The 72089-nt window shown below is 33.6% G+C and overlaps 2 protein-coding genes across 2 annotated transcripts; one reads left to right on the forward strand and one right to left on the reverse strand.

The window, feature by feature from the left end:
• Positions 1–42828: 42828 nt before the first annotated feature.
• On the forward strand, positions 42829–44174 carry LOC146885468 (uncharacterized). The gene is made up of 4 exons (XM_085674944.1): positions 42829–43039; positions 43398–43592; positions 43715–43745; positions 43841–44174. The coding sequence occupies exons 1-4, from the start codon at positions 42829–42831 to the stop codon at positions 44172–44174; spliced, it is 771 nt and encodes a 256-aa protein (XP_085531070.1).
• A 14350-nt stretch (positions 44175–58524) lies between these two features.
• On the reverse strand, positions 58525–59952 carry LOC146885469 (uncharacterized). Its single transcript, XM_085674945.1, has one exon. The coding sequence runs from the start codon at positions 59950–59952 to the stop codon at positions 58525–58527; it is 1428 nt and encodes a 475-aa protein (XP_085531071.1).
• Positions 59953–72089: the final 12137 nt, after the last annotated feature.

The raw sequence follows: 72089 nt of genomic DNA on the forward strand, positions 1-72089 counted from the left end.
CATTCAATCTTCATCAAATCTTCAAGAAGCAAACCACCTTGGCTTCTCATGTCAACAATCTCCCCCTGATTTGATGAAGCCAACCTCTATTCCATCTATCTTCTTCTATCTTCCATTGCAAAATGCTTCCATTTGTTGGATACCAATTGATGAAGTAAAACCTTAGCTTGAAGCTTGTGAACCTGAAAAACATTTACAGTAGCAATACACACAAGCTAGCAAGTATACAACTGTGATCATGCTCCCCCTATCAATAATATGAGTTCAAATTCGATTTGATTATTGATTCCAATTTTAATGCTTAGTTTAATGTGATCAATTATCCATTATCCAATTTTTCCAATTTTTCTCCCCCTTTGGATTCATCAAACAGAACAAATTCATAAAGATAACAAGCATTGCATTTCATTTCATTAATACTGGAAGGGAATACAGCCAGTAGAAACTGAAAACAGAAAACAGATGCATAAAGCTGATACAATCAGCCAACTGAAATGAAAAACAACCAACTGAAACAGACAAAACTCAAACAGAAAATTCATAAACACTAGGATGCAATGCATGATCCTAAATAACCACCACACTCAATCATCTTGAGGATCATTTCTGGTCTAGAATGAGTGGAGCATATCATGGATATCATGGATTTGACCATCCAATGCATTGAACCTCTCATTGCAATAATTGTGATGTTCATGTTGAGACACATTGAGCTCATGCAGCTGGTTCAGTACCATCCTCTAAAAATGTGAGTACACAGGGCCTCTATCCTCTGGAGGGTTGTAGGGAATCAAGTCCATAGGTTCAGCAGTTGGTTCTTCCTCTTGATTTGCACCACTTGGACCAGCTTCATGGTCATGTGCACCACCAACAACAACTCCAGCAGTTGTCCATCCATTTCCCACCTTGATAAAGCCCATTTTGTGCAGATTTTGGTTGGAGGTATGGTTCAATAGTCCAGTTGACTCCTCTAGCTCATCCTCTACATCAACACCAAGGTATTCAATGAATTTAGACACCAAAACCACATATGGAAGCCTAAAATCCGTGAGCCTTTTGGCCTTGAGCATGTGATCACGAAACACATAGATCCAATCCACCTGAATGTTGTGTTGAATGCAGTACATGAGTATCAAATCTCCCTCATTCAATGTTGAATGGTTGCTACCACGTGGAATAAGGATTTTTGTGACAATCATACCAAGTAACCTTTGATCCACCTTGAGACCACCAACATGGAAGTGTTTGATTTCAGCAATAGGATTTCTCAAGCATTCGCCATAGTATTGCATCTTGTTGAATTATGGAACAGCCCAGTTTCACCTTTTCTCACTTGCACACCCCTTGGTTTGAGTCTAACCACATCTTTCCAAGCTCTCTTGTTGATCTCCATTTGAATAGTAGGACATCATTTTTGAACTCCAAGTTGGTGAAAAACACCTTCACCAAGTCTAGATATATTTTTCCTGAAAGTTCAAGGAAGGACTTCAACTTTTAATGCTTTAATTATTGGAATAGGCTCTCTAAGCCTTCAGCCCTTAGCCAAGAGAACCTCAACACCTTAGGAATGCTAATCTACTTCCTATTCATCTCAATGAGGAACACTTGAATGTTGTCCTCATGATCCTCAAACCATGCTTCAATTCTTCCATGGCTTTCATGATTTGGAGACCTTGGAGTAGGAGGAGTGGAGTGCTCATCATCAGATTGGGTAGCTCTTTGGGAACGACGAGGCATGATGAGTGTTGGTGTGGCTATTTCTAAGAGATGTATGATGCAAATGCAGCAACACAAGTGCAGTATTTATAATTCAACAAATTGATTTTCAGAAACAGTTGATTAAATGGTGCAGATTTTTCTAATTAATTCGTTTTATGTTACCCAAATCAATTTAATGCAGTCCAAAACAATATCTCGTGCATTCATGATGTTTTCAATGTGTTTTTATGAGAGAATAAATTAGCTCAGATCATATGAGCTGCATGTACATTGGAATTGTACACTAGAATGCTATTTGGTCAAACAATTCAGTAAAAGTAACACATGGCTGATGAAATGGGCAGTTAAGAGCAGATAATACCTGACAAAAAGATGCTTTCTTTGACTGATTCAGCTTAACAATTCAATTCGTGAGTAAAAGCACAGTTTAAGTAAAATCAACATGTTGAAAAAAAGAATCAGTCGACTAAAACAACATTAGAGCATCAAAGATTAAAAACAGAATCTGGTTAAGTGAAATCAGCTGACTAATTTTGAAAATCAGTCGATTGAAAATCGTGAAATTGAACTTCATTTTTCCAGATTCAGTTTTAATGAAATCAACATATTGAATTATGAAAATAGCAGATTAAAAATCATATCAGATCAATTTTTCATCATCCAGTGGCAGTTTAAGTGAAATAAACATGTTGAAATACAGAAACAACAAGTTGACAGATCATGAATTGTGCAAACAGAGGCAAATTTAAGTGAAATCAACAGGTTGACTATGATAGTTTTTAACTCTTGCATACAACAACATATTTTTATGAAACCAATGCATGAGTACATAAGATTAACATGCTACAAACACATCAGACCACATTCTTGATGTCTAAAATGCTTAGTTCAGTTCTTAGCTTGTTAAACCTATCTCTAGCTAATGGTTTTGTAAACAAATCCGCCAATTGATTTTCAGTTTTAACAAATTTGATTTCACAATCTCCCTTTTGAACATGATCACGAATGAAATAATGCCTAATCTCTATATGCTTGGTTTTAGAATGTTGTATTGGATTCTTGGTTAAGTTGATTGCACTAGTGTTATCACAATACAAAGGTACCTTGCTTAGCCTTACACCATAGTCCAAAAGTTAATGTTTCAACCATATGATTTGTGCACAGCCATGTCCAGTAGCAATATATTCAACTTCAGCTGTGGAAAGTGCCACACAAGCTTGCTTTATGCTATTCCATGAGATTAAACTTGATCCAAGCAAATGGCAAGTACCACTTGTGCTTTTCCTATCCAATTTGCACCCTACATAGTCTGAATCTGAAAAGCCACTAAGAGATATGTTAGAATCACATGGATACCATAAACCAACATTGGTTGTTCCTTTGAGGTACTTTAGAATCCTTTTTGCAGCCTTAAAGTGTGATTCCTTAGGATTTGCTTGAAATCTAACACATAAGCATACTCCAAACTGAATATCTGGCCTACTTGCTGTAAGATAGAGAAAAGACCCAATCAACCCTCTATATTTGGTTGAATCTGCTGGTTGGCCAGCCTCATCTGCATCCATAAGGCAATTTGTTGTAATTGGAGTGGCAGCTTCCTTGCAATCCTCCTTTTTGAACTTTTTCAACAAGTCAAAACAGTATTTTGATTGATTTAAAAATGTTCCATGCTTGAGTTGCTTGACTTGCAGCCCTAGAAAGTAGGCAAGCTCACCCATCATTGGCATCTCACATTCTCCCTGCATAGCTGCAACAAACTCTTCACACAATATGTTATTATTTGAGCCAAAGATGATATCATCAACATACACTTGAACAAGTATAACATCATTATCATGTTTTCTAATGAAGAGTGTTTCGTCCACTACACCTCTAGCATAACCTTTTGATAAGAGAAAGTTGCTTAGCCTTTCATACCATTGCCTTGGTGCTTGTTTCAAAACATATAAGGTCTTTTTCAATTTGAAAGCATGGTTAGGATAGAGATGATCCTCAAATCCAGGAGGTTGTGATACATACACTTCTTCATTTAGGAAACCATTCAAGAATGCACTTTTCACATCCATTTAATGCAATTTAAAGTTACACATGCAAGCATATGCTAAGAGTAATCTCACAGCTTCTAGCCTAGCTACAGGTGCATAAGTTTCATCAAAATCAATGCCTTCTTTTTGATTATAACCTTTAGCAACTAGTCTAGCTTTGTTTCTTACTATATTACCATCTTCATCCATTTTGTTTCTAAAAACCCATTTGGTTCCAATTATATTCATAACATTAGTTTTAGGCACTAGAAACTACACATCATTTCTTGTGAATTGATTGAGTTCATCTTGCATAGCCACAATCCAATTATTATCATTCAAAGCATCATTCACATTCTTAGGTTCAATTTGAGATACAAATGCAACATGTTCACAAAATACAATCCTACGTCTAGTAGATACTCCCTGTTTGATATCACCTATGATGTTGTCCTTTGATAAACCTCTAGGCTGGATCCAATCCTTGGGCAATTTGTTGTTTGCAGCTTTTTCAGTCGACTATTTTTCCTTTTCAACCAACTGATTTCCTGCAGCAGTGGACTTTTCTGCAGCAGAAATCTGCTCCTGCAGTAGATCTTCCTCATCTGCATTCTTTGACACTTGATCTTGCAATTTTGGGTTAGTTTCATCAAATACATCATGCATAGACTCTTCAACAGTCATCAATCTCTTATTATAGACTCTATATGCATGACTTTGTGTAGCATAGCCTAGAAAAACACCTTCTTCCGCTTTTGCATCAAATTTGCCAAGACTTTCTTTTCCATTATTTAAGATGAAGCACTTACATCCAAATACTTTTAGGTGACTTAAAACAGGCCTTCTCCCTTTGAAAAGCTCATAAGGGGTTTTCTTCAAAATTGACCTAATTTACACTCTATTTAAGACATAGCAAGCAGTGTTGACTGCATCAGCCCAAAAGTACTTAGGTAGTGAGTTTTCATTCAACATAGTTCTAGCTAGTTCCTCAAGTGATCTATTTTTCCTCTCAACAACACCATTTTGTTGTGGTGTTCTTGGTACAGAAAAATTATGGTTGATACCATGCTTTTCACAAAAGTGTTCAAACTTTTCATTTTGAAATTCCCCACCATGATCACTTCGAATAGACACTATCTTGGAACTCTTTTCATTTTCAAGCATCTTGGCAAGTCTTTTGAAAGCATGAAAAGTTTCATTTTTGGCAGCTAAGAACAAAGTCCATGTGTACCTAGAGAAATCATCAACAATGACTAATGCATAAAGATTGCCACCAAGGCTCATGGTTCAAGATGGACCAAATAAATCTATGTGAAGCATCTCTAAAGGTCTTTCATTTGAAACAACATTTTTGGATTTAAAAGAGACCTTAGTTTGTTTTCGTTTTTGACATGCTTCACACACTTTATCCTTCTCAAACTTGAGTTTTGGTAGTCCTTCAACCAGCTGTTTTCTATTCAGCCGATTGAAATGCTGCATGTGTATGTGACAAAGTCTTCTATGCCATAACCAAGTATCATCCTCTTTTGTACATCCGCTATGGATTCTCCTTGTTTCATCTTGAATAGCTCATACTCTTGAATCAAGGCATGCTTTCTTGCTCTCTTAACATCATTGGTTCCTTCATGGGTCACTTCAAGAACCTCCCACATTTCCTTGGCACTCTTGCATTGTGAAACACGAAAAAACTCATCCATGTTGAGAGATGAAGTGAGGATATTCTTTGCATTGCAATCATATTGGGCTCTCCTCCTTTCTTCCTCATTCCATTGAGTCCATGGCTTATTAACCTACACATCATCAACAATATGCTTAGGAGTATATGGTCCATTTATGATTGCATCCCATATCCCTTGATCTATTGACTCAATAAAGATTTTCATCCTAATTTTCCAGAATTGGTAATTAATGCCACTAAACAAAGGGGGTCTATGAATTGAGGCACCTTCACCAAAGGGTAACTTGTTTTCAGCCATTTCAAGTAGTTCAAAATAAATTTAGGACCTTACTTGATCAAATTTCAAGTACCTTGCTCTAGATACCAATTGTTAGTTTTGAAATGGTTGAAAAGCCAAGAATGGGGGGTTGAATTGGCTAGTTAAAAATTTAGGCTATCTTTGCAAGCTAAAAACCACCTTTAATTGAATCAAATAGATCACCAAGTTAGGATGCAAACAGTACTGAACTATACACTTTCAATCGATCAAAAACAGAGTTAACAGATTGATTTTACTAAACAGATTCTGTTATGGTATAATCAATCGATTGAAACTGAAAAACAATGGACTGAAATACTGAGAAAAATGCAGAAATACGAATTTGAATTTTAAAGTAGAAACAATGCTCAAGAATGATCAAGATCAGTTCCAAATGATTATACAAACATGCTCAATGCATCAGATGCTATGAAAACATGCAAGAACATGAAAAAGATGATTAAAGCACACGTTCTTGAAACTCTAAAATGAAAATGCAAGAGAGAAAGGTTAGAGAAGAGAGGACACCACGAATTTTTATATTGGTTCACTCAAACCTGAGCTACATCCAGTTTGTCAAGGCAACCTTAGCTTGACTTTGCACTATTTCAAAAGTTTTACAAAGTATCCACCCTTACACTTCCAAGAATTGATCACGAAGGAGAGAGTTTCCACACGTTTCTAGAACAAAATCGTGCTCTAAAATGATCAACAAACCTCTCTTTCGAAAATCACAGCTTTTATAGTCAAACTGTTACGAAATTCAACAGGTTGATTTTCAAATCAATCGGTTGATTTCACTTGACTTAAGTGAAATCAGTCGATTAAAAACTAAATCAACTTATTGAATTTGTTGCAGTTTAAGACTACTGCAGCCAACCTTTTAACATGTTAAAAAGCCATTCAACAGATTAAAAGAGACATTTTAACCTATTTAAAAAACCATTCAACAGATTATAAACATAACAAAGACCAAACTACATCTAATTAATGCTTTAAGGTCTACAACATGAATTACAAACTACAAGTACACTTTCTTAATGATGTAACTACATGGAGAGCACACGTTCCAGCCTTGATCACCATGGATATCATCAATTCTCCTTTCCTTCATCAATGTAGGCTTCATTCCAATGGTAATGGCTTCAAGATAGTTCAAAAGAGCTTCATTCAATCTTCATCAAATCTTCAAGAAGCAAACCACCTTGGCTTCTCATGTCAACATCACATACTTCTAAAACACATTCTAAGTTGTACCAATTTGCTTAATTGCTCATATTATTGCTCTCTCACTCAATCACATATCCAACACAATTAAAGATACATGTTAGCTTATCTTACCTAGAAAAATAATTGGTCTAAGATAGCTCAACAACTTTCAACTAATAAGATGCTCAATCTACACATTGAAACATCAGAAACATTACCAGAACATGCCATCATGATCCTTTATCAATATATACTCAAATAAAAGATTAAAAAGACACATGCAAGTGGAAGAGGGCTTGCATGTAGCAAAAAATAGAAATTGATTGGTCCAAATTGAAGAATTTAGTGCGAGGATCAATCCTACCGTCTTGGTTCTTCAATTAAACAAGTAGGGGGTGAGAAACAAAAGAGAGAAGTCAGAGGACTCTAGAAAAAAAAATTCTAGAAAAAAATTTTCTAGAGATATAGTGTGTTTTAATATTAAAATAATATAGTCTTATCATTTTGATCACATTATTAATCCTAAAATATCAATTTCTCAATTCTCAAACAATTAGATTAATTTTTAATTTGTAAGAAATTCTAGTATAAATACAATATTCAACGTGAAATAAAACTAATAAAAAATTAATAACCTTTTGAATGGAAGATATTGTTGTAATAGTTGTTCTAAGGTAAATTATTCTTGGATATGTCGGAGTGGGATGAAAAAATTCTTTCAAATTATTATTTGTCCACAAACAATTCACTTTCTTAATCTCTCAAGAAAAATACCAACACAATATATGGAATGTTTCCATATGCATTAACCCTATTTTAAATAAAAGCTTAGTTTATTTTGGAGAAATAACAATATTTTTTCTTCTAGCCCTTTTAAGAGATATTTTTTTCTTCTATCCCTTTTCAGAAATATTTTAAGAAAGTAATTATTTATATAAAAGTCAATACCAAAGTTGCACTAAATTGATGTTTTTCTTTAATTATATTAGCAAAGAAAGGACGAGAAGAAAGGAGATTCATAATAAAAATATATGTTGGGACATGGGTATACATAGGTTATATTTGATATACACACAATCACCACTTAAGACTAAAGTATAAAATTGTTTCTCGATGATTATGATTCGATGTAGATTCATTTTAATAGCTAACAAGCTTAACATTTTTTTAATTTAATTTTAAATGTTCAAGTGTTTTATTCATTTATTATCTAAATGAATTTTACAAATAGTCCACTTATGAAATGGATCAAAGTCAAAAAAATCCATAAATCATACATTTCTTTCCACAAATCATTATTTTTTAATACTTTTTTGTTAAGGATGGAGCAATGGATGAGTCAAAAAGGAAATAAAATGGAGAAATGTAGATGAAGGGTTTGCACAAACGTAAATTGCAAAAATAGTATATTACTAAGTATAAAATAGAAACTGGTAAATGAAATCTACGAAATCAGTGGCCCAAATTGTCACAATCAACATTGATCTTGTCATTTTCTTATTTGTGGCATTCGTTAGTGTGTTTGAATTTGTGTCTACAATTAGTCACCCCTATTTTACATTTCATTTAGTTATTTATATTTTTTCCCCCTATTTTGACAGTTACTTGGCACAATAAAATAAAAGAAAAATACATAAAATAAGAGTAACTCCTCTACAACTACCCTCATCATGCAACAAATTTTTGTTGGTTCCACGTTTTGCTAGAGTTATTGCATGTAACTTCCTTTTTGAACTATTTTAGTCTCGATTTTGACCTTCTTTCTTTTAACACTCTTCTCTACCTCGATCTATTCACCTTGGATGTCTTATGCTTCCATCAGACTCCTTTCAATGTTTTCAATAGTCTTCTCTGTTCAATTCTGCAATTTGATTCTACTTCTCTTGCCACCTCTCTTTGCTACCTTTCTATGAGTCAATTAGCCTATTGCATCGTTTAATCTACTTGATATTCCTCAATGCCCTCAACTAATGCCCCCAAAAGAATATTGATTCAGGACCTTCTCGAATAGTATTTTCTTGAACTTTAATTCGGCTCTTCAACTTCAAGACTCTACACATTCTTGTCTCACACACTTCCATGTTAGTTAGAAACATGACCTACCTCTTCAGTATCCATGCATTTACTAGACTTCCCATGCCTACTTGAGTGTAACCGCTAGGCTGTTACGAAAGTAACAATATAGTATTAACTTCCTAAATGGGCTTAAGCATACTCACGCTTCAATTTGTAATGTCTTCCAATCTTCTTTATGATCTTTGTAATTTCCCTTTTTATGTTACGCACCTACCCTTGTGCTCTTGTCCTCTTGTTCCCTGATCTTTCCTACAATTGTTATTCTTAAAAAGCGCCCATCTTTCTTCCTCATACCTCTTGCATTGTTTTAATGGCTTCTACCTCCTAGAGCGCCTTTGTTTTACCATCCATCTTGACCACCTTGGCCGAGCTTCAAGGACACCTTTTAGCATCAGTCCTTGGCTTGGGAAAAGGTCCAAGAAAGCCTAAGAGACCCAAGTACCAATCCCCTACTTTGTGTGCAACGTCATATACGCCTTTAACAACCCTCTCAATAATTTGGGTTACATAGAGGCGTTACCCAACTTTCCTCGCTGAGACACCACCAAGCAAATTAACCAGCATGTCAGAATACACATGGACTTATCTCAAAATGTGAGTAAGATTTATCGTTCGGGTCCCTTTTCCCATAAGCCGAACTACTTGAAATGGCTATCAATGGTCATCGCCTCTTATAAGACCCATTAGGAAAAAGTTGGCCTCACTGACCTGATTGAATTATCCATGCACAATCTTTCCTATCCTAAATTTTACATGTTTAGTGCCACCATTCATCTCTAGAACAAGGAGCTCAATGCCCTCGAGCTTCCTTGTGGGCCCTATGCCCCTACTTTGTTCAATGTCTCTACCATAAAAGGTTTGAAGCCTTTTAATGGTATTTACCACATTGTCATTTTCCCCAACATACAACTATTGAATCCAAAATCCAGCAGGACAAGAAAGCTTTTGTGGATGACCCTTTGATTCTTGACAACCCCGAGGAACATTTAGTCTTCCTTGTATATTGGTTATGCACTCAAGTCTTTTTCCCTCACTCGATTCAAATTTCCCTTCATTTCTTTAATTTAGCCTATCTTCTCCACGTAGGCTCTCCATCGATTTGCCTAGCCAAGCTCCTCTTGGCTCACATGTATTCCACGTTTTCTGAAGTTGATGATCTCTTCATGTCCAAGAAACCACTTGGAAACCTCTCTGGTCCTTTATGGTTAATACATCTTTAGTTGGTTTTGATCTTTCAGCCAACAATCCCTCTATCGGAACGTTATCTCAATTTACTCTATCGAAGCCTGGTGGATGTATGTAGGGGCAAGGCGAGTTTTTACAATTTGTATGTCCTTTTTTTAGGTAAAACCACCTTCGATGTTTCTCTTGCCCTTTTCATCCAGCCCACTGAAGGTCTGAATGGCCTCTAAGGCCAATCTAGGTTCAGGTCTCAGTACCCAACCCCTGACCCTGGCCTTCAAATTAAGGTGGTTAACATATGGACTACATATCTCACACATGGTGTAATATGTAAAAGAAGTGTTTAGCCAAGAAAGGGGGGTTGAATTGGCTATTTCTGAAAACTTAGGTTTAGTTTTACACTTCAAAAAATCTTTAGTTTAAATCTAATTGACCAAGTTTTTAGCAATTTATCTCTTCTAAAACATGTATTTTAATCAATTAAAAACATAATCAACAGATTAATCACTAACAAAGAGTCACACAAAGAGAAAAGAATAATTCAACAGACTAAGAAACATGATCAACAAGTTGAAATATTGGGAAAATTTATGCAGAAAACTTAATGAATGCAAGACTTCAAATCTGATCAAATTACCAATCAAAATTAATTCCAATTGACAGTAAAAGCACTATTTGAACACCATATTACAATAATCACCAAAATTACACAAAAAGATTGATTGAAATGGTCTTCTTGAAGATTTTATCAAAGAACAATTGAGATTAAAAGAATCAAATACTGGTTCACTCATAACTGAGCTATGTGCAATTTGTCAAGGCAACCTTAGCCTGACTTTCCACTATTTCAAAAGTTTTACAAATTCCTTACAAGATTACACTTTTGAAAAAATAAAAACAACACAAAATCTCTTAATTCCCACAAGAATCTAGTACAACATAGTAAGACCGCAACATGAAGATTTAAACTCACACCATGTGGTGGCTCTCCTTAGTCAACCAATAGTTTTCTTCAAAGCACTCACACCAAGCCAACAAGGCTTCAATACTTCAAGAATCATTCACGAACTATTGCAACATTGTGAAGTTCATAAATAATGAGTTTTCCATAATGATCACACTGATTTCACGACAAAAAATGAATCTCACACATTCTCGATGAAAAAGCCAGACTTTATAGTCTACCAGCTGACATATTGAAGAAATTTAAATTTCTATTAATTCTATTGATTTCACTTGACTTGAAATCAGTTGATTGAATAATATTTCAGTCGATTAAGTATGTTACTTGCAAAGCTATAACAACAAGTCAATTAACCTATTAAAAACCTCTTCAACAGACTAAAATACTATGACCAAACATAAGACACCTATTCTTTGTCAAATGGTCATCAAGTTAAGCTCTAATCTTTAACCTTTTATTTCTTCACATGCAACCAAATTAAGCACACTTCAAGCTTGATCAACACAACCAATCTCTCACACTTCACTTTATCAAGTCTTCATTAATCCTTCATATCCTTATCAAATCTCTATGCAATGTCTTTATTAAATCTTTATATGTCAAAGCCATTTGTGTTGATAATCTCCCCCTGATTTGATGAAGCCAACATCCATTTTGTTAAAAAGATCTTCCATTGCTATCAAGGTTGTGAATTTGAAATATCATTGGCAAAAATAGTACATGCACTATAACAAACAAACACATATACTCATACTCCCCCTATCATTTGTATGGTTTGTTTAAATCAGTTTGAATTAATAAAGTCATAGGATTTTGTTCATTAATTTGTCATTAATTGTTCTCCTCCCATTGATTCATCAAATAGAAGTAAATCAGACAAAACTTAGAATAATACCAAAGTTTCATTCATAGGATAATGAGATATAACCAACAAAAACATAAACAGAAAGAAATATTAAAAACTGATACAACTAACATATTGAAATTTTATAACAACCAACTAAAAATCTAACAGAACTTATTAAAAACATAAATGCAACAATAATATGAAATGCATGATCCTAAAGCCAAGTCAATCAACCATTCTTGAGGTGATCTTTGTAATAGAACGTGCCCAACATATCATTAACATTATGGATTTGGTCATCCAAGTCTTGGAACCTTGTATTGCAGAAATTGTGATGCCAATCTTGTGCAACATTGAGCTCATGAAGTTGATTCAGAATAGCCCTTTCAAATGGTGAATATGCGGGAACTTTATCCTCTAGTAGGTTGTAGGGATCCAAGTCCATTAGTTCTATAGCATTTTGAATGATCATCCCCTTGGTTTACACCACTTGGTCTAACTTCATCATTATTATTCCTAGCTCCTCCACCTTCATTTCTTTCATTCCATACATTGTTCACCTTTGAGAATCCCATCTTATGTAGATTGAAGCAAGAAACATGGTTCAAAGTGCTAGTTGGCTCCTCAAGTTTGTCATCCACATCAACACCAAAATATTCAATAAACTTGGAGATTAAAACCATATAGGAAAGCTTGAAATCCATGAGCCTCTTTACCTTCATTATATGATCATGCAAAGCAAAAGTCCAATCCACATGAATGTTGTAGTGAATGAAATACATGAGCACAAGATCACCTTCATTCACGGTTGAATAATTGCTCCTATGGGGTACCACAATCTTTGTGACAATCATGGCTAAAAACCTTTCATCCACCTTAAGTCCACCAACATGGAAGTTTTTGATTTCTCTACCACGCCTATGACGACAACCACCATAATATTGAACCTTGTTAAACTCTTCCACAACATTTGTTTCACATTTCCTTACTTGCACACCTATTTGCTTTAGGCTAGCCACATCCTTCCAAGCTTTCTTGGAGATCTCCATATCCACACCTTTTTGACACATGATTTCAGAGTGCCACCATTGAACTACAGATTGGTGAAAAACACCTTCACCATGTCGAGATAGATATTGCCCGCGAGCTCCAATCAGGTTTTCAGCCTTTAATGCTTGAGTTGTTATTGTAGGTCATCAAAATTTTCAGCCTTGTGCCAAGAGATCCAAACCAACTTGGGAACATTGATATGTTTCCTTGTCATCTCTATCAGGAACACTTGGGTATTCTCTTCATTTCCATCAAATCATGTTTCAAGTCTCCATTGGTGCTCATTGGTTAGCGAATTTGGAGTGGGAGGAGTATTGTGTTCCTCCTTAGATTGAATACGGTGTGATTGGCGTCTTGGCATATTGAATTGGGTTTGACTTTTGCTATGAATGATGAATGTAAATGCAAATACAAAGGTGCAATATTTATAGATTAACACATTGAATTCAAAATTACCCAGTTGATTCGTGTAAAATTATTATATTTGCATTGAGTTGTATGAATTAATCAATTAGTTTAGATCATGAGGGATGCATGCATATTGGAACCGTGCAGAATATGTGCTTTATAGTCAAGGGGAATTTGAAAAGTAACAAATAACTTATGCAATAACTATTACAACATATTGTACCTGATCACATGATAATGACTTTGACTTAGTCAACTATTAAATCTGTTTAATGCACACATTAGTTATTCAAATGAAATCAACACATGGAATTATAAGATTAACAAGCTACAAATATATATATATATATATATATATATATATATATATATATATATATATATATATATATATCAGAGTTACATTTTTCATATCCAATATACCTAATTCATTTCTTAGTTTATTAAACCTGTCATGAACATGGTTTTGTGAACAAACCAACCAATTTATTTTTAGTTTTAACAAACTTAATTTCATAATCACTTTTTAATACATGATCTCTTATAAAGTGATGCCTTATTTCAATGTGCTAAGAAACAAATTTCCACTAGTGTTATCACAATAAAGGGATACTTTTATCAACTTAACTCCATAGTCCAAAAGTTTATGCTTTAACCATACAATTTGAACACAATAATACCCAGCTACACTATACTTTTTCTCAACTGCGGAGAATGCTACATATGCTTGTTTCTTATTGTTCTAAGATATTAAGCTTGAGTCAAAGAGGTCACATATTCCATATATATTTTTCCTATCCAATTTGAAACCTACAAAGTCATAATCTAAAAATCCACTTAGGTTTATCTTAGAGTTACCTGGATACCACAATCCAACATTGATTGTTCCCTTTAGATACTTGAGAATCCTTTTTGCAGCTTTGTAATGTGATTACTTTGGATTTGATTGGAACCTTGCTCATAAACAGACATCACCATAGACATCTCAAATTCACCCTTCATAGTTGCAATAAGTTCTTCACACAAGGAGTTATTGTTGGAACCAAAGATTATGTCATCAACATACACTTAAACAAGCATCACATAACTTTCATGTTTTCAAATGAAAAGTGTTTTATCAACATCACCTCTAGCATACCCTTTTGACAATAAACATTTGCTTAGCCTCTTATACCAATAGCGTGGTGCTTGTTTTAAACCATTTTTTTTTTCAATTTAAGAACATGGTTAGTGTAAGACCTGAGAAATTTAAATAATTAAGTAAATAATTATTTAATAAATGTGGGTAGTGAGACACTTTATGCCATTTAATATTGACATGTATAATGTGGAAAAGTACTAGCTTAAATGGTTGAGAGTACTTGGTTATATGAAAGGACTTAGGTTTAAGTCCCATGTATGCCATTTATGTGTTAATTAATTGATTATTTTTAATAAAATGCTTGAACATGTTTAGTGATAATATAATCTTAGAATTATAAGAATTGTCATGAAACATTAATTGGTTGACTGGTTGTGCATTGATTTGACAATGACATGATTGTGGGTTCGAACCTTGGTAGATTACAATTAATTTTTTTTTGCCAAAATTTCTTTTGGCGTGAATGTGAAAGGGCAAGGAAACCCTAGCAGCTAAGAGGGGCTGAAAAAATAGCCACTAATGAACCTTGAATGGCAATTAAACTCCAAGTTTAATGTCATTTTTCATTTTGGAATTTATGTTGCTTAATCAAATGAATTAAGAGCATTGTGAGAGAAGAGAAAGAGTTTTCTGAGTTTTATGTTTTATGTTTCTAAATAAATTGTAATATTTTATATTACTAGACTTTGATGATTGTACTGAAGCTTATAATTATGGTTTTAAATTTTATTCTATGATAAATGAAATTTTTATATTTCCTGCGTTTTGGGGAATTATAGTTATATTAAACGATGTTTTAATATTATTTTATTCTATTTTATTTAAAATCCATAATATCCGGGCGGATGTTACATTTGGTATCAGAGCAATGGTTTTCAAAATATTTTGGGCCTTGGGGAGTGAGCTTGACGCGTTTCGGTTGTAACTTGTGTGTTGTGGTTAAGTTCTAATGCTTAACTCTATATGTCTAAGCTTAGTAACAGTGTCCTTGCCAAGTTTTGTTGAGTAGGCAATGAATGTTGCTTGTAAGGATTAGGAAAAAAATGATGCTTTTACCAGGTTTTGGTGAACAGGTAAGGGTGGGGCTCCTATCGAGTTTTGTTGATCAAACAAAAGTTGTGTTTGTGAGGCTCAAGGAAAACAACACTCTTACCAGGTTTTGGTGAGCAGGTAAGGGTGGTCTCTTGCTGGGTATTGGTGAGTAGGCAAGGGTTGTTGTTTGTGAGTAGGCAACACTCTTACCGGGTTTTGGTGAGCAAGTAAGGGTGATACTCTTGCTGGATTTTGATGAACAAACAAGAGTTGTTGCTTACGGGTTTTAGTAGAAGCAACGCTCTTACTGGGTTTTGGTGACCAAGTAAGAGTGGTACTCTTGTTGGGTTTTGGTGAGCAGGCAAGGGTAGTTACTTATAAGACCTAAGGAAAGTAATGCTCTTATCGGGTTTTGGCGAGCAGGTAAGGGGTATTACTTGTCTTTCCTGATGTGTTGGTGCGCAAGGGGAGAGGTTATTTCCAAGAAGCGCTGGTGCGCAAGAAAGGAACTTGTGAACTGGAAGTATTAAGAACAGAAAATGTCTAAGTAGAGTGATGAGGGTGCACACTCATGACTATATCTGAGATAATTTCTTTTCTTAATTCTAAAGGTTTTGGTAAAAGAGAGAAAGGTGATAGGTTGAGTTTGTCTCCTATACGTTTCTTGTTATGTTTGCATTTTTTTGTGATATATGTGTGTTATCTATAGTGGCTGACTACAGAATCAAGGTCAAACTTGATATGTTTGTTTTGCAAGAGTTGGGTAGGGCCTTTGAGAAAATATCTTGATCGAATATGCAAGTACGCATAAGGATATCTCGATAGGCAAGGAAAGCTAAGTTGGTTTGATGAGCCTAAGAGCGACGTTAGAACCCAGAAGCAACGTGTTAGGCAAGGAGATCTTCAAGAATGAGTTCTTGGGACTAATACCACAAGTTTTGCGAGAGGAATTGAATTCAAAGGTTAGAATAAGGAGAGGTGTTCAAACGTCTACTGATGTCGCGAAGTTGGGAAGTTAAATTGGTATTACATTCTATCATAGGTCTAAAGTCGGAGGTAGAAAGTGGTGAAACATATGAAGCAAAGGTTAAAACAAAAGGGTAGAGACAAGGAAGGGATAATCTTAAGTTAAAGGTAAGTTGAGGCAGAGCTCGAATGATTAAATCGATAAGGCAGTGTTCTAAAAAAAAGGGAAAACCAATTTGGTGGTGAGAATATAGTGTGTTCAAGGTTTTATACCCAAGTAACTCATAGGAGGTAGTTGAAACTTGCCAACAAGGACCGCAATTAAGGTCAAGAGTAGAAGGGACGTCATAAGTGGGGTGGCTCGCAAGAGAGACAAGTTTGATTTAGGACATGAGATGAATAGATTGTCATATCGGAAGAAAAGCTACAACGTAAGTCGTTCTTATGGGAAAGCGGTATTATAGATGGTGATGGACTGATTGAAGCAACCAAGCACATTCAAGGATACAAGGTATAAAAGTAGTGCCTGAGATGTGAATTTTGTGTTAATGGAGATCGTATACCTTAGGTTTTATCCGTAAAGGATTTGGGTTCTGATAGTCTACAAGAGGGAGTTGCTAGTAAGAGGTTGGTTTTTTGGCTATAGTTACGGCCAAGGGAGAAGTATTCTCGTATGGTGGTCTATTGGGGATCAAAGGATTCAACCTTGATATTAATTGGAATTGATTCCTTTGTAAGATTGGGGCAGAAACGCAAGGAAAATTGGTTATTCCCTGCTTTCATTCCTGAGTGAGGGGATAACAATAAAGTGGTATCGATGACACAAAGGAGATAAATCGACCGTGGAGTACAATTTGTTGATCAAGAGGAAAGGAGGGGGCAAAACATTATGGCAATCCGAGTCGGCTAACAAGGATGGATGAAATATAAAGGCAAGGGATTGCAGTTGCGAAAGATCTCTTAGACGTTTTTCCGGAGTAGGTGCTAGAATTTCCATCTAAGAGTGGTGGGGTTCACTACGATGTTGATGTGTGAAGCAAAACCAAGAGAAATGGTCTCTAATGGGATAGTTTCTACTGAGGGTGTAAAATTAAAGAAGCAGGTGGAGGAGTTATAGGAGAGGTAGCGGTGTAAACTCAATGGAATCGTCAGAATAACAAGTTTAATAGATCTTGCAAGGGAGGTAGTGATATGTTAAACCATCCCAGAGTATGTCTGGGTAAGGAGGAGTGCAAAGTTGAACAAGATGAAATGAACAAGAGAAGGAAAAGAAGTGGGTGAAACAAGATCTCGAAGACATAATGATAAGGACTCAATGCAAACACTAGAAGGATTGCAAGACTTAGCGAATCGCTAAGGAGAAGTCAGAGAGTTAAACCATACAAGTGAAGTATTCACAAAGGCAAGAGTGGTACCGTAAAGGGTATTGGATGGTAAGAGAGGCAAAATGCAGTGGTATGGGTATCAGGATTGGGAGTCAATGACTATTGGAATGAGTTGCTACAATCAACAAAATTGAAGGTTAATTTAATCCAGGATTGAATGCATTCGTCACATAACAAACTAAATCTATATGTAGGTAAGAGGAGAAAGACGTTGGAGTTTGAGGCTGGAGAGCATGGGATTCTTAGCGTTACTCCAACTATTGGCATTGGAAAAGCGATCAAACTCAGGAAGCTGACTCCGAAATTCATCAAACTATACCAGATCACGAGAAGGATAGGTCCAACAACATACGAGATTCCTTTGTCACAACATCGGACAAACTTACTAAATGGTTTTCATGTGTCACTATTGAGGAAGTATGTTGCAAGTCTGATGCACGTGTTGGAGAAAGATGACGTTTAGTTGTGAGAACCCCTAACACTAGGAATGAGACCAATGAAAATCTTGGGTTTTCAAGTCAAGCAACTCAGAGGTAAGGAGATCAGGACTGTGAAAGTTCTCTAGGATGAAGCAACCCAAGAGATGACTTGGAACATAGAAGACCTTATGAGGCAGCCCTATCCGCATATATTTTTGGGTAAGTCCAATTTTCGAGGACGAAAATTTTTTAAAGTGAGGGAATGTAAGACACGAGAAATTTAAATAATTAAGTAAATAATTATTTAATAAATGCGGGTAGTGAGAGCCTTTATGGCATTTAATACTAACATGTATGACGTGGGAAAGTACTAGCTTAAATGGTTGAGAGTACTTAGTTGTGTGAGAGGACTTGGGTTCAAGTCCCATGTATGCCATTTATGAGTTAATTAATTAATTATTTTTAATAAAATGCTTGAACATGTTGAGTGATAATATAATATTAGAATTATAAGAATTATCACGAAACATGAATTGGTTGAATGGTTGTGTATTGATTTGATAGTGACATGGTTGTGGGTTCGAACCTTGGAAAAATTTCTTTTGGGGTGAATGTGAAAGGCAAGGAAACACTAGCAGCCAAGAGGAATCCAGGTTAGGGGAGCTCTTTTATGTGTATACTAGAAATCGTCTGGCGGCATTGAAGCTCCGCCAAGCGATGCAGCATGAATGTGTTGTTTTCTGGGTATACCAGAAACCGTCTGGCGGCATTGAAGCTCCGCCAAGCGATGCATGAATGTGTTGTTTTCTGGGTTTTTGTGATGAACCGCCTGACGGCAAGGGTGACTCCGCCAGGCGACGCGAACATTGTGTAAAAACGTTGTTTTTTGTACTTTTCACGCAGCAAGAATCCCAAGGCGTTGGTTCTATACCGCCAGGCGTCAGGCTCTTGATTTCTGGGCGCTAGGCATCACCAACTTTTCTAGTTTGTGCAGTTCTAGTAAAACTACATTTCTCAGTTCGTTACCCGTTCGATTTAAGTGAAATTTTGACAAGTGGTCCACAACATGTAGTTCTTCACTTTCAACGGTGGACATTTGATTTAGAGGTCAGTAGCTAGAGATATATGTTACTCATTATTGCTGGTTTTGAAGTCTTTAAAATGCATGAATAAACTCTTGACAATTTCAAGTAACTTCTAATGAAGCATGATTGGATTATGTTGTAAGTCTCTACGAATTTGAATGTTCCTTTGGTTTAGTCACATGTTAAGAATTGGTTTATTGGTGAATGCATGTGTGTCAATATAAATTAACTTGTTGCATAGGAGAGGCGATAGTGCTATATTAATTTGCATTGGTGCACAAGATCATGTGCTTAAGTTGTCAAAGTGTTGCTCCTTTATATTTGTTTGAGCATACGTTATTCATAAGTTGGAATTGAATGCTACCATGGATTTAAAGGGTGGAATATATATGTATATGAATATGTAGGGATTGATGCATATGATATATGGTGATACTTGTGTACGTGTATGATGAAGCCATTTAAATTGAGATTGTGCATGGGAGTCATGTTGATTTCTAGAAGCCTATATTCTTGATTGTGGATATGCATAATTATAAGAGTATGATTAATTTCACTTTGTTTTGGGTGCTTTAAAACCAGTACTACGCAAGTACTGGTGTAGCGCCTGGCAGTGGTGTTTGACCGCCAAGCGATAGCTATAAAACCAGTAGAGTATTGAAGTGTGTGGCGCTTGGCGGTAAGGGTTGCCCTGCCAGGCGATACTTGCAGAAATAGTGGCATCAAAGGTGTTTGGCGCCTAGCGGTACGTGTCCCCCGCTAAGCGATCTGGAAGCGATTTTCGCATAGCGACTCCGGAGCAATGCCACGCGATGATGAAAAGGCATAAGCTTTGTTTGCTTTTGATGTGCGTGATCTACAATGCTTTGGTGATACCTCGTAGGTCGGCTTGCTGGGTTCCTTGAGTTGTGGCTCGGAACGTATCCCTTGAGTTGTGGCTTAGGATAGGGGTTAAGCACGTGGCAGTCCTTAAGTTGTGACTCGGAATGGCATCTCTTAAGTTGTGGCTCGAGATGGTGGATGAAACGAGGAACTCTTGAGTTGTGGCTCGGGTTAGCGAGTGTTGCCGGTGTGAATGTGCGTGTTGTGGCGCGTACGACTGGTCTAGATAGATTGCCCTCCTTGGTATGAGACCAATGAGTTTGGTAGTCTTGGGACGTTATGAATGTTATTCGTATTAGGAACTCCACTTGGCGTTACGGAGTGTGGTCCGTAGCATGATTTCCCGCACGTGCTCTACCAATTGTGGCTGGTAGGTGTAGCAGCAAAACATCTTAAGGTACTCATCAGAAGACGTAGAACACAGGTAACATGGTGGTGGCCATGTGATATGAAACAAAGGATGGAATTCCTTTGGTGTGTTTGTATGTATATATATTTTTTATATATATGATTGTTTAATTGTTAGCTCACCCTACCTGCTTGTGTTTAGCAATGATCGTGTACGCGATACACGGGAGCAAATAATGTTGCATGTGGATCTAGTGAGGCATAGAGCCGGAGCGAGGCTAATATGGGAGAAAAGAGTTTTCTGAGTTTTATGTTTTATGTTTCTAAATAAATTGTAATATTTTATATTATTGGACTTTGATGATTGTAATGAAGCTTATAATTATGGTTTTAAACTTTATTCTATGATGAATGAAAGTTTTAAATTTCCCGCGTTTTTGGGAATTAAAATTATATTAAATGAGGTTTTAATATTATTTTATTCTATTTTATTTAAAAATCCGTAATATCCGGATAGGATGTTACAATTAGCGTAAAAATGATCTTCAAAACTAGGTGGTTGTGATACAAACACTTCTTCATTTAAGAAATCATTCAAGAATACACTTTTAACATCAATTTGAAACAATTTAAAGCTACACATGCAAGCATATGTCAATAACAATCTAATAGCTACTATTCTAGTAACATGTGCATATGTTTCATCAAAATCAATTACTAGTCTATCTTGCTTTCTAACAATGTTATCATCTTCATCCATTTTATTTCTGAATACCCATTTAGTACCTATTACATTCATATCATCAATTCTAGAAATTATAGATTACACATAATTTCTAATAAATTGATTAAGTTCATCTTGCATGGCAATAATCAAATTACTACCATTAAATGCATCATTTACATTTTCAGGTTCAACTTGTGATACAAATGCAACATGTTCACATAAATTATTAAGCTTGAGTCTAGTAGAAACTCCCTTATCAATATCACCAATAATGTTGTCCTTTAATAGTCTTTTACGAGTAATCCAATACTTAGATGAGTTGTTGTGAACAAGAATTTCAGTTGATTGATTTTCATTTTTAGTTTATTCATTTTCTGTTCCACCCCTATCATTTTTTGTTCCCTCCTATGTTTGGTTCTCATTTTCATATGAAAATCTCAAGTTGGTCCTCTATTTTTTTTTTTATCTCAATTGAGTCCCTATTTTAAAAAAATGTGATATAATTTGGTTATTAATTAATACTGTACTAACAACGCTAAAGATGTTCTGCATGTTAGGTCGTGATTTTTAAAATTTTTTTATATGTTTTAAATTAAAAAAACAATTGCCACGTGTCAAGTCAAACGTGGTAGTGACAATGTGATCTAGCGATCGTAGTGCCATCTTTCACGATTAGCATAAAGTTTCTATCACTTAATCTCAAATTATTCCCTGTATTTTTTATTTTGATTTAATTCAGTCCCTTTGTTTTTTCAAATCGAACAATTTCGTTATACAAATGTTATATTGATACTGAGATCAAATTTCATTTTCATACAAATTTTATAATGATATTTCTATTAAATATTTTTAACAATATTAAGTTTATTTAAATTTATATTTTAAATTGAACTTTTTTTAATTTTTAATTTATTTGTATTGATATTTTATTACATCATACTTTAATATTTTTTATTTGAATTTATATTTCAAATAATTGTATATAACTTTATAAAACAAATTACAAGTATAACATTTAATAATTTATATACAAATGTTTGAGTTAGTTTGAAAATAATTCTTGAAATATTTAATAAAAATGTAAATTTTAATAAAAATATCAGTATAACATTCACTAATACAAAATGGGCTTATTACGTCACTTGATTTACATTCGACCAGTGAGTGTTAGACATAAATTTATGTCTAACCAAAAGGGGTCAGATATAAAATTTAAGTTTTATGTCTGACCTAGTGGGGTTAAACGTCTCGAGCAACTTTTATTTTCACTTTCATCCTCACAGTAGAGTGAACAAAAATGTTGACGACTAGTGCAAGCACTACAAAACCTTTTTCCCTTATTATGCTTTTGTGTTCGTGTGTTGTAGCTTGTGGATCTGGTTGTTGCATGGTGAGGGGTTAAGCTTGCGCAAGGAAGAGTGTTGCTATTGTGCGCTTTCAACAAGGTGTACGTGGTGGATCTCGTAGTTGCTCACACAGTGATGGTGCAGTCATGTTGAAGACCTAAGCGTAGTGGCTTGCACGGCTCTGACGATGCAAATATGTTTGTTTATTGCTTTATGTGTTGTAGGTTTCACAATTTGCTCTAGTAAGGTGGAGCTTAAAGATCTCTTAGTGGAGGTTTGATTTTCTGTTGGGTTTCAGCATGGCTTGCGCGGTGTGTTTCGCAAGGGGTGCTGGTGCGGCGGAAGACCTGTTTCGATATGCATATCTAGTGATGGTTTGCACGATCTTTGGTGGAGTTGTGACAAGACAGGTAGATCTTGTTTATGGTTGTCTTACGAGTGTGCGTGGTGGCGTGAGAAGAAGCATGAATGAATTTTATGGTTTAAATGATTTTAGGATTATTTAATATTTGATATTTATTATATTTTTACGTCTGTTATGTTGCCACCAAACATAAATCTACATCTGTTATTTTAATAGATGTAATATTTCTCCCAAATCCACGTCCCATCTAGACCAGACGTAAAAAACCAAAAATATCGGACGTAAAAGGACTTTTTTGTTTAGTGATTTATAAAAAAAAAATAATTGGACTCAATTTGGAGAGGGTTGAACTTGTTCCATTTTTAAAAAATTGAGATTGAATTGAATGAAAATAAAAAATGTAGAAACTAAATTAATATTAAAACAATAACACTTGGTGTTAATAGTGACACATGACATTGTTACTGTCATATCATACTATCACATGACACGATACTAACTTGACACGTGACAATTTAAAAATAATTAAAAAATTAAAAAGAAAAACATGAACTACACACCTCTAACATTGTTAGTACATACGCAAAGAAGCAACTTATATCACATCTTAAAAAGTAGGGACCAAATTAAGAAAAAAAAATTGAAAACCAATTTAAGATATACTTACGAAAATGGAGACAAAAAGACGTTATTGAACCTCTATTTAGCTAAATCTCATTTTAATTTTTGGAAGAAGATTGAAACATAAAATTTCACCCTATGAATAATTGTATTCTACTATTATTAGAGATTACGTTGTTGATCCATTGTGTATTAATCACATCGTAGACCTTTGAGATCGAAGGCTGCACCAATTATGAGTGACACCATAAAGAGTGATGGTGGTGATGGATGGAACCTTTTTCGCTTTCTTAAAGCATGATTCATATTTTGGGTTGGATTCTTTTCATTATTTTCTTGGAAGCATTATATATATTTAGTTAATGTCCATTGTCACACCTATCACTCAAGACGCACCAATCACACCATATTCCATCACGGGTGATATAAACCTTCTCTGCCTTTATAGGTTTCTTGTTTTCACATGTTTTTTCTAATTGATAAGGTGTATATTAATCAATTTTTAAATATCGAATATTATGTTCAATGAAAATTATAAGAATAATAATATATAAAAGTGAAAAACTTAAAATTTATTATATAATATTAAATTTTGAATTGAAACTGATATATTAATATATTATATGAATTTATTCAGTAATCTCTTATTTCCATTAAAAGTGAATTTAAGTTTAATTTATTCTAATAAAACTTGGTTAGATGAGAATTGTGATCAAATAGTATAATTTTATTTTATCTATATAATTGATATAAGAATTTAACAATATTTGTTGACTTATACTTAATTTATACATAATTGTATTCTCGTGTTTTCTCATATCAATATTTTCGAATAAATAGTCGGTTTAATATATAATTATTTACATATTTTTTATTACAATAAAAATTAATTTTAGTATAATTTTTTTTTGTTTTTATCTGAATTTTTTTAATAGTTAAAATAATTAATAAGTATATAGACTTTAATAACTATCATGTGTTTATTATATAAAAATTATGATTATTGAAGGGATGGACTATTTTTTTTATTAATACACACAAATGCATCTTTGGTGTGAGGGGAGTCACGACTCCTCAACGTCTTTTAGTTAGGTTCCTTTCAAACATAAATGACTAATGTGGTTGCGTGTCAGTATATAGTTTTTCTTTTTTATTTTTTTTTTCAATTTTTTAAATTTTAATTATTTTTCAAAAAACAAAACAAAATTGTCACGTGTCAAGTCCATGGTATGACACGTGGCATTGTTAGTGCCACGAGACAGGACAATGTCATGTGTCAATGTCACTATCAAATGTAATTTTCTTGATTTCAATTTAGTTCTCATATATTTCTTCATGACTCAATTTAGTCCCTACTTATGTGTCTTTAATTCAATTTTGTCCAAATTTTTTTAATAATTAAGATATTTTTTAATCCATTTTTTATAAGATTAGAACTAATTAAGTATAAATATTTTTACAAAATTAAGTACTGATATTTTGTATTATATTATTGGTTAAATTACTCTTTTGGTTCCTCAATTTGTCAAGTAATATCAATTTGGTCCTCAAGTTTTTCGTTGTCTCAATTTGGTCCTCATTTTCTTAAAAATGATTCAATTTAGTTCTCACTATTAGTTTGACCAGACAGTGTTAAAGTCAACGTCACCTGTCAATTTTTTTTTTTTTTAATTTTGTTAATTTTTTTTTACTTTTTACACATGTCACTTCACAGTTGTGCCACGTGTCAAAATGACTCAATTTGGTCCTTATATTTGTTTTTAGTTCCAATTTAGTCCTAATTTTTGTAAAAATGAAGTAATATTGTCCCTCATTAAATTGACACTCAATTTACTTTTTTATAAATCTTATGGTGATATTCTTACTAAAATTAATGTTTTTATTAAATATTTCTATAAATATTTTAAATTAACTTTAAATTCTATACAAAATATTAGACTTTGGTTTTGTTTTGAACTTGAAATTTAGTTCCTAAACTTATGTGTGACAAGTTATTTGATTTTTAATCTTCACTAAGTTTGTATAATATGATAGACTTGATGACTTTATATATGATGACAAAATTGTTAATTTTTAAAATTAACTTTGGGGTCTAACTTTGTTTAATAATAAACCTAAAAAAAAAAACAACTTGTTTGAAAATATTTTCACAAATATTTAATAAAAATGTCAATTGTATTAAGAATATCATCATAAGATTTATAAAAAAATTAAATTGAGTGTCAATTTAAGGAGGGACAATATTACTTCATTTTTACAAAAATTGGGACTAAACTAAAGCTAAAAACAAATATAGTGACCAAATTGAGGCATTTAGACACGTGGCACAACTGTGAAGTGACACGTGTAAAAAATTAAAAAATTAAAAAAAATCAGAAATTGACACGTCTCGTTGACTTTAACACCATCTAGTCAAAATTAACGGCAATGACCAAATTAAATCATTTTTAAGAAAATGAGGACCAAATTGAGACAACAAAAAACTTGAGGACCAAACTGATATTACTTGACAAATAGAGGGACCAAAAGAGTAATTTAACCTATATTATTTGCATTAATTTAATTTAAAAAAGCTTTTTTAAAATTTAAAAATCACGTTTTTTCTCTTTGCAGTAATTTCTTTTACCTATTTAATTGGTCTTTCTCTCTTCTATACCTCCATCTCTTTGTCTCTTTGTCTTTCTATTCTAATTTTCATCCTTAATCTCTATTCATTTTTAAAATCAAATTACAGCATGACAAAATTAAGGAGGTAAGGAACATTTTGGACCGAACAATTTCTTCTTTTGAGTAAGTTCATTTTTCATCCCTTTTTTTTGAAGCAATATGTTCTCCTCTTATATATGGCTTTTCTACACTCTATGCATATCTCTATTTGTTAGAGATCATAAAATCATGCTCTAATTGTTTATCAAACTCTTCTTTGGATAGATAAAGCTATTTTAAGGTTTGAAGTTGTGTAAAGAAAAAACAATATTAGGAATCTATTTTAAGGTAAAGGAAACTAATCATTTAGAAGTTTTTAATTTTCTTTAAATATTGAGTCTTGGTATTTTAAGATTTGATTTTGGGTATTCATAATTTTATCTTTTCCTAAATAGGTGAGAGGTGAAAAATTTATATTAGAAAAATTATGATAAAAACTAAAAAAAAAAATTGATTATTTTTTTAAGATTATTTTTTTAAGAGAAAGACTTGTGATGAAGATGAAAAAAATGCATCTACGTCATCTAAACTTGAGAAACTTCATGATAATCCAAAAATTGAAGAAAATGAAAAACAACTATCTAAAGTTCCTAGAGTTATATATATAATGAATTTGAAAATGCTTTAGAACATGATTTGGGGAAGCATCCTCAAATTTAGCAATACCCACCTAATTAAATTGATGAGGTACGAATGACTTATCTAAAATGGGGTTCATATCAAATACATATAGAAAACTATTTGTTGTCTGGTAAAGGTGAACATCCAAGAATATTTCAATACAAATGTTTTAGCTTATTATCTTCATGGTTAGATAATTTTCCATTAAAAGATGCTATATATTGCTTACTATGCTATCTTTTTAGTAAAAAACCTATTGAAACCCTACTATTTAGGGTTTCTATTGCTAGTGTTAGTTAGGGTTGTTTTCCCCTTTCTGTTATGGGATCTGTTTAAGATAGAATCCTTTTTGTTTTTAGTGTTACTCTTTCTTCTTTTTCTTCTCTTTATCCTTTTTCTTCCTCCATTTTTGCTCTTGATTTGCGCACCTAGGGTTTCTAATCTGAAGAGAGAGGAGAGAGCTTTTCTCATTCACGAATACTACAATGATGCCAAGGCTGCAATATGGTATCAGAGCAGGTTCATAGCATGCTCTGTTTCCGTATGCCCACTCTACCCTCTTATCCTAGTGGCCTACTTCCTTCAAGAAACGTTCTCACACCTTGGAGAATGTCAACAACAACAAAGAAATAAAATCAGAAGTTGATAATACGAGTCAACAAACACAAAGATTGGATCTTGATCAATCTCATATTCCCACCAGCCAATACTACATACATCTAGGAGAGAACCCAAGACAAGTTCTTATGTCACCACCTCTGAATTAGACAGATTACAACGCATGGAGCAAAAATATGAGAATGGCTCTTATGTCCAAGAATAAACTAAAATTTGTGGATAGCAGCATCATAATTCCTACCAGAGATGAACCCCTCTATGAAGCCTGGGAAAGAGCCAATGTCATGATTTTATCTTGGATTATTAGGACTCTTTCACCTCATATAGTAGAAAGTGTGATCTATATTGATTATGCCAAAGACCTTTGGGATGACCTAAAGGAAAGATTCACAAAAGGGGATTATTGTCACATTTAAGACCTTCTTCAAGAAATGCACTCTGTCAGCAAAGGGAAAGGAGTATCACTCAGTTCTTCACTAATCTGAAGATTATTTGGGAAGATTTGGAGTTTCTAACGCATGTTCTCAATTGTGTTTGTGGTAAGTCTTGTGAATGTAATCTTTCTAAAATTGTCATGAAACAAAGGGAAGTAGAGTATGGTAAACAATGTTCTTATTGCCATAAGATGAATCACAAGATAGAGGAATGATACTCAAAACACGGGTATCCCCCATGGTATAAGTAGAGGAATGAATACAAAAACAATTCCCAAGAAAATAGAAGTCAAGATAAAAGAGAACAAGTTTGCAATCTGAATATGAAAGAAGACCCTAATGACAAGCAGAATGTTAAGGATGAAACTATTAAGGGGCTAACAACAGAACAAATGTAGAAACTGCTAAAACTCCTGAATGACTCATGATGCTTTTGGACATAGTATTAATCAAATACAGAAACATGCCAATTTAGCTGACAAAATCCCCCAAGGTAAAAACCTATGGATTCTTGATATAGGTGCAACTGATCATGTTGAACAAAATAAAGAAGCTTCACCACTTTTTTCAAAATAAGACATGTAAATATAAAGTTGCCTAATAACAGTAATGTTACTACTAATTTTGCTGGAACTGTTCAATTTTCCTAAAATATCAATCTTTTTAATGTATTATATTTTCCAGAATTCTCTTTCAATTTAATTTCAGTCCAAACCTTGATCAAGGATTTGAACTGTAATCTGATTTTTTTCCACTAAGTGTTGTTAGATACAGGACATTATTACATCTTAGATGATTGGTCAAGTTGATTTCAACCAGGGTCTATACTACCTTAATGGCTTCCCTTTCACTAAAACTACTATTTTTTCCCTTATACTATGCTTAATTGTCTTAAGTGTGATATTGATACTTGGCATTATAGGCTTGGACACCCTGCCCATAGAGTTAGTGAACACATTTGTAAAACATTTCCTTTAGTGACTTTGATTGGGCTACATGGCTAGACACAAGACACAGTGTAACATGTTGTTGTGTCTTTTTAGGCACATCTTTGATTTCTCAAAAATCAAAGAAGCAGAGCACAATGTCTAGATCCTCTTCAGAAGCTGAATATAAGCCCCTGGCTATTACCACCTACGAGCTTCAATGGCTTACTTACCTCCTCCACGATCTGCAGGTTCAAACCATATATCAAGCCATCCTCTATTGTTATAGTGAATCTACCAGGCAGATCGCACACAATCCTACCTTCCACGAGCATACTAAGCACATCGATCTGGATTGCCATGTTGTCCGAGAGAAACTTCAGAGCAAGCTTTTCCATTTATTGTCCATTCGTTCCTCCAAGCAACCTGCCAATATCTTCACGAAAGCCCTCCATTGTATGTCCTCTAAAACCATTATTCCCAAGATCGGTATGATGAACACATCATCCGACTTGAGGGGAGGGTGTTGAAACCCTATTATTTAGGGTTTTTGTTGTTAGGGTTGGTAAGGGTTGTTTTCCCCTTTCTGTTATGGGATCTATTTAAGATAGAACCACTTCTGGTTTTAGACCAAGTTGAAAATATATACAGAAACATAAATGAAAGTTTGCATAATGTTCTCATGCTTTACTCTTTCTTCTTTTCTTCTCTTCATCCTTATTCTTCCTCCATTTTTGCTCCTGATTTGTGCGCTTAAGGTTTCTGATATGAAGAGAGAGGAAAGAGCTTTTCTTGTTCATGCATACTGCAATGATGCTAGGGTTGCAATAAAACCAAGTGGACGGCTGGCTTAGATGTTTTCATTATTACAAGTAATTGAGTTGATTTTCATTGAATTATATTTGGCAATGAGTTTGTTGTCATCAACATGTTTTAACATTTTTTAGTGTTTTTTTATAGGTTTTAAAAGTTGGATAAAAGTTAATAATGGAAAAAAGTGTGCTTTCCTTAAACACATAGAAAAGGATCCTAGCTCACCACACAATATTATAGTGTTTGCTTGTCAAGACTTGTTAAATCAAAATTGCCATATTAGGAATGTTTTGGACGTGCAAAGCTCAAATCAAATTATGAAGAATTGGTTGCTTATCAATTCTTCAATTGACACAGTTCATATTTTATCACTTCAAGTTTATGCTTTTAAAGGTCATGATGAAACTACTGAATCGAGGAACCAAGGTAATTTTCTTGAGATGATAAAACTCATAGCAGCATACAATGATAAAGTTGCAAAAGTTGTGTTGGAAAATGCTCCATAAAATTCCAAATATACTTCACATAAAATTCAAAAGGAATTATTGAATATTCTTTATAGTAAAGTTAAATATCATATTCTTGAGGAAGTTGGGTAGTCCAATTTTTGTATAATTGTCGATGAAGCTCATGATGAATAAAAAAGAGAGCAAATAACTTTTGTTTTGAGATTCGTTGATAAAAATGGTTTTGTACCGTACCTGGCAACTTAACCAGATAAGTAACAACAAACAATCACCACATATGCCGGAAACAACTAAGGTACACGGCTCGGGCCTACATAGACCTAAACCGGCCTAAACTCATAACAAAGGTCGCTAAAGGAACGGCCAACCTAGGATAGTACACGAACAAGGACGACATAAGCCAACTAAGGAAGTAACCAGAACAGACCATTCCAAAAGACTTAACGAAATCAAGGTCCGCAACAATCCCAAACTAGGACCCAGCCCATGTTATGGCTAGACATAATTAATACTATATAAATACGCGTGGACCCCAATAATTAAAGGTATGTATTCATTACTCCATTAATCACCTGATTTGACTTTTTGAGAGCTTTGGCTGACTTGAGCTTCGGAGTCCCTTCTGCAAGTAACCCCTCTTGGGTCCAAGCAGACATGTGCCAACCGAGAAGAGGCCAACTAAGGAGATAGCAGACTGTATAGGTAAGGTGACACTTGTGCCTAACTTATCTTGTTTGTTCTCTACAGGAACAAGTTTTATTCAAGAGCAATTTTTTGATATTGTGCATGTTAAAGACACTACAACATTATCTTTGAAGAATGAATTGTGTGTTGTACTATTTCGACATAATCTTAATGTTTCCAATATTCGTGGTTAAGGGTATGATGGTGCAGCAATATAAAAGGAGAATGGAATGGATTGCAAGCATTATTCTTGACTGATTGTCCTTATGCATATTATGTTCATTGTTTTATTCATCGGTTACAACTTTTCTTGGTTGCTGCATCAAGAGAAGTGATTGCAATTCATCAATTCTTTGAAAAATTGACTTTTATTGTCAATATTGTTTGCTTTTCAAGAAAACGTCATGATGAGTTATAATCTGTCAAGTTAGATGAAATTGCATATTTGTTAGAAATTGATGAGCTTGAAAAAGGTAGATGCAAAGCAAATTGGTACTTTATAATGAGCTGGGAATACTCGTTGGAGCTCCCATTTCTCTTTTATTTGTAGCTTGATCAATATGTATGATGCAACTTGTTCAATTCTAGAAAATATTATTGTTGATGGATCTACTTATTCTCAACACGGTGATGTTGATAATGCTTACAAAAGCCTGACCTCACTTGAGTTTATATTGATCTTGTATTTGATGAGAGAAATTATGAAGATAACTGATGTTCTTTGTCAAGAATTACAACAATCTTGGTATATAGTTAATGATATGCTTTTAGTTTGTTCTACAAAAAGCACTTATTCAAAACTTGAGAGAAAATAGTTGGAATAAGTTATTAAAAAATGTGACTTCTTTTTGTGAAAAACATGACATTAAAGTGCCTAATTTTGGGACTTTGTATGTAGCAAGCAATGACGCTTTCGTCACAAAAAAGATCATATTACAGTGAAGCATTATTTAAGAGTTGAAATATTATTCGTTACCATTGATAAGCAATTACAAGAGTTAAATTGTAGATTTAACGGCCAAGCAACGAAGTTATTAATTCTAACTTTGTTTTAGATCTTAAAGATTCTTATAAGTCTTTTAATATTGGTAAATTTTGCACTCTTGTAGACAAATATTATCCCATGGATTTCATTGAATAAGAGAAGATTAATTTGAATTTTCAAATTCAACATTTCATTATTGATGCTCATCAAAATTCAAATTTGAAGAATTTATCAACAATGCAAGAGTTGTATACATGTTTGGCAATAACAAAAAATTCTAAAGTTTGCTACTTGATTGATAGATTACTTCATCTTATCATAATTATTCCAGTTTCTATAGCTACAACTAAAAGATCTTTTTCTGCAATGAAAATAATCAAGAATAGGTTGAGAAATAAGATGAAAGCTGGATTTTTAGCAAAAACTATGATAATCTAAATTAAAAGGGATATTGCAACAAACTTTAGTTTTTTATTCAATTATTGAATATTTTAAGTCATTGAAAAGAGTGTAGAGGACCGCTCTGACTAAAGGTAACTTTTGTTTTTTTAATATATTATTGTTGTTGAGAAACTTTATATTACACTTTCATATATATTATTGTCATATTTTTGGAATTTTATTATCATATGTATTTATTTTGAATAGAAAAAATGATGTAAAGAAATGATTTTTTTTTTTAATTAGAAGAAATAATTTATATATAAAAATATAATTTGTCCTTTAAATTTTTTCTTCAAATTTTGTCACTTCATACAAGACTGAAATTTTTATAATAATATTGTTATTAATTTTATATAAAAAAATATCAATTTTTATTACAGTGGAGCGATTATTTATCAAAATTTGTATACATAACATGTATCTAACAAGGAATATTCTACTGAATGAATTATAAATATGTTTTGATGAACTTTTTTCTTGTAAAAATAAATAATTCCTATACATTAAAATTAACATCAGTTTCCCTTTTAGCTATTTTTAACTTAGGTATAAACTAATTTTAATTTATAGGAAAAATCATTTCATATTTTTTATTTTCTATAAGTATTTCGATAAAAACAAAATTCTAAAATAGAGTTTATATCTCTACCACTCAAAGTGTGTATCGATACTATCAATCCATCGTGTTGCCTGATTCATAGTTTGGCTTGGACTTTTCTTTCCTCTCATTTATTAAAGTGCTTTCAACTTTCAAATTTATAGCCACCAATTAGGTATAATTCCCTTCTCTTTTGTGCAACATCTTCTTATATAATATGAGAGAAACTAATTTGTAGAGTATCTTTTTAACCGACCGAACGAATAGTTTTTCTAATGTAAATAAATCAGGGACAATCCAACGCCATACGAGTTTCTAATGTAAATCTATTAGGTTTAGGAATAATGAAATAATTTGAGTAATATTGGAAATAAATTCAATTCACAATTAATCAATTAGATAGAAGTTTAATTGATTGTTTTAGGTTTTCTTTAAAACGTACCAATATATAAATAATCGATTAGGATTAAGTAATCTATTAACATCTAATTATTCTAGTTTTAGAGTTTGAAAAAGAATAAATTACTCCATCAGGATTAAATAATAACAGGTTAAATATGTTTTTAGTCCTTGAACTTTGACGCGTAATTAGAACTCGTTCACATCCCAAACTTTAAATACATTTTAGTTTCTAAACATTAAAAATGAATAGATATAGTCTTCCTAACTCAATTGCATTATCATTTTTTACGCGTCAAACACATTTAAGATTGACATTTGAATTGTTTCACTATAAAGAAAATTATTGATTAATGACCAATTTTAGTGACAAAAAATAATTAGTTCTTATAGTGATCAATATAGATACCAATTTATAAACTAAAAATTATTGGCAACTAAAATAGTTTTAAAAAATTATAATTGGTCTCTAAATTGACAACTAAAATAGTTTTTATAATGAATTAGTCTATAAATTGGTAACTAACATTAGCTACCTAGGTTTTTGTTACTAAAAGAATTGGTCTCTAAATTGGTGTCTAATTAGAACATTGGTTTCTAAATTGGTCTCTAAACATATTATATTTGTCATAAAATTTGTCACTATTTGATAGTTTTCTTATAGTGTTTACATTGTTTGACATATTCCAACTCAAATTTTAGTGTGACACTGATTGACAATCACAAAAAAAATTAACGTCATTGGGCATTCATATTTAAAGTTTGGGACCTAAATGTATCAAAGTTTAAAATAAGGACGAATTCCAATTTCATGTCCAAGTTCAGAGACTAAAAACATATTTAAGCCAACAATGATCAATTAAAACAATTTTTTATAACAAAATTTCTTTTAAAAAGAACCTTTCTTCTCAAGGATATGAATACATTCTTTTTTAGTATGATTAGTGAGTGCGAAGAGAGTTTTTCGTGAGTTGTTCATATTGTGAAAATTATTTTTGATCTTTTCTCAAATGTCATAAAAGAAAAAATTGTTCAAAGTTGTAGGTGATCCATCATAAAATTCATCATAGTCCAAGTGTTATTGTTCTTTACTTTTTCTATAGTTTTTGAATTTATATCTCACACCAGTCTTTGGTGTGTACTATAAGTAATTGACAGGATTCATTTCCTTGTGATTATTTTTCTCTATTGAAGAGTTTTCCAAAAGGATTTTGTGTGTTTTGGTTTAGTTACATTTGCAATTAGACTTTACTTAAGAATTACTAAAAAATCTAGCTAAGGTTCCTTGGATTAAACTAGATTAAAGACATTCTAATACGAGCTTGTGCAACCGAAGATTGAAAGAGCTTATAAATTGTCTTTGGAAGGTGTAGAGATTGAATTGAATCTATAGTTGAATTTGTTGAAGAAAAGGGAACTACATTGGAATAGTTAGTGTTATCAATCTCTCACCACTCCTTTATCATTTTATATTTATTTGTCTGATAAAAAGTTATATTTATAGATCTTTCTGTTATTATTAATTTTCAATAGTGTTTTTCTCTTTTATTCTAAAAAAGTATATTTGGTTATTTATTCTTTTAAATTTGCTTATGCTCTTCTCTATTAATTCATATTGTTTATCTTTACAATTTGAATTTTTTTACTCTTTTTGACCGATTTCTACTAAAAAATTTCTTCATCTTTTCTTTTTATTCAATAAATTATATAAAAAGGTCATTCCTATTTTGTTTTTTTATAAAAAAACCTTGTAAGTTATTTTCTTTCTAATGAAATAATTATATTCAAAATCTCACACTTGGTCTTCTATTCATTTACTACTTTCAACAAATTGATACACTTTGCCAAAGAATCGTTAGATAACTAGTGTTGAAAACACATTCAAAATCGCCTAACAAGCTTCAGTTCCAAGAGAAACGAAGCCTTTCAAAACATGGTGGAATTTTTGAAATTATTTACATAACTATAGGTTTCAGTTCTAAAATAACTGAAGCCTACACTGGTATAGGCTTTGATTCATTAAGAAACAGAAGCGTATATGTTTGAGAATAATTTCAAAAATGCCACTAGTAGTATTTTTGAGAATATTTTGACAACTATAGGCTTCAGTTCTATGAAGAAACAAAGCCTATTCTTTCGTCTAAGGTTAAATTTTAGAAAAAGTTATTTCCCTACCACAACATTGCATCGTAGCTGCAACCATTCGTTTCCAGGTTTGCTATTTTCTCTTCTTGGTTTCTCTCTTTCATTTGCTTTCTCCATTCGCATGTTGCTTCATTCGCAGGTTCTTTATTCATAGGTTTCTTCATTCGTAGGTTCTCATCGTCATGTTTAAAGAGGTCTTTGATGTTCGTTGTTTAGTTTTGTTGTCTTTTTTTGTTTGTTCATCACTTGTACATGTTTCTTTGTATATGCATCGTAAAAGCATGAAAATCTGTATTTTAGCACTAGCTCTCTCTTTTTACCTATGTTGCTTGTTTCTGGTTCATATCTGGTAGTATTAAATTTTAGTTTTTTTAGTTTTTTAATACAGCTAGGGAGTTACTAAATGGGATTTTCTTCTAATACCACATTAGGCTTCGATTGCTTTAAAAAATTGAAGAATATAGTTGAATAAGCTTCGATTATTTTCTAGAGCCGAGGCATTATCCTTTATTTTTTATAATTTTTAATTGTTTTGGGTTTTGGTTTTAGATACAACTGAAGTCTAATGTCAACATTTATGCTATGGTTTGGAATCGGAGCCAAAAGACCCTCCTTTTTTACCTTGCATGGATATGCTTTACTTTGAGAATTGAAGTACAATGTCGAAAATAACTGGTGCCAAAATCCTTCGCTACACTAGTAGATCATCTATCATACATATGTAATATATAATATAGAACCCAATATATATTATACATATGAATGTATCTCATCATCATCATCATCATCATCATCATCAATAATCATACCACACATAACATCTCAATCTCATATAATTATATAAAAATTATTATCATCTCACAATTAGATAGGTAATGCTTGACCAAGCTCATCTTTCTTGAGTAACCTTACTTCTTTAAAAAAAAGAAGACTTTCTCAATTGAGTGACCTAACATCACTTAAATGATAACAACTCCAAATCAAAAGATTAGTTTTGTCTTTCCCTCGTTTAAACATTGATTCAATGTTAAAGTGACTATCAATTGAGTGTTGTTTTAGGGCTTTAGTGATGTTACTTTTTGCATTACCCAACAGGTTTTAGAATCAATATTGTCTTCATTAATGTTTGAATGGCCTCATTGTTGCTTTAGCATTAGCGAATTCATGGTCTCATAACTTTTACAATTCCATGTAACACTACCATTCATTAATACTTGATCAAACTCTTATCACTTGAGTGCCACATGGTTTAGATTCCAAGACTTGGTTTCTTAGCAAGATTTTTGGTGGTTCATGGGTGTCTTTAGTCTTGACTAGGTGTGAGATGAATAAAGTCATACATTAAGTTATATTGGGAGTTTACTTGAATGTTTTAATGGGTTCTTTTCGAGTTATTAGAAGAGAAACTCAAGCAAGCTTGGCGAAAGCTATCTTTGGGGATTTTAATGTGTTCATGGTGAACTTTAGTCGGATTCTAGGTGTTTTGTGGCTTGGGATTTGTTTAGTTAAGTCTTGGGAGCCCAGGGATATATTGACAACAAATATGGAATTTGTCTTAGGTAGTTTTGATGGATAGTCAAATGGTACTATGGTTCAATAACATGTGTTGGTAACTTTCTTAGTTTGTTTCCTGATGAATTTTAGTGATTGTGTGGATAAGTGATTTTGTTGAAATATAATGAAGGTTGATGCAAAATGAAAAATGAAATGGAAATGTGTATGGTAGGATCGTAGATGGTACTATGGCTAGAAAAACATGTGTGGTGGCTTTTTCTATATGTATCTAGATGAATTTTTTTGATTATGTGGGTAAGTGAATGGGATGAAATATAGTGGAAGATGACACAAAATGGGAAATAAAATAAAAAAGGTATAAGGTAGGATGGTGAATACCTTACTAAGCCATACCAACTTTTGTTTATGGACTTTTGATTTTTTATTATGAATTAATATTTGTGATGATACTATGATTTTATGACAATATACAAATAATTAACTTACCCTTTCTTATGTCTATGTTGGTCTTAACTGCAATGATCATGAGAGGATGACATTCTACGTGCAAGTGCTCAGTATGACATCAGTAGAGAGTAGATAGTGATGTTTTGAGATGAAATCATATGTATATTTGGAAAAATATAGTTCTCTCCTTTTTAACTTTCTTAATGGTTTTATTTTAAAACAAAATTACTTCACCTAAGGAAGATTGTAATGTAATATATGTATATATATATATATACATATATTACATTACAATCTTCCTTAGGTGAAGTAATTTTTTTTTTAAATGAAACCATTACAATTCGTCTAATAAATTAATTTTATCACAAAAAAATAGGTTTAATTGTGTTTTTTCTCCTTTAACTTTTAGTGAAAATTGGAATTAGATCATCTTCGAAATTTTGGTCAAATTTAGTCCTCCAAGTTTAGAAATGTATGGATTTAGTCTTTTAAACCAAATTTTGTTAAGTTTATTAGACATTTCAAACGTGTTTCATGATAGAATTTGAGTTATTTACATCGTTTAACATATTTTTACTTCAATGTTAACTGACAAATGTGTTTGAAACCTCAAATACACTAAATAAAATTTTGTTGAAAAGACTAAATCTATGTATTTCTAAAGATGAAGAACTAAATTGGTTCTAAATTTTGAAGAGAGACTAAATCAATTTTCACTGAAAGTTAAGTGACTCAAACATATTTAGTCCTAAAAAATATAAAATAATTATGTGATTATGATGATGTGATTATTCTAATCTAAATCTAAAAAGATGTATAATCATCTTATATGAGTGTCAATTTTAGAAATTGAAACTTATATGATTTTATTCTTTAAAAACATATCGAAAAGTTAAAAGAAAAATTATATGTTTAAATTATTCTTTGTTAGTATGTATAAGTCATGAGAAGAAAGATTGCGTACAAAAATGTGTACAAATATGTACAAGAATTTTTTGGTGAAAACAACTCAAAGAGAGCTTGCTTGCTGATTTATTAGAACATTGTTCAATATATAGAGTACAATGTCTCATCACATAAAGGGAAAAATAAAACCTAATAAAACAGAATATTTGATAATAATAAAAAGAGAATCAAATATATGATATCTCTATCAATATAATTAAAAGTAGAAGATATATAATATCTTTATCACCCCCTCTCAAAGTGGGCATGAAGATTGTAAAGACCCAACTTGGAAGTAGTAACCCGAAAAGCAGAAGGATGTAATTACTTAGTAAACATATCGACAAGTTGACTTGTAGAAGGAACATGGAGAAGGCGGATAAGGACATCAACAAGACCTAATAAAATAGAATATTTGATAATAATAATAAAAAAATCATATATATAATATCTCTATCTATATGATTAAAATCATAAAATATATAATATCTTTATATTTTTAATTTCAACTTCTTAACAACATGGAACTAATCCAATTATAAAGAAGAATAGTTTACAAGTTAGTCCCTTTCATAAAATTTGTTTACACCTTATTTTTAAGCATGCCCTAAAATCCTTCTAATTATTAATAACAAATTTATCCGATCATAGACATTAATGTTTTCAAATAAAAGCAATCCAAACTTAGGAATCATCAACAAAATATTGTTGCGTCATGCGTTGTTGTCATAATTATTGTTATGAGAGTAATGATACCCGTGAACTACAATTTTCTTTAAATATGAAGCAGAAAGAGGTATTGTGAGAGGTCCAAAAGTGGGAAGGGTTGAGATTAATCGAGAAAGATATTATCTCTTTTGTCAGTTAGTGAAGTTACTATAATATAGGGTTGTGTGGAAAAGACAATAAAGAAGTGAAGGAGCAACTAGGGTAGGTTTATTCTCAGAGTTAAAACAAAGTTTGTATGAGGAAATATTTATAATTTTAGGATACCTTTCAAAAGTTAAAAAAAAATAACAATTTTTTTTTTTATGAAAGAGGTGTCTAAATACAGAAATAAGAGATAAACTGCCTCTTTAATTTAATAATACTGGTATCTTATATTCATGCTTTTAGGTTCCTAATTTAATAAAAATTTAGTACAAACAGTAAAAGTAATATACAATTGTAATCAATGGTTGGAGAAATAAAAAAAAAAAGTTTATACAAAATAATTAGAATAAAATTAATATAGTTTATAGTCATCATAATTTGGAATCTAGATGGACGAGGAATTCTTTAAAAGATACAGAGTTATTATGCATAGATTCATTTATTAAGAAAAACAAATTTCAAAACTAGAGTAGAAATTATTTCATCAAAATCTATTATAAAGATTGTTTACCTCTAATTAAATATCAAAAGTTAATATAATTGTAAATATAATTATTTACTCGTTTGAGCCATAAAAGATGAACCAGTGTTATATATAAGTGGTAATAACATACAATCGGAAATAATCAATTACGGAAAATATTTTTAGTAAGAGATATTGACGACGACCCTCCAAATTTTTTTATATTTATATTATTTATTATATAATTTTTAATATATTTTTTTAAAATTTAATATTTTTAATATATTTTATATTTAATATTCTAAAATATATATTTTATATATTTTATATATTTACATAAGAAAAAGTTTTTTTATTATCCATATTTATTTTTTAATTTGACCTTTTGAATATTTTTTAAATAAAAATAATTATTTTTTTAATATTATTTTTTAAGCGATTATTTATTTAATTTAACCATCTTTTCATTTAATTATTTTTTCAAATTTAATCACTATAAATGAAAATTAATTAAAATAAAATTATAAAAATTATTTATATTTAATTTTATAATTATAATTATAACAATAACAATAACAATAATTATTATTTTTTTATTTTTTATTATCATACAAAAATAAATACAATGTTTTTACTAGTTTATATAAAAAATTTGGGATTACTCTTTTGGTTTTCATTTTAATTCAAAAATATCAACTTAGTCCTCTAATTTTTTTTAATTACAGTTTGGGTTCCGATTTTTGAAAGAATGAAGCAATTTGTTTTTTTTTTGTTTTGGATTGGATCAATGTTTTTCCATAAAACTTGTAGTTGTGAATAATGATTTTCTTTATTAATGTAATTGATGTAACATGCATAAATTTTATAATACAATTTTTTAATATCACATTATTTATAAATGTTTTATTAGAAATAATGACAGTCATAAAAATAAATAAATATATATATAGAATAATAATAATAATAATAATAATTAATAAGTAATACTATAATGATGATAATAAACATTTAAATAAAATGATAAAAATATAAAGGATAAAGAAATTAAGATAACTTTTTTGGAAAAAAATAATAATAAAGAAAATATATATATATATATATATATATATATATATATATATATATATATATATATATTAAAAGAGCACGTGCGTTTAAATATTTTAATGTGAGTTTTATTCCTTTTGATACAGGATGCAAGGAATATACTAATAGCATTCCTGTTTGGCTAATCACGTTGAACGTTGTTGGATAAATCTTAGTACATAACGTCAGAACATTAAATGTTGAGAGCTTTGGATAAATGGAGATAAACCAAATCTGAACAAAATCTAAAAGAAATTGAATGCAAAATTATATCTATATATGTATGTATAGATTTAGATGACTATAAATAACAAAGATTCAAAGCTGAAAGAAAACAAAAGAGAGTGAGAGTGAAAGGAAGCAGAGAAGTGAATGATAAAAACAACGAAGGCGTTAAAAAGATAGTGCTAACAGTGCGAGTGTGTAAAAAGGAGAAACGTGCATTTATCTTTTTCAATCTTTGAGGTAAGGGAAGGAGACATTTATCATTTTATCTTTGCTACATAATTATTTTTATCTCTATAATTATTTAAGTAAGGTGTCCCTAACCTCATTCTAATTTATATTTAGTTCTCGTTCCTATTATTTATTTATATTCATCTCAAGTTGTGCACTGGTCCTATTTATGGAATTTATATTTACTCTCATTTACTTATTTATATTTACCTCCAGTTACGTACTGGTCCTTTTTATTTATTTATATTTATTTTAATTATTCATTGATCCTATCTATTTAATTATTTATATAATTATATGGTTTAATATTAAAATGAAACTTATGATAAATAAAGATTTGATTATTGTAGTTGGAGGTATGACCTTGGGGATTTAAACGAGTTAGTATTAGTCAAGATGAGATGTTCTTGAGTTACTTTGTTGGCCATGAGCTCATTTATCCTGACTAGTCCCTACAGAATTAATCATTATCTTTATAAAGTATAATAAAATCCAGTCTTATGGATTTGAAGAATTTTCATTTCATTTTATCATATTATGATATGTTATATTTTTTTTTTTTTGATATTTGTCTCACTTCCCTATTTTATGATTGTTTGTGAAAAACAAAATTTTATAACATTATTATAGATGGTTGCTCCCAACATGCCTGATCCCTTCTGCGCCGACATTGTGGCTATTTTTCCGGGAAATGCATGGCAAACCAATGCAGTGAATAATTTTGTAACATTTCAGGGACCAGGAAACTCTACCATTACTTTTCTCTCTGCTCCGAATGCGCCGATTGTCATCGAAGGACAAATCGGAGTTACCTTTTATTTACCCCCAACAATCCAAGTGAATCCTATCCATAACCTTTTCCCTCCACCTGTTTGAAAGCCAGCCCTCCACCTGTTTGAAAGCCAGTATATGAGGGAAAGACTGTAAATAAATGATACTTTTTCTCCTTCTAGTATAGGAAATATAAGATGTACTAAACGGTGTAAATATAATATGCATACAATATTGTAAATATACATATATAAATGTGAATATTTTAAATATAATTATATGTTACTGTATAATTTTGCCTCTAAATTTTTATAAGTATATTGTAGAAAATAATAATAATAAATAAATAAATAGAATTTTTTTATCATCACATTAGATGGTATCAAAGCCACGTTTCATGCGAGATCTGTGAAATGTGCTCATTATTTACTAACTCATACGATTCCAGATAGCAAACATTAGGAGGAACAATGAATTAACTGAAGCAATGCAAATTATCCGAGACATGGCTGTTGTTCTAATGAGGAATCAAAGACCTGAAGGAAAACTATCACAAGGTTTAGCTGAATTTAGGAGAAACAAACCCCCACATTTTTCTGGAGGATATGATCCAGAAAAAGCTGAATTATGGATTAAGGAAATGGAGAAAATATTTTGAGTTATGAACTGTGCTGACAACCAAAAGGTGAATTATGTTGTATTTATGTTAATAGGAGAAGCTGAATATTGGTGGGATGGTACCAGGAGATTACTTGAAGGAGGAAGAATAATTATTACCTGGGATGTATTTAGAACAAAGTTTTTAGAAAAATATTTCCCTAATGATGTGAGGAGAGCAAAAGAAATAGAGTTTATGCAGTTGAAGCAAGGAAGTATGACAGTGGGGGAATATGCTTCTAAGTTTGAAGAATTAGGAAAATACTATACTTTTTTTATCACCCAGAGGAAAGGATGAAGTGTATAAAATTTGAAAATGGACTTAGAGATGAATTGAGAAAAGCAGTAGGAATACTAGAAATTGTTGACTTTCCTATGCTTATTCACAAGTGTAGATTTTTGGAAGATTTTGAGAACAACCAAAATATTTTGGACCCCAAATAAATAAAAATAAACGCAATGAGGGAAAACCTTATAATCGCCCACAATGGAGGACCCAATCCAACCAATCTTCATCAGAAAATTCTAGTAAACCTGTATATGATCATATCAGATGCTTTAAATGCGGACAAGGTTATCATGCTAAAGATTGTCATCTTAAGGGACCAGTCTGTTTCAAGTGTGGAAAACCTGGTCACATATTCTCTGAGTGTGGACAACAGAAGCCACATTTCAATTCAGTTGCAACCAAGACAAGACCTACCACAACAGGAAGAGTGTACACCATGATTGGAGCTGAAGCTGCTGAAAACCATGATCTAATTCAAGGTATATGTTTTATTAAAGGAAAAAACTTTAAATGTACTGCATGACTCAGGTGCAACTCACTCATTCATTTCCAATTATTGTGTTCAACATCTTAATATGTTGACCTCTTTTCCAAAAACTAGTTTGGTTGTTTCAACTCTTGCAAATGACTCAGTAATTACCAATAGAGTTTGTTTAGACTGTCCACTGTTCATTGAGAATAGAAAATTTAATATGTCTACCTTTATCTCAATTAGATGTAATCTTAGGTATGGACTATCTTCCAATCGAGTCCTTTTGAATTGTGCTAAGAAATCAGAGATATTTCCAAACTCTAAGAATCTTCTAAAATCACCTACCAATTCAAAAAGTGAGCCTTTAAGGAATGAAATTCAAGGGTACTTGTTATTATCTTATATGGAAATAAAAGAGGAAGTTGAGTTGAAAAATATAACAGTTGTTCAAAATTTTCCTGAAGTCTTTCCCAATGATATTCCTGGTTTACCACCTAACAGAGAAATTGAATTTTCCATAGATCTGATGCCTGGAGTTGGACCAATCTCTATGGCACCATATAGGATGTCACCCTCTAAATTAGCATAATTGAAGAAACAATTAGAAGAGTTACTTGAAAAACAATTCATTCGTCCTAGTGTGTCACCTTGGGGAGCTCCAGTTTTGTTAGTTAAAAAGAAAGATGGAAGTTTTAGGTTGTGCGTAGATTACCATCAATTAAATAAATTCACCATAAATAATAAATACCCTCTTCCTAGAATAGATGACTTGATTGTCCAATTGAGAGGAGCCTCTATATTTTCTAAGATAGATTTAAGGTCGGGATATCATCAAATTAGAGTAAAAGCAGAAGACATACAAAAAACTGCTTTCAGAACTAAGTATGGCCATTATGAATATCAAGTGATGCCTTTTGGTGTGACCAATGCTCCTACAATATTTATGGATTATATGAATAGGATCTTCCATCCCTTTTTAGATCAATTTGTAGTTGTTTTTATAGATGACATTCTTATTTACTCTAAGACTCTTGAGGAACATAAGGAACACCTTTGGATTGTCTTGCAAATCTTGAAAGAAAAGAGATTGTCAGCTAAATTGTCTAAGTGTGAATTCTGGTTAGAGGAAGTAAAATTCTTAGGACATGTGATTTCCAATAAGAGAGTGTTAGTGGATCCGACCAAAGTAGAAGCAGTTTTACAATGGGAACCACCAAAAACAGTGACTGAGATTCGCAGTTTTCTCAGTTTAGCAAGATATTATAGAAGATTCATTGAGGGATTTTCTAAAATAGTTATGCCTTTAACCCAACTCACCAAAAAGGGCCAAGCTTTTGTGTGGACAGAAAAATGTGAAAATAGTTTTCAAGAACTCAAGAAAAGATTAACCACTTCTCCTGTTTTAGCATTACCTGATCTTACTGGACACTTTGTTATATTTTGTGATGCTTCCAAAATGGGATTAGGTTGTGTTCTTATGCAAGATAGAAGGGTAGTGGCATATAGTTCTAGGCAACTAAGAACACATGAGAAAAATTACCCAACCCATGATCTAAAACTAGCTGCCATTGTTTATGCACTTAAGATATGGAGACATTATGTTTATGGTGGTAAGTTCGAAATTTTTAGTGATCATAAGAGTCTCAAATACTTGTTTGACCAAAAGGAATTAAATATAAGACAAAGGAGATGGATGAAATTTCTAAAAGACTATGATTTTGAATTACATTACCATCCAGGAAAGGCAAATGTAGTGGTAGATGCTTTAAGCAGAAAATCTTTACATGTCTCTTCACTAATGATTCATGAAATGAATTTGTTAGAAAAATTTAGAGACATGAATTTGTCGGTCACCCTAAGCCATGATAAAATGCAATTAAACTCCATTCAGATCACTAACAATTTACAAAAGCAAATCCATGAGGCACAAGAAAGAGATAAGTTCATTAATAAGAAAAAGAAATTGATAGGTCAAAGGGGTGTGGAGAATTTTGGCATAGATAAAATCGGAATTTTGAGATTTAAGGACAAGATGTGTGTACCCAATAATGAGGAAATTAAGGAAATGATTCTAGAAGAAGCACATAAATGCAAATTAAGCATACATCCGGGCACAACAAAAATGTATCAAGATCTCAAGAAAATGTTTTGGTGGCCCAAAATGAAAAAGGAAGTGGCACAATATGTAGCAAAATGTCTAGTTTGTCAAAAAGATAAAATAGAACACCAAAAGCCAACAGGAATGCTACAATCCTTAGATATACCTGAATGGAAATGGGATAGTATAGCAATGGATTTTGTATTTGGCCTCCCACGAACCATTCAAAAATTTGATTCCATATGGGTTATCGTGGATAGGTTAACAAAGTCTGCTCATTTCTTACCCATTAATATTAGGTATTCATTGTAAAAAATGACTGAATTATACATAAGAGAAATTGTCAAGTTACATGGAGTTCCAATAAGTATTATATCTGATAGGGACCCTAGATTTACTTCAAAATTTTGGGGAAGTTTACATCAAGCCTTAGGTACCAAGCTTCACCTTAGCTCAGCTTATCATCCCTAAACTGATGGACAATCTAAAAGAACCATTCAATCTTTGGAAGATTTGCTGAGAGCTTGTGTGTTAGAAAATTCTGATAGTTGGGATCGATGCCTGCCTTTGATTGAGTTCACCTACAACAATAATTTCCATTCCAGCATAAGTATGGCACCCTATGAGGCATTATATGGAAGGAAATGTAGAACACCTTTGTGTTGGTTTGAGACCGGTGAGAATTCAGTATTAGGTCCTGACATGATTCAACATACAACCGAGAAAATCAAAATGATTAGGGAAAAATTGAGAACAACTCAGAGTAGACAAAAAAGTTATGCTGACAAGAAAAGACGACCTCTTGAATTTCAAGAAGGTGATCATGTATTCTTGAAAGTAACCTCAACCACTGGAATTGGTAGAGTGATGGAATAAAAAAAACTCACTCCCCGGTTCATTGGTCCTTACCAAATTCTTAAAAAAATAAGTCTTGTTGTTTATCAAATTTGTTTACCTCCGTTCCTTTCCAACCTTCATAATGTTTTTCATGTGTCTCAATTAAGAAAATATATTTATGATCTGACTCATGTGATAAGACCTGATACAGTACAATTAAAGAATAACCTTACATTTGACACAATGCTTGTACAGATTATGGACAATAAGGTCAAAGAATTGAGAGGCAGACAGATCCCTCTAGTGAAAATCATGTAGAATGAAGCTAATGGAGATATTACATGGGAATTAGAAGAAAAAATAAGAGGAATTTATCCTCATTTATTTTAGTATATAAAAGCAAAATTTCGAGGACGAAATTTTTATGAGGGAAGAATTGTAACATGCATAAATTTTATGATATAATTTATTAATATCACATTATTTATAAATGTTTTATTAGAAATAATGACAGTCATAAATATATATATATATATATAGAATAACAATAATAATAATAATTAATAAATAATACTATAATGATGATAATAAACATTTAAATAAAATGATAAAAATATAAAGGATAAAGAAATTAAGATAATTTTTTTGGAAAAAAAAATAATAAAGAAAATTATATATATATATATATATATATATATATATATATATATATATATATATTGTGATAGGTTTTAAGCTTCCAAATGTTTATTAAATGAATATACGTAGAATATTATAATATATATATATATATATATATATATATATAAATAAATGTGAGTTTTATTCCTTTTGATACAGGATGCAGGAAATATAGTAATAGCATTTCTGCTTGGCTAATCACGTCGAACGCTGTTCGATAAACCTTAAGTACATAATGTCAGAACATTAAATGTTGAGAGCTTTGGATAAATGGAGATAAACCAAATCTAAACAAAATCTAAAAGAAATTGAATGCAAAATTTTATATATATATATATATATATATATATATATATATATATATATATATATATATATATATATATATATATATATATATGTATGTATAGATTTAGATGGTTATAAATAACAAAGATTCAAAGCTGAAAGAAAACAAAAGACAGTGACAGTGAAAGGAAGCAGAGAAGTGAATGATAAAAACAACGAAGGCGTTAAAAAGGGAGTGCTAACAGTGCGAGGGTATAAAAAGGAGAAACGTGCATTTATCTTTTTCAATCTTTGAGGTAAGGGAATGAGACATTTATCATTTTATCTTTTTACTATGATTATTTTTATCTGTTCATAATTATTTTTATCTCTATATTTACCTTAAGTAAGGTGTCCCTAACCTCATTCTAATTTATATTTAGTTGTCGTTCCTATTTATTTATTTATATTCATCTCCAGTTATGCACTGGTCCTATTTATTCAATTTATATTTACTCTCATTTACTTATTTATATTTATCTCCAGTTACATACTGGTCCTTTTTATTTATTTATATTTATTTTAATTATTCATTGATCCTATCTATTTAATTATTTATATTATTATATGGTTTAATATTAAAATGAAATTTATGATAAATAAAGATTTGAATATTGTAGTTGCAGGTATGACCTTGGGGATTTAAACGATTTAGTATTACTCAAGATGAGATGTTCTTAAGTTACTTTGTTGGCCATGAGCTCATTTATCCTGACTAGTCCCTACAGAATTAATCATTATCTTTATAAAGTATAATAAAATCCAGTCTTATGGATTTGGATAATTTTCATTTCATTTTATCTTATTATGATATGTTATATTTTTTTTTTATATTTGTCTCACTTCCCTATTTTATGATTGTGCGTGAAAAACAAAATTTTATAACATTATTATAGATGGCTGCTCCCAACATGTCTGATCCCTATATTATGATTGTGTGCGAAAGACTGTAAATAAATAATACGTTTTCCCCTTCTAGTGTAGGAAATATAAGATGTACTAAACGGTGTAAATATAAAATGCATACAGTATTGTAAATATACATATATAAATGTGAATATTTTAAATATAATTATATGTTAGTGTATAATTTTGCCTCTAAATTTTTATAAGTATATTGTAGAAAATAATAATAATAAATAAATAAATAGAAATTTTTTTTATCGTCACAATTGACATAATCCTAGTGTCAATTTTGATGAAAAATCTTTGCTTTGCTTCAAGAAATTTAACAAAAAGGATCAAATTGCATCAATTTTTAAAAGATCGAGACCAATTTGAGACTAAAAAAACTAGAGAACCAATATGACATTTTTAGACGAAAAAATGGACTAAAAGAGTAATTCTACCAAAATTTTGGCATCCCCAAAATATTGGGTAAAGATTTGCCACTAAATATGACCATTTTGGAATGGGTGAGATGTATGTCGTTAAGTGTTTTTGGTTGAAATTGTTGCTACTACTGCCTACCTGATCAACAAATGTCCCATAACGACATTGAAGATGATGACTTTTAAGGAAATATGGTCAAGTCACTCTCCCAACCTTTATCACTTAGAAATATTTGGTTGTGTTTCTTATGCTCAAACGACATAAGGAAAACTAGATGCACATCTAGTTAACTGCATGTTCTTGAGCTATACAGGTGTAAAAGGATATCAATTATGGCTACTTGATTCAGAATTCAAGAAGTCTATCATCCAAATAGACGTCATCTTTAATGAGACTGAAATGTCTTATAAGCCAAGAGTCTCAAAATGTAAGCATAGGAGTAGTTGTGGTGGTGATAAGGCAAACATTAAGGTGCAGTCTAGCACTATAGAAGTTTCTGATGTCTACAACACAATGCATTGAATGATCTTATAGATGATAGATAAGCTTCTAGTGAAGATAAATGTGCTTGTAAATATATTTTTTTATCAGAGATAAAACAAGGAGAACTATAAGGTCTACAAAGAGGTATGGGTATCCCAAGCTAATTGCATACTTCTTATAGTTGTTGCTAATGAGGTGCTAGAAAATGAATCGTCTAGTGCATCCTCTGCATTAGCAGGTAAGTAAAAGACTTAGTGGCTAGACACTATGGATGAGGAGATAAAGTCATTTCGTTTGAACAATACCCACTCCTATTTGTAGACGTGTGAGTTCTAGGTTGGTCAGTTGTAAATGGATTTTCAAATGTAAGGATGAACATATAGAAATTGGTACATGTAAATTCAAGGCTAGATTGATTAATAAAGGCTTTACCTAGATAGAAGGAATTGATTATAATGATGTGTTTTCTCTTGTAGTAAAGCATAAATTCATTTGAATGTTGTTAAACATGGTTGTGGAACTTAACCTTAAACTGGAATAGATGGACGTTAAGATGACTTTCTCTTATAGAGACTAAAATGAGAGCATTTATATGATGCAACTAGAATGATTTAAGGTAGAAGACAAGAAGCATAACGTTTTTAAGTTAAACATAATGGTTTGAAGCCATCCTCAAGGCAATGGACAAATGATTTGAAGAGTTAATTACAAAGATTAGTTTTGAACATACCAAGTATGACACTTGCATCTACTTCAAGTTTCTAGTAGAAGGTTTATTCATTTTATTGTTTTTGTATATAGATGATATGCTAATTGCAAGCAATAGTAAACTTGAAGTGTATAAGGCTTAAGTTGAGTTGAATAATGAGTTTGAAATTAAGGATATTGGAGTTGCTAGAAAGATTTTAGGGATTGAGATCACTATATGACATGACCAAGAGCGTCTATATTTGTCTTAGGAGACCTACCATAGAAAAATCCTTAACAGGTTTAGAATTTCAAAATTGAAATTTGTGTCCACACCACTTAGATCTCACTACAAGTTGAGTGATGAACAATATTTTAAGATGGTGGAGGAACAGAGATATATGGATGGTATTCCATACGCAAATATTGTTGGTTATGTTATGTATGTTAACATTTGCACTCACCTTAATATAGTCTATGTTGTAAGTGTTGTGAGATGGTTTATGCCAAACCTTAGACAATCTGATTACCAAGTTCTTAAATGAATTTTTAATATTTGAAGGGATCACTTGGAAAAGTCTTGGTTTATAGTGGAACACGACGATGCACTGAAATTAGTCCCATAAAAGGGTTTGCTCACTTGGACTATGTTGGGTTTTTGGACACTAGAAAATATCTCGCAAGATATTATTGGCAAAAGAAGAAAATGGTGAAGATCATTCTTCAAAAGTAAATTTTGATGATGATAAAAGCAAGTCTAAGAACTTAAAGTGATGACCAAAGTTATTGGAAGACTTATATTGGGTTTATGTATTTGATTGAGCCTTTGTATAAGTCATATATTAATGAATAGATTTTTTGTAGGACTTAACTTAGAAAGTCATAAAGCAACATTCATAGACAAAGATCACACAGGGAATGATTTTATTTATTCAAGAAATTTTGTGATAATTGATTATCATTAATGATAATCGATTATCTAATTGAAATCAAGTTTTTTGAAAGAGTCTCTATGATAATCGATTGTCACTAATGATAATATATTATCATAGAGAAAAAAATATTTTCAAAAAGGTTTTTGTGATAATCGATTATCACTTATGATAATCAAATCAATGGTAGTTGTGACTTGACTATTTAGCTTCTTGACCTAATCTTAAAAATGATTTCTATAAAAGTGGTAGGCTTTCATTTTAAAATACATGAGTTGGGTTATAACTTAGTGTGGAAAAGCTTTGAAAACCAAGTCTGGGAAGAGTGATAACTTTCATCAGGTGTAATATTGAGTGATAACGTGTTGTTGTTGCTAGGTGAAGTTGTTCATTATTTGTGGATTCAAGGAAGGTGTTTCTTCATCTCTTGTGTGACTCAAGAAAGGTGTCTTCATCCTTTGTAGGACTCAAAATAGGTGTTCATCCCTTGTGGATTTCAAGGGAGGTGTCTTTCATCTCTTGTGGCTTCAAGAGAGGTGTTTTCTTTCCTAAATTGTTCTCACTCCTATTTGTAATCTCAGTTTACTTTTAGTGTTTGAGTTAATCGCTCTTTAGAGAGATTAACAACTGGACGAAGGGTCTTTTTATCTGAACTAGTATATAAATAACTTTGATATTAAAAGGAATAAAAATTAAAGCACAATTTTTATTAAACAAACTAATTCACCCACCTTCTTGGTTTTTGTCCAAACATGAATATTCCGCTGTGCGATTCTAACAACTATGTGTTCACTACTTATGGTACTTTATCATTTGGAAGGTTAGCCTATAGAAGGTGGTGGCTTAGTCAACCATTGAGGCAAATTATATTGCCATGACAGAAGTTGTAAAGGAAATCATATGGCTGAAGGGTCTAGCGAATAAGTTGAAGGTGCAACATCAGGTTGTCACAATCTATTGTGAAGTAGTAGTGTTATAAAATTTTCCAAGAACCAAGTCTATCATGAAAGAACTAACCATATTGTTCGAGTATTTGTGAAGGTAGGAAAGGTTTCAACAAATCATAATCCCTCTGATATGATCACGAAGGTGTTTCCAAACAACAAGTTCCTTCACTAGTGGTGATTAAGTCTATAATGGACTTAGTGGCACATAACAAAGCTTGTGCAAAAGATTTATGTTCAACCAAGGTGGAAATTTGTGAAGATTGGTTCAAAATAATCTTGTCTAAGAAGTTCCTAAACAACTAACATGGTTAGACGATTTAGAAGTTGCATGTAGTAGACCATACATGTTGTACGTGAATATTAGATCACTGGTTTGTATTGTCTAGTATAGCATGTACAATTACTTATATTGTTTGATGGGGTATTATCTAGTGGTTACTTAGTTTGTGTGTTATGAGCTATTCCATAACACATATCAAACTACAAAAAATAAAAGATAATATTATTTTTAGGGTTCAATATGTTTTTGGTCGTTCAACTTTTAGTGAAAATTAGAATTAGTCCCTCTTGGAAACTTTGAACCAACTTAGTCTCTTATCTTTATAAATACGTGGATTTAGTTCTTTAAACCAAATTTTTTCAAGTTTATTTGACATCTCAAACGCGTTTCTCAGCTAACATTGAAGCGGACATGTGTGAAATTGTAACACCCCAGATGGATATTACTAGATAAAACTGATTTTTCACAAAATATACTTTAAGAAAATCAGACATTACAATAAATTCCCAAGCGCGGGAAATTTCAAACTTGTCTCGCTATAATCCATTCGTACTATCTCATCTTTATTACAAGTTCATAATGGATAAAACATCATAATGTCTATTACAAAAGGTAGGAAAGCATAACATAAAGAAAATCCCCCATCGGTAGCCCCGCTCTGTTGCTAAGCATCAGCATGATCACCTGAATTCACGTCTGCTCCCACGTAACAAGTCACGTGATCATCGCCAAACACAAACACACAAACAAGCAAGGGTGAGCTGAAAAGAAAAATAATACAAACAATAAAATAATAAGAATTGACCCTCACCCAGTCCAACTTAATCAATTTTAGATTATTGACCTTTCTATAACACTATACCCCAATCTCATAACCTATATGAGAAAGATCCATGCACAACCTTGGTCCTTAGGGATTATCATGCTCCCACGAACCTGCCCGCTCGTGGTCCAACTCTACGAACCTCCCCGCCCGTAGTCCAACTCTACGAACCTGCCCGCTCGTAGTCCAACATGCGTGAACACCTACTATGAACCTCCCCGCTCATAGCAGCCTCAAGTGTGAGCACGGAACATACGAACCTCCCCGCTCGTATCCCCACACAAGAGTACAACAGATACGGACCTCCCCGCCCGCATCAATCACGCATCTCAAATCTCCGTTACGAACCTCCCCGCTCGTAACTAATCCAGCATATCCCTGACCAAACTCTCAAGACCATCGATGTAAAACGCTACAAAATAATACATTGTTTGCACGCTATTGCCTAGCGTTGCCTAGGCACCGCCAGACGAAGTTGCGTTGCAGACCGCTTGGCAAAACCTCTTGCCGCTAGGCGCCAAGCACTCCCAGAAACAATAACACATATTCCATACATCAATTATTCATACATATATGTATACATTCACAATTGAGATTGAGTTGAAACTTGAGTTTATCCAAGAGTTAATAATACTCTTAGGAGCTCTAGAACAACAACACAATAATGCATATTTTAATACCAAATCCAAAATTCATCTCAAACAGTACCTACAAAAGTCCCTTCCAACCAAACCCTCATGTCAACCCAAAATTAACATCAACACATAGTCATAGAACCTCACATTATACAATCCAAAACCAGAAACTATATTCTGCAACATGTTTCTTTATAATATATACACATGTATATATTAGGATCATATATATATATATTTTTTTTAAAAGTGCTGCACCAACTACATAATTCTACTGCACCTTCATTAATCACATCGTCATTTTTTTTTATTCTTATTTATTTATTTATTTTTATAACATAACTCATAAAGAAAACTTCTGCACCTCGCAACCATTCTTCTCATGATCTCCAATTTTTCTTGACTGTACCCATTTTATAAACTTATTTCACACTTAATAGATCACTATTTTACACTGCCACCAATACATATTAACCTTTTATTATTCCAACGATCAACCCCTAATAAAACTTCATACTTACAATTTCAACCCCTGGCTTAATCACTGCACAAACATAATAATAATTTAACTACAAAAGCCTTTAATATATCTTTACTATATCATATACATTACTATGCAATACATTATATATATATATACACACAAAACACGCTGCTACTTTCTTTTGATACCAAAACGTAATATCAACCCACCATTATTCATATTAGATTAGCTTTTATTTGATACAATGCCTAATATAATATTATATATATACACACACGTTGTCTATATTTCTGCAGAATTAATATAGAAAATCACACTTGCATTTTGATACTTTTATATGAATACATGTAATATATCTACATCTTGAAATCCAGAATTTTAATTCACCTCAAGATTCATTTTTTTTTTGTCTTTTCAGAAAGGATTCCACTGTACCCAATTCACATAAATAACTTTCCAAATCCTAATGATCTTTTACACTTCAATTACCTAATTATTTATTTTTTAATTTGTGTTCATGCAACTTCCCCCTAATCCAAATCTTTCGACGTACTCACCCATGAAAACACCTCCAACCCCAAAAGGAAAAAAAATAAACAACAGACCCTACATTTTTTTTTATCCAGTTTCGCATCAACAATCACCAAAAAATCTCACACTTTAACATCTTTTAGAGTTTTATAACACAATAACACCAATAACCATACCACATATACAAGAAAAATATAGATAGCTCCCCTTACCCGGTTTCTTAGCTTCAAACAATTTCCAATGAATTCTTCCTTGTTCCCAAAGCTCCCCTCTTTGCCTCCACTCCAATTTCCTTCTCTGGATTGCAATTCTCAGCCCTCACTTGACACACACACTATGACTTTTTGTTTTCCCCACTCACTCTTCTCTCTCTCCCCCCAACTTCAGCCCAAAATAAATAATACACATAATAAAACGAAATTTATTTAAATTCAAGGTTTTATGACCATTATTTTGGATTACTGCACCCCAACTGCTACCTCTCTGGTTTCTCCTCTCTGGTTTCTTAGGGAATTTCTACAGTCTCTAGATTTTTCCATCACTTAGCAAAAATTTAAAAATATAAATAGCCTACTTACTCTAGTCAAGATTCGAACCCACAACCTCCCAATCCATCAAACACATGCATACCAACAAACCATCCCATTATTCTTGTTAATTCACACATTCATATAACGTTAAACCATGTTTCCGCATTCATAATATTTTGGTAATATAAAACACAATTAAAATCACACTAATGGCACACACTAGACTTGAACCCAAGTCCTCCCAACATAACCAAGTACTCTAAACCCTTTAAGTTATCATTGTTTCTTGTTTAAGGTTTATCAAAGAACTCCCTTAAGGTATTCTCAACCCCTCATTTCTTTATTCCATTACTTATTAATTTTCATAAATTTCCTGGATCTCACATTACTCCCAACTCAAAAGAATTTTCGTCCTCGAAAATTTCACTTACCATGGAATAAATAAGGATATGATTCCTTCATGAGGTCCTCCATTTCCCATGTTGCTTCTTGGGTTGCCTCATCCCAAAGGACCTTTACCGTCCGGATCTCCTTCCCTCTCAGCTTCTTGACCTGAAAATCCACTATCCTCATCGGTCTCACGTCCAATGTCAGATCATCCCTGAACTGGACATCATCTGTCTCTAGCACATGGCTGGGATCTGCAATGTATTTACGTAACTGAGACACGTGAAATACATTGTGCAAGTTGGCTAGATGTGGTGGCAACGCAATTTCATAGGCTACTGGCCCGATTCTCCTGTTGATCTGATACGGCCCTATGAACTTCGGTGTTAACTTTCTGGATTTGATTGCTCTCCCAATGCCTGTAGTTGGGGTGACTCGTAGGAACACATGATCCCCCACTTGGAATTCTAGCGGCCTCCTCCTTTTATCTGCATACGACTTCTGTCTACTCTGAGTCGCACGCATCCTGTCCTGAATCAATTTGACCTTTTCTGTCGTCCGTTGCAATAACTCCGGCCCAACGGTCACTGACTCTCCATCCTTATACCAACATAGTGGGGTTCTACATCTCCTCCCATATAATGCCTCGTAGGGCGCCATTCCAATGCTTGAGTGGTAACTGTTATTGTAAGTAAATTCCACCAAGGGAAGTACTTCACTCCAACCACCCAAATGATCCAGTACACATGCCCGAAGCAGATCTTCTAGTGACTGAATCGTTCTTTCTGATTGACCATCCGTTTGAGGATGATATGCAGAACTCATTCTCAGTTGAGTTCCCAATGCTGCCTGTAAACATTGCCAGAACCGCAAGGTGAATCTCGGGTCACGATCTGACACTATACTTGTTGGAACCCCATGTAATCTTACAATCTCCCGGATGTATAACTCTGCGAGTTTATCCATTGACATCCTCAGTTTGATTGGTAAAAAGTGCGCACACTTGGTGAGTCTGTCAACTATTACCCAAATGGCATCATGCCCTTTTACAGATCGAGGTAGGTGAGTCACAAAATCCATAGAGATACCATCCCACTTCCACTGGGGTATCTCCAGTGGTTCTAGGGTACCTCCTGGCCTTTGGTGCTCAATTTTAGCCTTCTGACACACTAAACAGGCTGCCACAAAATCCGCCACATCGGTTTTCATCCCAGGCCACCAGAATGACTCCTTAAGATCCTTGTACATTTTCGTCATACCCGGATGGATACTGAGGCAGCTCTTATGTCCCTCATCCAGAACTCTCCTTCTCATCCTCCAATTCCCTGGCACACAAACCCGATCTCGAAATCTTAAGATGCCATCAGCCCCCATCTTGAATTCCTTTCCTTTCTCTGTACCCAACCATCCAACAATCCGTTGTAATTCAGCATCATGCACCTGCCCCTCTCGGATCTCCTCAAGGAAGGTGTTTGTAACTGTTAACATACTACACCGGATATGATCAGAATCCAGTTGTAAACCCAAATTCATATCGTGCAATTTCTCTATCAGTTCCAATTCTTTCATCATCAGTGACGACATATGCACCCGTTTCCTGCTCAAGGCATCAGCTACCACATTAGCCTTGCCTGGATGGTAGAGGAGTTCAAAATCGTAATCTTTAAGGTACTCCATCCATCTCCTTTGCCTCATATTAAGTTCTTTCAGATCAAATAAATACCTTAAGCTCTTATGATCGCTAAAGACTCAGAATTGGGAGCCATATAAGTAATGTCTCCAAGTCTTAAGAGCAAAAACTACCGCAGCCAGTTCCAGATCATGGGTGGGATAATTCTTCTCGTGGATCTTCAACTGTCGAGAAGCATACGCTACTGCCCTTTTCTCTTGCATTAACACACATCCCAACCCCTGGTATGACGCATCGCAGTATACTTCAAATGCTTGAGTAGTATCGGGAATAGCCAATACTGGAGCCGTGGTTAGTCTCTTCTTCATCTCTTCAAAACATGCCTCACATTGTTCCGTCCATGAGAAAGGTTTGTCCTTTCGCGTGAGTTGCGTTAAAGGACTTACCATTTTGGAGAACCCTTCTATAAATCGCCGGTAGTACCCGGCCAATCCCAAAAAACTCCTTACCTCTGTCACCGTCTGCGGCCATTCCCATTTCAACACGGCTTCTATTTTTGCAGGGTCGACTGCGATACCATGAACCGAGATTACATGCCCAAGAAATTGGATCTCGCTCAGCCAGAACTCACATTTTGATAATTTCCCATATAATTGATGTTCCCTGAGTATTTCCAACACCACCTTCAGATGCTCAGCGTGTTCATCCCGATCTCTGGAGTAAATGAGGATGTCATCGATAAACACGACAACAAACTTATCCAGACACTGTCGGAATATCCGATTCATATAATCCATGAATACCGCTGGAGCATTTGTCACCCCAAACGGCATCACGACATATTCATAATGTCCATAACGAGATCGAAATGCCGTCTTTTGTACGTCCTCAGGCTTGACCAAAATCTGATGATACCCAGATCTCAAGTCAATCTTTGAGAACACCCCAGCCCCTCGCAGCTGATCCAATAGATCATCTATCCGCGGTAACGGGTACTTGTTCTTAATTGTGAGTTTGTTTAACTGACGATAGTCGACGCATAGTCTGGAACTCCCGTCTTTCTTCTTAACCAGTAGTACTGGGGCTCCCCATGGTGATGCACTTGGCCTGATGAATTTCTTCCCTAACAGATCTTCTATCTGCTTTTTGAGTTCTGTTAATTCAGCTGGTGTCATTCTATAAGGAGCGATAGACATCGGACCTGCCCCAGGGATGAGGTCGATAGTGAAATCCACATCCCTGCTTGGGGGTATCCAGGAACTTCATCAGGAAACACATCCGCAAAATCAGCCACCACAGATATGTCACGGATCTGCTATTCACTACTCTTTTTCTCTGACTGAGCTATCATCATGAAACAGGTAGCTCCTTCTCTCAATTCTTTCATAGCTTCTTGAGATGAAATCAATTTTACCCCTTCAGTTTCTGGGAATATCAATCTACGCCGTCCACAATCCATTACCACATGGTGATTGGACAGCCAGTCCATCCCCAATATCACATCTAAATCCTCCAACGGCAAGCAGATTAGGTTCACTTTGAACCTACGGCCCGCCACTTCGATCGAGCATCCATCACAACTAGTACTTGTTGTAACTTGCCCAGACGTCAGTGTCGAGACTACTAGCTCGCACCCCAAGTCATGAACCTCTAATCCCAACCTCCCCACACATGCATTGGAAATAAAAGAATGTGAAGCTCCCGAATCAAAAAGCACCCATACATTCTGACCCATCATTACACACGTATCTTGTATAAGATTACCTGATCGTTTTGCCTCGGCGCTAGTCAGCGCAAACACTCTCCCTGCTGCTCTTGGCCTCTCTGTAGAAGGCAGTTGTGGTCGTGGCTCTGCGACCGTCTTCTTATTAGGACACATGTCTGCAAAGTGGCCAGGTTGATCACACACAAAACATTTCCGCCATCCTCCACTACTCCCTGCATTACGAGCAAGTCTGGGGCAGTCCCTTTTTAAATGTGCTCCCCCACACTGGAAACACTTCAACCCTTGTGACGACGTCTGAGGTCGATTATAAGGCTTCTTCTGTTGTCTAGCCTCTACAACATTTCTCTGCGGTCTGGCTACTCGACTAGGCCCCATCTCTAATTGTTCCACACTTTTCGCTTGTTCCACTAAGAGAGGAAACTCTCGGATCCTGAGTGGCACCAGAACCCTGAGCAGTTCATGTCGTAGACCCCTCTCAAATTTTCGACAACGCCATTCCTCTGTGATATTCTGTGTGTAAAACCGCGCCAGATATTCAAATCGGTTAACGTAAGCCTGTACAGTCATATTGCCCTGCTGTAAGGTCAAGAACTCAGCCTCCCTCTCATGTTTAGCACTATCTGGAAAATACTTTTCCAGGAATCTCTTTTTGAAATTCTCCCAGCTCACTTCCTCCTCCCTAGTTCCCATCTGTTGTTGCATGCCAACCCACCAGTATTCTGCATCACTCACCAAGAGAAAGGTGCCATAGGCCAGCTTCTGTTCATCTGAGCAGCCTAGTACACGGAATATCTTCTCGCACTCCCTGATCCACGCATCTGCGTCATCAGGAGTGGCCTTGCCATTGAATTTGGTTGGTTTGTGCCTCATGAAATCATCCATGCTCACAGGTCGTGGTGCAGGCTGTGGTAGCACCACCTGTTGCGGCTGCATAGCGTCAACCAATCGGTGAATAGCATGGGCAATTTCATCAGCTGAGTTATTGGCACCAATTCTTCTACCTCTTCCACCAGCCATTTCCTAGTTTCTGGTACATAGGTATCATACACCATTATAAGTTATCTCTGAAAATGCATTAGCAATACACACCATGCAATAACACATATCTCAACAACTCTTACAATTCAGTCAATTTACACTAATCTCACAATCGCAATAAGCTCACTTCCCCAAGGCCCAAAAATCATTTTGAAATCATATGCTCTGATACCAAATGTAACACCCCAGATGGATATTACTAGATAAAACTGATTTTTCACAAAATATACTTTAAGAAAATCAGACATTACAATAAATTCCCAAGCGCGGGAAATTTCAAACTTGTCTCGCTATAATCCATTCGTACTATCTCATCTTTATTACAAGTTCATGATGGATAAAACATCATAATGTCTATTACAAAAGGTAGGAAAGCATAACATAAAGAAAATGCCCCATCGGTAGCCCCGCTCTGTTGCTAAGCATCAGCATGATCACCTGAATTCACGTCTGCTCCCACGTAACAAGTCACGTGATCATCGCCAAACACAAACACACAAACAAGCAAGGGTGAGCTGAAAAGAAAAATAATACAAACAATAAAATAATAAGAATTGACCCTCACCCAGTCCAACTTAATCAATTTTAGATTATTGACCTTTCTATAACACTATACCCCAATCTCATAACCTATATGAGAAAGATCCATGCACAACCTTGGTCCTTAGGGATTATCATGCTCCCACGAACCTGCCCGCTCGTGGTCCAACTCTACGGACCTCCCCGCCCGTAGTCCAACTCTACGAACCTGCCCGCTCGTAGTCCAACATGCGTGAACACCTACTATGAACCTCCCCGCTCATAGCAGCCTCAAGTGTGAGCACGGAACATACGAACCTCCCCGCTCGTATCCCCACACAAGAGTACAACAGATACGGACCTCCCCGCCCGCATCAATCACGCATCTCAAATCTCCGTTACGAACCTCCCCGCTCGTAACTAATCCAGCATATCCCTGACCAAACTCTCAAGACCATCGATGTAAAACGCTACAAAATAATACATTGTTTGCACGCTATTGCCTAGCGTTGCCTAGGCACCGCCAGACGAAGTTGCGTTGCAGACCGCTTGGCAAAACCTCTTGCCGCTAGGCGCCAGGCACTCCCAGAAACAATAACACATATTCCATACATCAATTATTCATACATATATGTATACATTCACAATTGAGATTGAGTTGAAACTTGAGTTTATCCAAGAGTTAATAATACTCTTAGGAGCTCTAGAACAACAACACAATAATGCATATTTTAATACCAAATCCAAAATTCATCTCAAACAGTACCTACAAAAGTCCCTTCCAACCAAACCCTCATGTCAACCCAAAATTAACATCAACACATAGTCATAGAACCTCACATTATACAATCCAAAACCAGAAACTATATTCTGCAACATGTTTCTTTATAATATATACACATGTATATATTAGGATCATATATATATATATATATATATATATATATATATATATATATATATATATATATATATATATATATATATATATATATATATATTTTAAAAGTGCTGCACCAACTACATAATTCTACTGCACCTTCATTAATCACATCGTCATTTTTTTTTATTCTTATTTATTTATTTATTTTTATAACATAACTCATAAAGAAAACTTCTGCACCTCGCAACCATTCTTCTCATGATCTCCAATTTTTCTTGACTGTACCCATTTTATAAACTTATTTCACACTTAATAGATCACTATTTTACACTGCCACCAATACATATTAACCTTTTATTATTCCAACGATCAACCCCTAATAAAACTTCATACTTACAATTTCAACCCCTGGCTTAATCACTGCACAAACATAATAATAATTTAACTACAAAAGCCTTTAATATATCTTTACTATATCATATACATTACTATGCAATACATTATATATATATATATATATATATATATATATATATATATATATATACACAAAACACGCTGCTACTTTCTTTTGATACCAAAACGTAATATCAACCCACCATTATTCATATTAGATTAGCTTTTATTTGATACAATGCCTAATATAATATTATATATATACACACACGTTGTCTATATTTCTGCAGAATTAATATAGAAAATCACACTTGCATTTTGATACTTTTATATGAATACATGTAATATATCTACATCTTGAAATCCAGAATTTTAATTCACCTCAAGATTCATTTTTTTTTTGTCTTTTCAGAAAGGATTCCACTGTACCCAATTCACATAAATAACTTTCCAAATCCTAATGATCTTTTACACTTCAATTACCTAATTATTTATTTTTTAATTTGTGTTCATGCAACTTCCCCCTAATCCAAATCTTTCGACGTACTCACCCATGAAAACACCTCCAACCCCAAAAGGAAAAAAAATAAACAACAGACCCTACATTTTTTTTTATCCAGTTTCGCATCAACAATCACCAAAAAATCTCACACTTTAACATCTTTCAGAGTTTTATAACACAATAACACCAATAACCATACCACATATACAAGAAAAATATAGATAGCTCCCATTACCCGGTTTCTTTGCTTCAAACAATTTCCAATGAATTCTTCCTTGTTCCCAAAGCTCCCCTCTTTGCCTCCACTCCAATTTCCTTCTCTGGATTGCAATTCTCAGCCCTCACTTGACACACACACTATGACTTTTTGTTTTCCCCACTCACCAACTGCTACCTCTCTGGTTTCTCAGGGAATTTCTACAGTCTCTAGATTTTTCCATCACTTAGCAAAAATTTAAAAATATAAATAGCCTACTTACTCTAGTCAAGATTCGAACCCACAACCTCCCAATCCATCAAACACATGCATACCAACAAACCATCCCATTATTCTTGTTAATTCACACATTCATATAATGTTAAACCATGTTTTCGCATTCATAATATTTTGGTAATATAAAACACAATTAAAATCACACTAATGGCACACACTAGACTTGAACCCAAGTCCTCCCAACATAACCAAGTACTCTAAACCCTTTAAGTTATCATTGTTTCTTGTCTAAGGTTTATCAAAGAACTCCCTTAAGGTATTCTCAACCCCTCATTTCTTTATTCCATTACTTATTAATTTTCATAAATTTCCTGGATCTCACAGAAATGGTTTAAACAAACTAAAGTACTATAATGAAATGTATTTGAAACGTCAAATAAACTTAATAAAATTTTGTTATAAGGACTAAATCCACGCATTTAGAGAGTTGAGGGACTAAATTGGTTCAAACTTTCCAAAAAGAAGTAATTCCAATTTTCACCAAAATTTAAAAGGCAAAAAGCATATTTAATCCTTATTTTTATTTATTTCGTGCTTAAATGAGTTCTTAAGAGTAAATCTAACTAGAGATACTAGCAACAAGCTAAGAAAGAATGATAACTTTTTTTCTTGAATGTTTTTGAAATTAAAATTACCCCAAACTTGAGAAGAATAATATAATGAAGTAGAATATGATATAAATATATAAACAATAAGAACAAAGATAAATCAATTATACTCTTATAAATTTCCGGAAGAATTAATTCTAAATGAATAATTACTTATCAACAATTTACTCTGAGCCCATTTATACTTTGCAACAGAGACTTATTCTATGCATCAACGAACCAATGATAAAAGAAAAAGCATAATCAGAAATTGGACTCACGAATCAGAAACGGATTAATTAATTGAAACTGGCCAAACCATGAATAGGCACTAAATGGTCAAAGCAATTAAAGACACCAAGAAGCAAAATATAAAAGTAGTCAAAGCACAAATAGTAAAAAGAAAGAGGAAAAGGGGATGACACTATTTGAATAGTAGGTAAAATATAAGTACCAATATAATAAAAAAAAAGTTTTTCTCTGGATTAATTTTTAAAACATAGTATAAAACAAGTGAAGAAAGACAAAATAAAAATATAAAAAACATATAGCTTCTAAATTTGAGAACATTTTCTTTTTCATGTGATGACAAGTTAACATTGTTCTTCCCACATTCTCTATTTCAAATTTATGTCTTTTCAATATTTCTCCTCAATATGTTTTATACATTTTATTTATATTAGTTATTATATTTTTTTGTTTTCTTATTTTTTTACTTTTTTTTCTTTTTTATAATTTATTAATTAATTTAAATTTGTTTAAATATTTTTTCATCTTTAAATTATTTTAAAAATTTGTATTCCATCCCTAAATTAAATTATATAATTATTTTGTCACTACATTTTACGAAAATCATATAAAATATTTCTCAACAAGCTATACATAAAAGTTATATTATAGTTTATCGTAAAAATTATTGTCACTACATTTTACGAAAATCATATAAAATATTTCTCAACAAGCTATACATAAAAGTTATATTATAGTTTATCGTAAAACTTTATCTATTACACAAAAAATATTCAATGTGTAGTTAAGAAAAATATTTTACATTACTTTCATAAAATGTAGATACAAAATAATAGATATATAATTTATTTAGGAATCAAATACAATTCAGTGACGTTCCTTAACACTTGTGTACAACCATCTATGAGTACCTCTACTCACGTATTAATACGATCATTGCACCAAAGTAATCAAACAAATACAAAAAAAAAAAAGACAAGGATAAGTTAGTGCATTTAAAAGAAGAAACATAAAAAAAATAACATTTCATAAAGATTATCCAAACAAATGTTTGGTATACAATCGATCCTTAACATAGTCTTCCTCCATTACTAAAAATTCTCATATTACATGAGAACTTTTTTGCAAATTTGTTAAAAAATTTTACAAGAAAAAACTTTTTTTGTTATTTTTTCTAAGGATCTGAATTGGCAGGTAATTCCTTCGTGGATAATTATTTCCTACAATAATATAAAATTTATAAGTATTTCCTACAAAATTTGTTGCGAAAAGTGTTTAATACAAAATATTTTGCAACAAAATTGGCAACAATTTCCTGCAAATTTTTTTCATAACAAAATTTATAAGTATTTCCTAAAAAAAACACTTTCAAAACAAAATTTGCAGGAAATGAGTTTTTTGAGTAGTGCTCCTTTTCCCTTCAACATCACCTGATCACTCATTCAGTGAACATTTTCCATAAAAACCAGCCAAAATACTTAAATGGTTTACATTCACTATCCAACGTCATCCCACATGGATCTATTCCAAAACTTCAATTATTTCAACCCACATGGCTCAAACAAAGGAATACATCTACACGTTGCTTCCGAAAGACTACTGTATTAAGTAGACTCGTTAAACTTTGTACATGTCATACTTATCTTCCATTTTCTTCTCTAAAACATGTATCACATGTAACTCATAATTCATCAAGTACCATCATGGTTAACTTCATTAGCTCCCTAAGTATGATCCTCTTTCATGTCACATTGTCTACCAAGTGAAGCCTCATTTGACTCTCACCACCTAGTTATCTTCCTCTATATGAGTTGGATACTAGTAGGGTTAGGATAGTCTCACATAACAAATCTCCTTCAGTACAGTTGGACTCACCCTAGATTAGCATTTCCCCTTGGAAATAACTAGTTTGACAACCATAACACACTAAATTTTCACAAATAATCCTACATTATCAAACATGAAACAATGCAATCATAAATATAATTTCTGGGGTGCAGAGAAAATAATTTAGTAAAATATAAACCATATCTAGAAGGAAAAATTCTCAAAGAGTTATCGCTCGGTACCTGGTAATCGCTGCTTAACACCATAAATTTATGGAATCACTGTCTCGCCAACACCTAGTGATACTCAAGCGTTGCCCGACAATAGGCACACAAAGGCCACTAAAAAGGCTAGCGCCCGATGATAGTTAAGCATTGCCTAACGATGAGACCCCTAGAACACCTATATTTGCAAATTTGTAAAGTTGTGTCTAACATTGCATACTTAACACCCAACAGTGATGCAACAAAAACTAGTTTTAGTACAAATTAAGTGTCTTATCAAACTTTAGATAATTCTCATCTCCCTCTAACCATTAACCACAATTTACAAAATTCTTAAGACAATGCCTTTCATCAATCAAAATAGATTCTACTTGCCAACCAAGTTTTACTAAAATTTGTTTATGTTTGCATTAATGATGGCCTTTTTGATTCTCTTTGTTTTCTAAGTTTCTCCTTTTGAAAGGTGTAGTCTCTCCTACCTGAAGAGGACGAGGCCTCTAGAAATGGGGGGAAGGGGAGTGGGCAAAGGGCCCATTCACGACTAATCGATCTCTATCCCTCTAGTAAGCTCATCGAAAGACCTGGTGCCCAATACTAAAACTTGGGGAAGGTGGGATGCTAGGTGGATAGGATTGGACGTTAACCTAGATTATAACTTTCAAGAAATATAATGGTTGTAAGTACAATCGTAGTTCACATCAAAGACATACAAATTATTCAAACACAAGGTCATTGATAATTGGCATTATCATGTTTTATTTTTTTGTTTATTTTTATCTTTAATTGTTATTTTATTATTATCTTTTTAGATATTTTAGTTTTCATTTAATAAAATTGGAAAAGATAAGTATTTGGTTTACATATTTAATATTTTGTAGATAAAATGAAATATCAAACAAATAAAGAAGAATATTAACATAATTTGATTATCAAAGTTATTAACAAGAGGAGATATTGATAAAGTTGGTTACTCTAATACAAAATCAATTACAAACCTGCAACCCCAATCCCATTCGAAAAATCTATAAATAAGGGGCTTGACAAAGGTCAAAAACAAGAACCTTTCTAGGAAATAAACACCTTTTTGGGAAACCCTTTTGGGGAGAGGGGGAAAATAATTCTTTTGGGGAGAAAGACACTTGACCTAAAAGGAGAAAAGGTATAGGCGCATTCTGAATGCTGGGGCATTCATCTTCATCATTATTCTAGTATTTATAATGTGAAGGAGTAACTAACTCCCTTATTCATAGGGGTTGGGTGTAATGTATTTTTAACTCTTTATGAATTCTACTATTTAATATAATTCTTTTCCATCACTCTTGTTCTATTCTTATTTTAAATGCATATTATAAATTGATTGCATATGAGGGAGAAGTACCTGTTGATTGAAAGATAGTTTGTGAACCTGATTATGATAGAACAACTAATAGAGTTCACATGCTAGACATAGATGTGGAACATTGAGTCATTCATAACATCAAAATCTTGATCATTAATGCGAACTATAACAAAAATTGCTAGACATAGGGTTATTATTATTCCAGTTTAGACTTGTCGGTAAGACATTACGACTTGTTACAAAAGGTGTGAATGTTAGAGAAGGAATTAGAAATATATTGTTTGGTGTTTTTGCTTTGAATTGAATCATAAACTCATTCTCAGTGAAGCCTTTATCATTTATTGTTGCATACCATAAGTTTGGTAAAAGTACAAAAAAAAAGTTTTATTTTTGTTTTTGTGAAATTTGTTGTCTAATTGAGTTATGAATTGCAAGAGTTGTCAAGTGTTGAACAAGTCCCTTGGGAAACGATACTTGGACTTTCCACTTTATTACTTATGCAATTTGGTACACTTGTCAATCATGTAACAGTCATTAGTTTACCATCTCATCATTAGAGGTGTCAATTTGGCCCCTAGCCCATGGGCCAGCCCTGGCCCACTCTTCATAAAGCCCCATTTTAGGGGGCCCCCAAATGAGGGGGCCAAAAAAAAGCCCCAGCCCCCAAAGCCCCCTCTCTAGTGGGTTAGGGCTAGGGCTAAGGTGGGTCAGCCCCCAAATAATACTACATTAGGAAAGAGTCAAAGATCAAGTCAAACGTCCCAGACGGACTCGACGATCCGGACGAACTCGACGACTCGGACGAGCCCAATGACCAGGACGGGCCCAATGACAAGGATGGGCCCGACGACCAAGATGGGTCTGACAACCCCGACGGGCCCAACTATCCTAAGGGGCCCGAAGACCCGAACCAGCCCAATGACCCGAACGGGCCCAATGATCCAGACATGCCCAACAAGCCGAACAGGCCCTACGACCCAGATGGGCACGACGACCCGGATGGGCCCGACGACCCAAATGGGCCTGACAACCCGAACGGGCCCGATCATCCAAATAGGCCCAACGACTCGAACGGGCCCATAACCCGAATGGGCCCAAGGATCCAAACAGGCCTAACAACCTGAACGGGCCCGACGAGCCATATGGGACCAACGACCCGGACGGGCCCTATGACCCAGACGGGCCCAACCACCCGAACGGGCCCGAAGACCCGAACGGACCCAACGACTTGAACGGGCCTAATAATCTAGACATGCCCAACGACCCAAACGGGCCCGCAATCCGGATGGGCCCGACAACCCAGACAGGCCCAACGATCCTAACGGGCCCGAAGATCCGCACAGACCTGATGACCCAAATGAGCCCGATGATCCAAACAGGCCCAACGACTTGAACGGGCCCCACGACCCAGACAGGCCCAATGACCCGAACGTACCCAATGACCCGAACGGGCCCGAAGACCCAAACGGGTCCGACGACCCGGACGGACGACGACCCAAACGGACGCGATGACCTGGACGGGCTTGAAGACCTGAATGGACCCAAGGACCCGGAAGGGGCCGATGACCTAGATGGGCCCAACGACTCGAACAAGCCCAACGACCCAAACGGGCCCGACGACCAAACGAGCCAATGACCCTGACGGACCCGATTATCCAGATAGGCCAAACGACCTAAACGAGCCTAATGACCCGGAAGGACCCGTCCACTTGAACGGGCCCAATGATCCAGACAAGCCTAACGACTCGAACGAGCCTGACTACCCAGATGACTCGGTGACCTGAACGGGCCTAATTAGGTCGTTGGGGTTGTCTAGATCATCAAGCCTAATCGCGTCGTTGGGCCTATCTAGATCATCGAGCTCGTCTGGGTCGTTAGTCTTGTCCGGGTCGTTGGGCCTGTTTGGATCATTGGGCGCGTCTGGGTTGTTGGGCCCATTTGGGTCATCTAGGTCGTCGGGCCCGTTCGGATCGTTGGGCCCGTCCAGGTCGTCGGGCACGTCTAGGTTGTCGGGCCCATTCAGGTCGTCAGACTCATCCGGGTTCGCTCAGGTTGTTGGGCCCGTTTAGGTTATCGGGCGCGTCCGGATTGTCGGGCCCGTCTATCTCGTTGGGTCCGTCCGGGCTGTTGGGCTAGTCCAGGTTGTCGGGCCCATTCAGGTCATCGGGCTCATCCAGGTCGTCGGGTTTGTCCGAATTGTCGGGTTTGTTCAGGTCGCCGGGCCTGTCTTGGTCATCGGGCCCGTCCCGGTCGTCTGGCCCGTTTAGGTCGTTGGGCATGTCTGGGTCATTAGGCCTGTTCGGGACATCGGTCTCGTCCGGGTCATCGGGCCCGTCTGGGTAGTCGGGCCCGTCGTGGTTGTCCGACCCGTTCGGATCGTTGGGCCCGTCCTGGTGGTTGGGCTCGTCCGGGTTATCGGGCCCATGTAGGTCGTATGGCCCGTTTGGGTCGTCGAGCCCATCAAGCGCGTCGGGCCTCTCTGGCTCTTTTGGCCCATCTAGGTTGTCGTGCCCGTCTGGGTTGTCGAGCCCGTCCATATTGTCGGGTTTGTCCTGGTTGTCGAGCCCGTTTGGGTTGTCTGGGTCATCGGGCCCGTTCGGGTCATTGGGCTTGTTTGGATCATCGGGCCCGTTCGAGTCATCGTTCTTGTCGAGGTCGTCAGGCAGGTCCAGGTTGTTCGACCTATTCAAGCCGTCGTGCTTGTCCGATTCTTTGGGTCTGTCCCACAAATAGTAATATGTTTTAGAAAATAATATATTTTTCATGTGGAAGATGAAAGCCCATGGGTTGGCCCTAGCCCATAGGGCTTTTGTAGGATTTTTTGCCCTGTGGACTTCTTTGTTGGGGGCTTTTTTTTAATGTGGGCTTTTTTGACCCTAGCCCACATGGGTCAGGGCCAAACCCTGTGGGCTGGGCCAAATTGACACATCTACTCATCATCAAGATCACACTCATTCTACAATTTCTCATAAGCTTTCTCTCTTATAACCACATTTATACAAACTTCATATATGTACCATTTTTAGATAAAATATTCACTCAATACTTTCATCTACATTAAAGTATTATTTACAAATCATACATCATTCGCATAAGAATCAATTTAAATTGTCCAATATATCAAATTTCATTCAATGATTCTAATTCTAGTGCACATTTCACATATGTATTTAATTCCACTAGGTATACTCCATTTCAATATCTAGGTATACTCCATTTCAATATCTATCTAGATACAACATTTTAGCCAAGCTCCAATCCTCTTGATACTCTTTTCATTCTACATTGATACTTTATTCAATATACATAATATAAACTTTTGATTCATTCTTCAACAATTTCACAAAATTAACATTCAAGACTTCTTTATAATTCAACTTTAATCAGTTAACCATATCCACACAACATGTAAAATAGTGCAGTAAAAATCCCTAATTAAAGGAGACTAAATGATTATCTTCCCTTAACTTAAGAAAGATTCCTAGTAATGCTCTTCCTGTACATAGTTTTATAGCTTAAAATAGCTCTATTTTTGCAAAGAAGAGCTTAATCAACGACCAAAGCATGAATTTATGATCACAAACAAATAGAGATCTACTTATAGCGTAGAAAAGTCACATGCAACCAAGAAAGACTACATGCAAGAGACAACATACACATAAATAAATATATATATATATATATATATATATATATATATATAGGTTAAAATACCTTTTTGGTCCCAATTTTCGTCAAGTTTTTTGAAACAAGTCCTAATTTTGGTTTTGTGTTCAAATAGGTCCCAATTTTCGTCAATTTTGTTCAATTGGGTCCTTTTTTGCTAACACCGTTTAAATCATTAACGGCCATGAATAGTGACTGCCACGTGTCACTTCCTGGTTTTTTTGAATTTTTTTATTTTTATTTTTATTTTTTTTAATTTTTTTTAAAATTTTTTTTAAAATTTTTTTTAAATGTACACGTGTCAACCCAGGAGTGTGCCACGTGTCACTTTGTGGTTTTTTTGAATTTTTTATTTTATTTTTTTGAATTTTTTTTGAATTTTTTTTGAATTATTTTTTAAATGTCCACGTGTCAATCTAGTAGTGTGCCACGTGTCAAAGTTAATATTCTATATTCAATTTGGTCCCTATATTTGTTATTTTTCTTCAATTAGGTCCTAATTTTTGTTAAGATTAACCAATTTGGTCCCTATAGAAGATGTGACCAAATTTAATTTTTATATCAAAGTTATAATGATGTGAATTTTAATATATTAAATAAAGATATTTAATAAAAAATATGAATTTTAATATAAAAATTAAATTTGGTTTTAATTTGGAAAGGGACCAAATTGGTTAATGTTAACAAAAATTTGGACCTAATTGAACAAAAATAACAAATATAGGACCAAATTGAATTTAGAACATTGACTTTGACACGTGGCACGCTACTGGGTTGACACGTGGACATTTAGAAAAAAATTTAAAAAAATTTAAAATTTTTTTAAAAAAAATTCAAAAAAATTCAAAAAAACCACGAAGTGACACGTGGCACACCCCTAGGTTGACACGTGTACATTTAAAAAAATTAACAAAATTTAAAAAAAAAATTTAAAAAATAAAAATAAAAATAAAAAAAATTCAAAAAAACCAGGAAGTGACACGTGGCAGTCACTGTTCATGGCCGTTAATGATTTAAACGGTGTTAGCAAAAAAGGACCCAATTGAACAAAATTGACAAAAATTGGGACCTATTTGAACACAAAACCAAAATTAGGACTTGTTTCAAAAAACTTGACGAAAATTGGGACCAAAAAGGTATTTTAACATATATATATATATATATATATATATATATATATATATATATATATATATATATATATATATATATTCAAGGAAAGAAGGTAGAAATAGGATTACTTAAGAGAGGAAACTGAATTGTTCAAAATGCTCCTTGAAACTTTAATTTCTACGTGGTGCTATTTGATTTTTAAAATAGATGAAAATAGAAATGAAATTGAGAGTAGAATGAAGAGGATGGGAGGCTCGAGAAAGGAAAGTAAGGAAGAAAAGTTGAGCAGAGTGCAATTTTGTTTTTCTCTTTTAATAG

This window comes from Vigna unguiculata, chromosome 6 (assembly GCF_037176805.1).
Source record: "Vigna unguiculata cultivar grain cowpea cultivar isolate G323 ecotype 2 chromosome 6, ASM3717680v1, whole genome shotgun sequence".
In the NCBI taxonomy this organism is placed as follows: domain Eukaryota; kingdom Viridiplantae; phylum Streptophyta; class Magnoliopsida; order Fabales; family Fabaceae; genus Vigna; species Vigna unguiculata.

What these genes read in the sequence shown, in the direction of transcription:
- LOC146885468 (XM_085674944.1), top strand. Translation starts at nt 42,829, where the DNA reads ATGAACTGTGCTGACAACCAAAAGGTGAATTATGTTGTATTTATGTTA. An exon ending in TATGCAGTTGAAGCAAGGAA is followed by an intron (nt 43,040 to 43,397) that starts GTATGACAGTGG and finishes AATGCGGACAAG; the next exon opens with GTTATCATGCTAAAGATTGT. An exon ending in AAACCATGATCTAATTCAAG is followed by an intron (nt 43,593 to 43,714) that starts GTATATGTTTTA and finishes TCCAAAAACTAG; the next exon opens with TTTGGTTGTTTCAACTCTTG.
- LOC146885469 (XM_085674945.1), bottom strand. Translation starts at nt 59,952, where the DNA reads ATGGCTGGTGGAAGAGGTAGAAGAATTGGTGCCAATAACTCAGCTGAT.